Raw genomic sequence first — 71158 nt, 5'->3', positions numbered from 1 at the left:
ACATATGCGACCTAATTATAGTTGTGTCGCAGAATACTCTCATATTATTGCAGGTTCTGCACGGGCAAGGTATCAGCTATGTTTTTTCAATTTTTGCATGGTTTTCCGCAGCTTGAATGAATTTATCAACTTCTCCATAGAAATATTTATCCGTCCTTCGTGCTTTGTACATTCAAGTCCTATCCATCTCTAAACACCAACAACAGAAAATCAATAGATAATTTAAACTGATTAAAAAAAGCTCTTAAATAATTTGGACAATAAATGCTAAATAAACCTACACCTAAGGGTAGATATTGAAAAAATTACTGTGTACTGACTAAAAAAATTCAAACCCCAACCGATTATTGCACCATTACATTTTATGGAAAAAATTATCATGCATTTGTGTAAATATAGGGGGAAATTAAATCTTTTTCTCTCTCCTCTATATATCTAGGAATTTGTTTACTTAGAGATAAAGCTACAACATGAAGATTGGGCCCAAATAATTACATAATCATATTATCCAACTAAAATGGCATAACTTTATCGAAAAATTAAGGCAAATCGTGGCTTAAATGGTAAATCCATCTAATGGAGATCCACATATAGCTAGAGGGATGAGAGCACAATTTGAGCCTTAAAATTAACCCAAAATCTTAGGGAAAACATAGAATTAGAATCTACTTACCTCCTAGACCCTTCAATTCTAAGGAAATCGAGTTTAAAACCTTGCCTTTATTATTGATTTATTGTATTTTCGGACTGCACCTCCATCGAGGAGACACTTTTCTGTCGGGAGGAGAAAGAAGGCTGCGCCCAGATATTTATGGGCGTTTTGAGGGGCGGGTGGCCTTATTACCCACCCCTAGAGATATGTTTCAGGGGCGGATGGCAGCACCAGCCGCCCCTGAAAATGAGCCCCATTTTCAGGCGCGGCTGATGCCACCACCCACCCCCTAAAGATGTACTTCCAGGGGTGGGTCAACTGCTACAGTGCCCACTCCTTTTGTAGGAGCGGGGTACATTTGGATCCGCCCCTGGAAAAAAAAACAAAAGTTCCTCCAAATCATTTATGTGGTAATGGTGAGAGATGGTGCAGGACGATCTTAGCGTGGTGGGCGTGTAGGACTACAGTAGGTGTGAAAAACAATTCGGTTTTGGCAGAAATATCTCCTAACTCGTAATTTCTATGGGTCTATCCTTCTTTTCACCCTTTCGAGCTTAACAGGTGGGCCTAATATGAGGGGTACAATAAACCCAATCCAGATGAGAAATATTTTTAATTATTTTCGATCTTTATAGTATACTATCAAAGTGTACTTGTGGTATGCACGTATATCCGAAATATATTGTTGAACATCATAGTATATTTAGTGGTATCAGTTTTTTATTCAGTTAATGTAAATGACAATGCTATATTCCTTTAGCAAAAAAGAAAGGAACCTAAATTTCCACTAAAACTCATAACTTAGAATGTACTCATGCGTGCACATTAGGCCCTGTTTAGTTCCAGATTTTTTTCTACGGTACCCATCACATCGAATCTTCGAACACATGCATGAAGCATTATATGCAGTTGAAAAAATAACTAATTACACAATTTTAACTAATTAGATTTCTCAAAGGCTAAAACATACTTAGACTGACATAATTGACCTGTGCTCGGCAAGATGGGGAGAGGAAGGAGTGCAAGGCGCGACACGAGGCGCTCGTGGACCTATGCTGCTCCGCCGCCAGCGCCGCCGTCGTGCTAACGTGCCTCGCCGCGGTCGCACTCGGGTGATCGGAGGGTGTCGACATTAGGAGTTGCGGCGCGAATAGTATGGCGGGCGGGTAAGGAAGCGCGGATGAGAAAAGAATTCGTTTTTAGACAGAAACATCTGCCAACTCATGATTTTAATGGGTCTATCTCATCCCATCTTTTTGACTCCTGATATATGACTTCGACGTGAGGGGTAAGGTGGAGCCGATTTAGGTGAAAAAGATTTTCAATTATATTCAATCTTTATAGTATATATAGATATAGATATAGGTTCTGTTTGGTTTGTGCTACGCTAGTCATAGCATAACTTTGACCACTAATTAAAGATACTAGTGGATGTGCACGTGCCACAGGCACTTGTTTAAAAATAATTATATTTAAAAATATCACATGTTTAAGAAATAATTATATTTTAAAATATTATTATACGGTAGCTATTATATTAGAGAGTACAAAAAGTTAAGTAGTAATATCAATACAAAATGATTGTAAACTGAGGCACAATATTATTTTAGAATAATAAAACTTAAAAATACTTCAAAATATATATAATCTTATTCACAATCAACAAAATTATAACAAGAATACATATAAAAATAATGTTATAATAGACATGTTACGGATCAAGAAAAAAAAGTATGTTTACACATGTACACCAAATATTTATTCAAATATTGAATTCCAACAACATGTAACAATGCCGACTGGGGTGTATCAGTCAATGCTGGCATAAATTATATTTGTGGCATAATATAACTTTCATAATATATTTGTGGCATAATACAACTTTCATAAATTATATAGCAACATGTAACGAACCAACAAATTGCTTCTCTGCCTTCTTTCGATGATAGTTTTCCCGTTTTTTTGCATTAAGTTCTGCCTTCTTATCTGACGGCATATTCGCATAGCGATCTCTTGATTTTTGACGCCTAATGTTTCTTAGATCATCATCATCTAGGAAATAGACATACACACATATATATTTGATAAGATGTAGGGTAAAGAATTTATTTTCCGGATACTGAAATTGAACAAACTAATGTTGCGGCACTCACCGTCTTCAAGATTTCTTGTTCTTTTTTTAGGAGCAACATCTTGATTCCGCGTGTTGGTTACACGTTGTTCCTTGTTGTCGCGGTGCGCCATCGATCTAGACCGTGGTTGTCGGCGTGGTTGCGCCGATTGTTCGGGCGGTCGGGCCGTCAACGTAGAGCATGGTCGTCTGGCGTTTGGCCTGCTCGCGACATCTACGGCACCCTTCTTGGCGACTGTGAATGTCTAGGGCACCCTTCTCGGCGACTGCGAAGCAAACGTGTCGCGCATCTACGGCACCCTTCCCGATGGTGGCGAGCCAAGAGTGCAGGCCTGTTGCAAATTCAAATGGTGCTTAGAACATGCAAAAGAAATGTAAAAAAATCAGGAGTATGGTTTACCTTCCAATCAATGGCCGTCGTGATCGATCATCGATGGCCGTCAGGAGCCGTGGCCGTCGAGATCGATGGCCCTCAGGAGCAACGGTCGCTGGGAGCTAGGACCGTCAGGAGCAGCGGGCGCCGGGAGCGATGGCCGTTGGGAGCCGTGGCCGTCGGAGCAGCGGCCCTCGGAATAGCCGTCGGGCACCGGGAACGTCGGAGCAGCGGTTGACTGCCGTCGGCAGGGGCGGAGTCAGGATTTTTTTTCATTATTAGGAGTGAGCAACCATACTAATTTATATAAAAATTTAATCAAAATTCAAATTTTCAATGTAAATTTGGGAGCCATAGGGGCCAGGCCCCTGCCCGCCCCCTGTCTACGCCCCTGCCCGTCGGCGCGCACGACCACCGATCACCGCATCACACGGCGATGCCCAAATATTCCCGGCCGCCGCCGCTGCCGGGCTCACCTCCCACCCGGGGCTCGTGAGCTCCTTGCCGCAGCAGCACGGCGGCGCTGTCAGCTGGCTGCACAAGGAGTGCAGCGGCCGTTCGGCAGCAGGCACTGCGAAGGGTGATTATGGAAGATTATGGAAGGCGATCAAATTTCCTATCATTTCACGGCGAGAACCACGGTTGTCATCAGGGTGATTATGGAAGGTGATAAAGTTTCCTATCGCTGCGTGAGTGTCCCAATCTGTGTCCCCACCGCACGGCGTGTACAGAGGCGGGTGGACAATGCATCGGTCCCCAAATTTTTTTTGTCGCAGGGCAGAATCAACTGGCGCCAGGAGGTTTTTCGGTCTGCCAATGTTTTTGTCAAGCAGCTAGCCCTTACACGTTGTTACACGTGGGGCATCTGGAGGTATTTTGTGAGAGGGTGGGTAGATAAAAAATGGGTGGGAATTGTATCCAATTGTTTCAACTTTTATAGTATAGATTAAATAAAGTCAGTTTATAAAACTAACTCCACATACTTCACGAGACGAATCTAATGAGGTCTTTGACCGCATGATTTGATGATGGTTACTATAGCATTACTGTAGCTAATCATAGATTAATTACTGTTATTAGATTAGTCGCGTAAAGATACATCCATCCGTGAAGAGGTTTTACAAATAGGCTTCATTTAGTACTTCATGCATGCAAGATTCTCTTGTAGCGCAAGGAGTTGTAGCGCTAGAAGTTGTAGCGCAAAACAAACAGGGCCATAGATAGATAGGAGCTGTGGGGTAAGGCCGTTGTTTGGAATTGGGAGAAAAAATTGCAATATTAGGACTGCAAATATTGATCACTTGTGAATTAGCCACTCCCAGTGAATGATACTATGGAATCTTATTGAAAATCTTGTTAGAACGCTTATTTATTATTGGGAGTTTATAATAACCCTTTTATCAGGTCCTAAAGGCGCACGCGGTACGGTGGAGCTGGGCGGGGGGCAGTGCCATTCCAAGAAAGCTTCTAATCTCAGACCTAGGTTGATAGTTCGAAGAACAGACCGCTAGCTGTAACTATGGTCGCCTTCATCCACCAATTCTAATCTATAATTCCTTATTTATGAATATAGTTTTTCTGTATCAGTTTCAGTTTTTTCTCTTTAGGCTGTGTGCGTTTGACAGAGGCCGGGACAGTTTCAAATTATTGTGTTACTTTGATGTAACCTCTTAAAATCAATAAAGTTTCCCTTATCCAAAAAAAAAAGTTTTTGTTGTATTCTGAATCCTGACTGCCATACAGTTCATCTCTGACGGAGAAAAGAAGCAAAGTAAAAATACTTTGTTGGTTAATCAGCGACGGAAATTTCTCAGAGAGGTGCGCCGTGCGAGCGGTCATCTTAGAATTCTAGATTGCATGCATGTGCCTTTCTGTTCAAGTGATTGGGCAATCATGCTTGAAAACATCCTTTGTCCAAGAACAGCGTGAAGATACAAATCAGACATCTGCTGGAGGCACCAGTGAATCCATTCGTGCGGACTAGTTCCTCGTTTGACAATTCCCGGCCAGCGACCCAGGTCTCTGCTGCCGGAATTTACGTGTTCAAAATAAACTTTTTTCCCTTTTACCGGAAACTAATTGAGATGTTTTTTATGGAGAACTTTAAACAAACAAATAAGGACCACTACTAAAAAAAATTAGAGACGGAAAAAATATATTTCTAAGAATGGGTACGGTATCCACCTTATTTCTTGCAGCTAAAAATACTATTTACATGGGCAGGTAACATACCCGCTCTTAGAAATTAATTTGTTTGGGCGGGTGATGGTCTAACCCGCTCCTAAAAATCTATTTGCAGGGGCTGGTGACGGGCTCACCCGCCCCTAAAAATTAATTTTAATAAAACAAAAAATTAGAAAAAATTGATACAACAGAATAAAATAAAAAATATATCCTAGCCAATTGGCCACTACCACACAAGCCCCTCTACTACCGAGGTACGATTTCTTCGATGAAATATATATGCCCACTTGCGTAAACTTGGGTTCAAACCCACCTCAAGCCTTATGTGTACCCTCCTCTCCACCACATCGCACTGCCACTTGTGACTTTAGGAGATGTGCTATCCTTTTGTACTAACTATGAAACCCATTAGTAGGAGCGGGTGATGCCATCACCCACCCCAAAAATATTTATCTATTGCGTATTTCAAAAATTTATTTAAATCTTTAAATATAGCAAAACAAATTTAAAAATAGAACTTCTACACTATGGTTATTGTGAACCATAGATACAGAAAAAATATGGTAAGTATATTTTAGTATATATAAGATTAAGATTATAAATCTCAAAGTATGACTTGAGTTGTACGAGATAATATCACTTGCTCCCTGAAATGGTCACTATTTTCAGGAATGGGTGATGGCGTCACCCACCTCTAAAAATGTAATTATTTCAAGGGAGGTGAATTGCTACAGTCCTACTCCATTTCGAAATACATAAGGGCGCTAAAGATGAGCGCCAAACACCCCCTTATGCATCTCGAATGTTTCCTTTCCAGTGAAAGAAACTTTGCTAATAAGTGATGGCCAGGTAAAAGTTATTATCGCCGGTAGTTTTGGTGCTCTTGCCTTTCATCCAATTGAAGATAGTTAATGATAGCGCCAGGGCATCCGATGCCACATATGCTCTTACCAATTATATTGATGTTGCAGCGAGAATTTTTTGCATGTAATTTTGTTACGACTTGATGTTAAGCAGAAAAGCACTCTAACCTCAATAACAGATGAGACTTCTTATATGATTTTTATTGGGATAGGCATACGATGGTGTTCCAACAAGAGTTTAAGTAATATAGTGGGTATTTTAGTTGATTATTAATGTTGCAATAGTTGTTGTAAGATTATTCAATGGATTGATATGTGATGTTACAGTGATCATTTTTAGTATGTTTAAAATGTTATGTGATGTTGCAACAACCGTTTTAAGATATTACACAAATTTATTCTAGGTGTCTAAATAGTTAATTTATCATGTTACATATTTTAATACAATTAATGATTCTATTTGTTTCAATGTTTTTAAAAAAATATTTTCCTTAAATATTGCAATTGTAGTTAAAAAATATCGCAAATATAATCATTTAATATTGCAAGGTAAATCTCGATTTACAGAAGGCTATTTCTACACATTGTCATCTTATTGAATATTGCATGAAACATAGTGTCATATTGCGGTGGAATTTTCTATCATGGAATCAGATGACAAAGTTTTACATATACTTTTGTAGTAGTGCAAGCAGTGATTTTGAATATTGCAGTAGTTAATTTTCAATGTTGCAAGGGAGTGTCATGAGAAATTTTCTCATTGAACATCCGAGCGCCCGTAGCTTCCATTGAAGATACAAATTCTATGTGTCCTTTTCAGATATACAAGGGCGAGTCCAGAGAATATTATGCATCAATCAACATCAGCGAAATAAAACACGGTGACGATGAGTTGTATCGTCACGCATGTCACTGCACTCCTGCAATCGAAGCCGTCTTGGCGACCGAGTGCTTCTTGCCCTTGCGCTCTCTCGCTCGCTTCCTTGCCGTGCCCGCCATCTCACACCGTCACACGCGTGCTGGCTGCGGCTGCTCGCGACCAATATATAACCCGCGTGCTTTGCCATTAGCCCATTAGACGACACGAGAGCCAATTCTCATAAGCTACCGCGAAGTCAGGCAAACTCCGGCCGGACAAGAGTTTCCCGGCGCCAGAGCAGAGCAGAAAAGAAAGCCAGCGAGGCGGCAGCAGCGTCGTCCATGTCGGTGGGAAGCAAGTCGCTGCCGGCGCGCCGCGCCGACGAGGGAGGAGAGAGCAGCGATGGCGCCGCGGTGAGGGAGGAGGACGGCTTGCCCAGGGGCGGCGGCGGTAGCAGGAACAGGAAGCAGAAGGCAGCCCGGTACGGCCGCTGCTTCTCCGGGCTGGAGCTCAGCATCGGGCCGGCGCCGTTGAAGGACGTGGACGCCGGGAGGCTCAAGGACCAGATCAGGAGGTGGGCCAAGGCCGTCGTGGCCTTTGCGCGCCAGATCAGCTTCGGCTCGCCGCGGTCCGTGAACAAGTCCAGCGGCGGCACCACGCCGCGGTCGTCCACGTTCCCGGCGGCGCCCAGGTCCAGCCGCCTCGGTGCCGCCAAGAACGACGAGCCTCCATCCGACGCGTGAGAGCTTGATGGACAAGACTTGGTCCGCTCCGTGTATATATAACAAGAATTTACAAAGTATACTATAAGGTGCCGTAGCACGACAGCACTAGTTTGATTTATTCTTTCGTTTTTTTTCGTTTTCTTCAATAACAAAATATTTTCTTCATTTTAAAAACAAATAATTTGATTCATTCTTGCTTAGTTGCCACCTGCATATGCTTCGTTGTTTCCCTTTGTTACATTGTTATTAGTAATTTCAAATTTGTTGGCTATACTCTTCAATTCATCCATTTCTGACCCTAGCTGGCAGCTTTCTTTTCTTCGACCACTCATTTTCTACTTTTCAATTGTACGTAAGAGACTAGTCCACGTACGCAATAGAATTGTTATCATAATATCATATAATATGTTTGACTTGTAAGAGACTAAGTGGTAACTATTTTTTGTATTAATCTCGACGAGTTGATGGCTTAATATTCGTAATGTTGCGTTCCTTAATTAGTTCTACGATCCTTGATATTGAGCCACAGAATTTCATTTGTGTACCATATTTTTATATAAAAAACAACCAATGCATATCATAATATCATATAATATATGTTTGACTTGTAAGAGACTAAGTGGTAACTATTTTTTGTATTAATCTCGACAAGTTGATTGCTTAATATTTGTAATGTTGCGTTCCTGAATTAGTTCTACGATCCTTGATATTGAGCCACAGAATTTCATTTGTGTACCATATTTTTATATAAAAAAACAACCAACGCATAACAATTTCATAGAAAATTGATATACCTGATCACAGTGGTAGACAAAAAATACATAATAACTTCATTGATCAACTATAAAAAAAATTCTCAGCAGCAACTTGTAGATGACAGTGTCGGTGTTTACCGCCAAGCCTGCTCAGGGATACCCTTAGCAGTAGGGTTTGTAGATAGGGATCGACTGCTCTAGAACTCGATGGTATAAGGAACACAAAGATTTAGACAGGTTCGGGCCGTGAGTTTGCATAATACCCTACGTCCTGTGTGGTTTGTATTGCCTTAGGTGTTGATGATTATTTGGAGGGGGTCCCTGCCCGCCCTTATATATTCGGGGGGACAGGGTTACATGGAAAGTCCTAGCTGAGTACAGTTGGAGTCCTACTACAACATAATCGGGTAGTTTCTTTTGTACTGCAGCTAGTTCTACGCCTATGCGAGTAGTTACAAAAGAAGTGTACATCCATGATCTATCCCTTACTCTAGAACATTATATGTTTATAAGCAGTCCAGCTGCCGCGGGTCTGACAAGCCCCCAAGCTCTTCGTAGCCGAGTCCTGCAGGCGTCGAGTACTTGGCTAAGCATCTTTGAGTACTTCATATAGTCAGAACATCCTTCTGGTTGCTCTTGGGCCTTCCTTCAGTTACGTTGAGTAGTTCTCCAAGTACTTCCGGTTGCTTCGAGGCTGTGAGGTGCTCAAGCCCCGAAATCTTGATCATATATGGTGCGCAAAGTATTCGCTCTCCATATGGAGTAGCCCCCGAGCCTTAGGTTGAATCGTAGAATCATGTTGAGGGTCACTTCAGTCTTTTTCCTTCTTTATTTTCCAAAAAAAATTAAAAAATAAATCTTTGATCCATATATCCCGCAGCCCCCGAGCCTTAAATCAAAATCCCTTTTGCTGCGAGTAGCCTCCGAGCGTAGATTTGGAATTAAGGATCTAAGATGTGGCATCAAATTTTATCCTTCGAATTATTTACAGGATTCATCAGATCCGGTATCCGAAAAGACCTCTTTTCGGGTAAAATCCCAAAACAATGATACAATTGGTATTCCACACTGATTGCACCCGAAATAACTTCAGGAATAAAACCCGAGATGTACGGCTCTTTATTCAGTGCTCACATGGGGCGTTACTGTTTGGAGAATCTGCATTAGTACGTCTTTGACTGCGTCCATGAATGCCGCCATGAACACTGTCATAAATGCGTCTGTGAAACGTGCACTATTGAGTCACGGGTTCTCCTTTAGTAAGCTCCCTTGTGGCTATAAAAGGCAAGGGAGAGGCCTTTACCAGAAGCACCAAAGTGTAGCAGCCATGGCATATCCTTGGTGTTCTTGCTCTCACCCTCCTGAGATTTGTGTAGTTCGTCCCAGCAAAAGATGCTAGAAGAGAACTTGCGAGTGACAAGAAAAGTCCCTGCTACCTCATCCTGCCCCTCCCTTGCTCTCATTGGATCTATTTTGAACATCATGTCCTTGCATCTTCCAGTGAGGCAAGTTCTTTGTGGACTAGTAGGGTCTTGTTGTGTCACATCCTTGGGGTTGCCTATTTCTGGGTGCCCAAGAACTGACATCTCTAGCGGGAGGACTTAATCTTTCCACAATGTATTCTGGGAGAAGGAGAAGTTTCTCCAGAAGATGCTACAAGAGGACTTGCGAGGCGATTACTGTAATCTGCCTCCATACTCTTGAAATTTTTCTCCCAGAGTACGAGTATCATTATTCCCTTAATGAGAATAATAAGTTTGTACTTTGTCACGGCCTCAGGCCGATCTAGCTGCAGCAGGCTTCCCAGGAAGCCAAGAAGTGTGCGCGCAGACCCGAGTCATTTGTAAAGTTTGGTAGAAAAAAGTACTCGAGTTGTAATATCGAGTAGTTGTATTGTGTCTAGTACTTTTTCTTGTTCTGGAGTGTAATCCCAGTTGAGGAAAGAAGAGTTGAGTAGTTGACTAGGGATGTGAGTGTTTTCTTTTTCCAGAATGTAATATTTAGAAAAAGAAATGTCTCAGTAAATCCCATTTTTTCCGCGATTTGCAACGGACTATTGGCCTGTTGGGTGTTTTTACCATGCTGCCACCGTCATTATAAAATGAAACGGTAACTTAGGTTTTACCCACCAACTGCCATTTGCTTTTACTGCTTGAAATCTATCTTCACCTTCAAACCTCCAAATCTAAAGTTCTTGCTCCCCTTTGCTCCCCACTCGCGCCCTAGGGTTTCCGCCAGTTTATGCAAGTGAAAAGATCCGTAGATTTTCGGATGGCACCCAAGAAGGCGACCAAGGGGAAGAGTGCGGCTGCGGAGCCTACCTGTGATGAAAGCTAGAACACAAGTAAGTGTTCCCAATCTGACTTGGAATCTTTAGTGAAACAAGGTCTTTTGGCTCCCAGATCTGTTATCCAATGGCGCTCTGCCTTGGGGAGAGACCGTCTGTATGAAAATACGGGGGAAATCGTTGCTTTCACCTCTTTCTTGGAACGAGGATTGGGGTTTCCTTGCTCTTCTTTCTTTTCTAGGCTCCTGCGCTACTACAGGATCCAGCTACATCATCTGACCCCCAATTCTTTTGTTCATATTTCTATCTTCGTGCATTTGTGCGAAGCTTTTCTGGGCATCGAGCCCCATTTTGAGCTCTTCCGCTTTCTTTTCCATTTGAAGCCGCAACCCGATGGGTTCATTTTAGATGTAGTAGGAGGTGCGGGTCTCCAACTTAGGCAAAGAAAGGATAGAGAATATATTTCTTATAGTCTTAGCAATAAGGTAATCGAATGGAAGCCCAAGTGATTTTATGTTGAGAACCAGTCGGGAAGTTTTCCACCAATTGCTCCAGGCCCTCCTATCCAATGGCCTGAGTGGAATAAAAAGCCAGACGACGAGAGTCAGATCTCTGGACTACTCGAGCGAATTGCCATTTTAAGGCAAAATATATTGACTGGAGAAGCAGTCGTATTCGACTGGGTGAGGAGAAGAATCCAGCCATTGCAGGCTCGGAAGACGCTTGGGTTCCAGTATCAGGGAACAGCTGACCCCTCAAGGTACTCAAAGGAAGAGATCTCAGATGATGTAGCATTTAGTCGAGTACAACGACTGCTGAGGAACGTAAAGAAAGTTCCAGTTGTTCCTGATACTTTTTCTGTTGCGAATCCACCGAATCAGGTACTTTGATAAGAATAGTCGATGCGTAGAAATCAAGTACTAACTATACCATAGTACAAATCTGATAGGATTTTGCTTTCTGTAAGAGGACGTGGAGCACTTTAAAAGTAATCCTTCACTGCCAGGCATTTATTCACCTCTTTTGTTCTTCCAAAAATTTTCAATCTGTTAACCAAATCTAAGAATGTTTATATGAAGTTTCATACAAACATTACTTATGTATAATCTTGGTTGTGCAGATGAGGAGGAAGCTGGGGAGAGGAGTGATAGGGATCTCAGTCCTACTCTGAGTACCGATACCCAAACTGGACATCCCAAGGGTACTCGATCCACGGCGAGGAAGCGTCGTAGTTCCTCCCAAACTGCTAGCAACAAGTAAGTAGCTAGTTCTTTTGGAATCGAGTACTTTTGATTTTCGGTTTGCTGATTTGTGTTTTGCTTTTTCAAGTCCGGCGGCTAAATTGCCACGGATCGCGTCATCTGGGGATGATACTGTGGTGGGACAGTCTGTCCCTTCCACCACAGTGGACCCGTCAAGTGGGACCGGGGCTACTCCTTTGGCGAGTAGTTCCGATGTAAATATTACAGTTGATGCGGGTAAGCGGGCCATGATTGTGAAACCTGCCCGCAAGTTTGGCATCAAGGGTCTTGCTCTGAGAAGAGCTCCTACGTAAGTTCCTTGAAACTTGTAGGTGTAGGATCTGCTTTTGTATCTAGTAGTTTTTAACTACTTTTGTCTTTGCAGAAATGCAGTCCTGGAGGGAAACGTGGAGGTTGAGGATACCTCAGCCTCCAAATCAGAAGTGGACAAGCCCCCGAACACTCCTGACATGAGTGCTCACGATGCGGAGGCTATGGTCGACTCCATGCTTTGGGATTCTCCTTTGCCGGATCCTAAAAGGGCCAATGAGGAGATCACGGAGGATGGCCGAAGCGGCAAGCTTCCGGAGGAGGAAGATGGTAAGAAGCTTCCTTAGGGAGGCGATAATAATCAGCTCGAGGAGACCCCTGCAGGTAAGCTTGTAGTACCTTGTAGGGAAAATATCTCTTTACTGCTCTTAATTAAGTAGCATTTTTTCCTCTAGATTCCCAAAATATAGGGAATACTGCAGGGAAAGTTGAAGATGTGCCAAAAAGGGTCGTTTCTGAAGCGCTGGCGAGTACTTCCCCGGCCACATCGGGAAGTAACTTGTCGCATGAGAAGATGGAGCTTGCTGTCAAGCTGCTGGAGGTAAGTAGTCGAATAGCTCGAGTACTTTATCATAGATCGAGTAGTATACTGATCTTTTTTATTCTGCAGGAGGTGCTGGGACGGGAGGGTGGCTGGTCCCAGGATGAAACATAGCTGAATACTCTAAAAGAGAGGGTTAAAACGCTCTCATCCGAGAAGGCAGCTCTCGAAGGGAAGCTTAAAAAGCTTTCCCAATCCAAGAAAGGCTAGTCTTTAGCACGTACTATGCGATCGACTAGTAGATCTGCTTGGTTTTTATAAGATTTTCTTTTTATCGAGTACACAACTTATGCAGAATCTTTAAAGATTCAAGAAAGCTTGGTACTGGATCTAAAGATTCTTATGTACCGAAACACAGATGAAATAGAGAAGCTCAAGAAGATCAAGGAGGACTCTGATCGGGAGGCAGCGTCGATTTTGCATCAACTCAATACCTTGTCGGAATCCCGAGACTTGATGCAGCGGGAGCTCGCGGAGCTGAGAGATGTCAGGGATGCTGCTCGGGAAGTAGCCGAGGCCATGGATATCCCAGAAAGGGACGAGATGAACCGCTGACACTGGCGGGAAGACTTCGTAAAGTACCTGGGGCCTTCGAGAGGTATGTCTCCACCATCACCCGACAGTACGTAGGTCATGTACTCGGGTTGGTGAAGTCCTACTGGCCATCTACTCGTCTGGACGCTCTTGGACTGTGGCCGACCAGATTGTAGAATCCCTGAACAAGCCCGACTCTCCTTGATCTTTTTGTTGTAACTGGATTGGCACGTGGGCCAGAAGTACCTTTGGACAAATATTGAATATTTGTGTAATGTTAAGTACTTGTTTGGTATTTGGATTATGGAATCCCTTGATGTGTCGAGTATTTGTACTCGAGGATCCTGAACGTAGGCAGCACCGTGCCCATTCAGTTATAATGGTAGATACGAAGGATTGTATCCGTGAGTGCCTTTAGAAGACAAAGTATTCTCGAATAGGATCGAGCGTGGTTCTGGATCGAAACCGTAGTGGTGACCAGTTAGGATTGAATCCCGCAGGATTAACCAAGTGGGAAAAGCACTAATCAAAAGCTGTAGCTTTAAAGGAGATTTCCTTTTTCGAGGAAATGTCTTTATTAGAGCGCAGCTAATATGGACTTTGTTGTCCAATTGGGGGAGGAACTCTTATCGAGTAATTTAGGAGTTGTAATATGTTTCTTCGATAGATAGGATGACAGGCAGCTCTCGACAACTACTCAGGATGCTAAGGGAAAACAGGGCTTCTTTTTGCGTCCCAAGCAAGCGAGTAACACCTGTCAATTATTTAATGCAAAAAGATTCTGTAACGGAAATTCCCATAGTAGACTGAACAAGCGGGAAACTTGTGTCGACCTATTTTAGAGTATCGAGAACTTATCTGTACTCCTTGAGGGATGTTCGTAGTTGACCAGTTAGGATGGACCTTGCTTGGTCGCCCAGATAGTGCACAACTGTTGCGAAAATGTCACAAACTACTGAATACTATCGAGTAGTATGTCCTATATATGGACTAGGTTGATTCTAAGAATATGACTGTTAGGATTGAACTTCGTCGAGTTAACCAAGACATGAATATTCTAAAAACATCCCAAACTTACTCGAGCAGGGCGAGTAAGGTGTCCTACCCGAGGACTGGAGTAACTCTAGGGCAAGTCTGTTAGGTACGAACCACGTCGAGTTGCCCAAGACGAAAATGCCAAAAGAGTATCCAAGACCTACTCGAGCAAGCGAGTAGGGTGTCCCTTTAACCAAGGACTGGAGTAATCCTTAAGACAGAACTGTTAGGTACGAACCCCGTAGGGTTGCCCAAGACGTAAATGTCGAAGGGATATCCAAAACTTACTTGAGCGAGATGAGTAAGGTGTCCTTTTAACCAAGGACTAGAGTAATCCTTAAGACAGAACTGTTAGGTAAGAACCCCGTCAGGTTGCCCAAGACGTAAATGTCGAAGGAATATCCAAAACTTACTCGAGCGAGGCGAGTAAGGTGTCCTTTTAACCAAGGACTGGAGTAATCCTTAAGATAGAACTGTTAGGTGCGAACCCCGTCGGGTTGCCCAAGACGTAAATGTCGAAGGGATATCCAAAACCTACTCGAGCGAGGCGAGTAGGGTGTCCCTAACATGGACTGGAGTGTCTTTTAGGACAGAACTGTTAGGTACGAACCCCATCGGGTTGCCCAAGACGTAAATGTCAGAAAAGCACTCGAGTATAAACCATAAAAACTACTCGATAGTTGCTCCAATATTGGGCCTTACTTTCGAGATGGGGTATTGGTCGCATGAGTACAAGCCAAGTAGTCGATTTATGGGGGAAATCAACTTTTATTTGGATTTATCAAAATTACAATAGTTGTAAAGTGACAGACTCTGACTCTTAAGACCTACCCCTTGCCCATTGGACGTGGGCAATGGTTTACATGACTGAATAAGGTTTATTCGAAGATAAGTCTAGTGATATGATGGTCGACTAGATTTAAGCTAGAACTAGTCGTTGCAGGAGTCGACTAGATTATTGGTACGGTCTCCTTCAGGAGTGGTGCCCCAAGGGCCTTGCGGAGTGAGTCACACTGAAAGATTGTGTGAGAGCTCTTTGGGTGGATGAAGCACTTGCATAGCAGTACTTTGTTGATCCTGTTTTCGCTCTGAGAAGATTCTCCTTGATGCGGGGTGTGCAGTTTACCCTGGCGATGGGTACCGACGATTGCCGGCTTGTGCTTCTTGAAGGATACGGAAGCCTTTGGTGGGATGTGATAATTGGAGGAAGGGCTGTAAGCCTCGACTTCCTCGCGCTCCTTTCTTCTTGAGATGATGATGTTGCGTGCGTCGCGGCCAACGTTGATCACGTTGCGAAAGTCGCAGTTGGAGTAGTCGTAGTTGTCATCCTGCTGTTCCTGCTGGCTGTTAGGGAGGTGCTGGCGCCTGAATGCCCTCTTTTGGTTAAGCAGGCGACGACGCTCGTAAAGATCTTCTGCTGGATGCTGCTCTTCCAGTTGGACAGTGGCAGTCACTGCTGGAGGAGGAGTGGGTGGATCTTCCTTGGTAGTAGCTTGGGGCTCTGTGACTGTGGGAGGAGTAGTTTCCATGTTGTCAGAAAGGTACTCGTCGAAATCATCATAATTGTAGTCGTCAAGGTTGAGATGCTCCATGGGATCACCCTCAGGTTCTTCGGAGATACGAACCATGAGGATTTCACGACAGAGATCTTGAACTTCTTGGTCTTGTTTGCATGAGGACGGGTCTAGAGGGGTGCTCTGTTGGTAAGGCAGATCCGCTGGCTGTGAGCCGGAGGTGTTGGTATCTTGTGTCTTCCTTGGGCGCACTGTCCATCCTTGCGGTGTTGCATATATAACCAAGTTAGGGAGGGAGTCCTGATCAGACTTGGAGTTCTTAGCTGAGTTGGACTCGACTTGTTTGTTGTACTGGATTAGGTCATCCAGCTCATCCTCCGAGTTGGGAGAGTACTCGGATTCGGAATTGGTTAGCCCACCGATTTTGGAGTATGTGTGTTTTGGGTGAGCGAGAAGTGGAATGCCCATCTCTACTCGGAGGGTGTTCTCGTTCTTCCAGTGTAGCCATGATTGGATGGGGGTCAGCCCTTCAGGCTCCTTAATCCAGGGTTTGTCAAAAATTGAGTCACTGGATTGTTCTGGAGCTTTGGCTTTTCCCTTTTTAAGGTTGGCAAGTTCCCAAAGAGCGTCAGCGTGCTCGAGTGGATTGGCCATAGCATCCATGAACAGCGTACTCAGGGGTCACCGACTCCACGACGTTCTGGCCGCACTCGGCAGACGTCCCCAGCAGGAGAGTCTTCGCCAGCGACCGAGCGTCGCACTGGACCGAGGACGCGAGGAGGTCACCAGCCACAGGAGCCTCGCAAGTCCACAGCTGCAGTAGCAGCAGCTCGCAGAGCCGAGGCCCTAGAGGCCGAGCGCGCAGTTTTCCGTATGGACACTATTGTGCGTCTGGAGCCAAGTGTGCTGCTCCAGAACTTGACCAAGGCCAATGCGGCGAAGGTCAAGAGGCTCAGGTGGAGTGTAGCAGAGGAGGACTGGTTCCCCGTGACACGTGACAGAAGAGTTGACCGTAGGTTCTAGACGCTCCTTCAAGCCAGTTTCTACGAGACCTATCAGAGGCGGGGACATCGGATCATTCAGCACAGAGTGCTCGACTGGGTTTCACTCAGGACAGCCGCAGGGGGAGCGGACGTTAGAGAGCACTTTGCACACTTCAGAGGTCTGCCCAGGCTACTTGAGATGGAGCAGACCAGATATATTGAGGACTGGGTCAGAGTGTTCTATGCCACAGCCTGGATTGCTCTCGAGCGCAAAGCCGTGCACTTCATGTTTGGAGGCCAGGTCTTTGGTTTGTCGAGGGCGACCATTGCAGGGATCCTTGGAGTCAACTTGGTTGATGTCTCCCTGCAGGAGAGGGTATACGGAGATGCAGATCCACCTCGCAGAGCGATGATTGGCGGGATTGCACCTTCTCACGAGGCGATCTCTCAGTGCTTCCACCAGCCATTTCCAGCATCGTATGCCAGAGTTCCCAGCTTGCTGACCCCAAAGGCGTACGCAGTTCACATGGCACTCCGGAGGACCTTGTTACCGAGGAGTGGCTACCCAGAGGGGTTCACAGGTCTGCAGCAGTTTCTGCTTCTACACATCCTCACTCACGAGCCATTTGACATAGTAGATTTTATTCTAGCTAAGATAGAGGATGTGATCACTGATGCGATGGGTGTTGTACGCCAATTTCCTTATGCTCACTGGATCAGTTACATCTGCTCTATGATTGTGCCAGTTGAGTCACCCATCAATGCAGTTTACCGTCAGGATGAGGCCCCCAGGTTCCCAGTCTACCGTCCCACTGCACCACAGGACCGGAGGAGGGGCAGACAGGCAGACAGAGCTGCTATGGAATGGCTGTCAGCTGAGGTGCAGGCCCGAGTGGCAGAGGAGGACGAGGCACTTCTAGCAGCAGAGGCACAGCTTCCTAGAGGAGATGATGAGATTCACTGGTCTGAGCTTGAGTCAGACTCCTCCGAGGATGATGAGTATTTTCCTGCAGCACCAGCCAGTCACGACCACGAGGCAGGAGGATCCAGAGAGCCACCTCAGACATCACCAGCAGCTGCTACTGTCTCAAAGTCCCAGGTGACTCAGCCGTCCGAGCTCACCTCTCTCCTTCAGCAGCTTGTCACTCAACAGAGAGAGGATCGGATTGCACAGGAGGAGGCCAGGAGAGACCATGAGGCTCAGCTTGCAGCTATTCAGAGGGAGGCTGCCCGAGAGCGTGCTGCAGCCGAGGAGCATTTTGTTGGGCTTATTGATCGAGTCTCTCAGAGGACAGACGCTCAGTTCCAGCAGATGCAGCAGGGCATGATGGCGATGTTCGGGATGATCATACAGTTTTACACTCACACCGGACTCACCCCGCAGCAGCCAGGACTTCAAGGTATTGGAGCACCTCAGCTTGCAATCACTCTAGCTCCAGCCCCTACTACAGCTCCAGCTTCTTCGGCGACACCGGAGACCACGTTCTCGATGTCCGCACTCCTTGGGTCTGCCGGTCGTCCGCTCTTCTCGCCACTGCCAGCAACTACGCTCTTTCAGGACTCACCATCAGTGGTTCAGTCAGTCGCCCTCCCTGTCGTCCCACGGGCACCACTTTCAGGGGGAGGAGGAGGAGAGGAGTCTATACTTCTGCAGTCGACGCAGCCGGCAGCTCCAGCAGTCACGACTTCAGATATTGACACTTCTTCTGCTGACCCGGTTACCACTTCTACGGACCCTCTTCCAGGCAGTGCCACCACGAGAGCCTCCACGACAGCTACACCTCCAGTCATCTCAGACCCACAGCTCCCGTCCGTCACCGAGGGTTCTCTATCCCACGACGACGATGACGACGACCTGGACCGCTTCCTCGCCGTGCCGCGACAGCAGGACCCGTAGCTCGCCTTCTTGGTGCTTTGATGCCAAAGGGGGAGAGAGTCAGGGGGAGTTGGAGTCAGGGGGAGGGTAGAGCTAGAGAGAGCTCGTAGTTACAGGACTTTGATGTTTTATATCTCATTTGATGTCAGTTCATGGATATGTACATTTGACTCTAGCGTATGCTGTGCTTTGAGACATATCTATGGATTCCGTTTGAGCCGTTGAGCTCTTTGGTTCTTTTTCGAGTTTGCTTGAGTTTCTCCTGTTTATCTTTCTCGCTCTCTCGTTATTTTTATATTTGTATTGTCATCAATCACCAAAAAGGAGGAGATTGTAAGCATCTATGCCCTTAAGGTTTGTTTCGGTGATTAATGACAATCATTATTGTGACTAATGAGTTTGTGCAGCTTAATGAAATATTATTACTCATTGGATCATATGTTAAAGAGGCCCCTAAATTTCATTATTCAAAAAGGCTATCTCGGTATTCAACTCAAGCATGTAACAAGACTAAGGATCTTTCTAGTCCTAAGTGTCGCAAGGTTGAGAAGGACACTTAGATTGGTATAGGTTTTATAGTTTTGTAGAGGTCGCACTATTAAGAGGGGTTAAGGCCAAGTAACTTGAGCATGGACATGGTCAATCAAAAATGGATGCACACTATGGTCACTCAGGTTCCTAGAAGTTCAAATAAGTGGTTTTCAACTTATATCTCAAGAATATTTGGATTTCATTCAAGACTCAAATCAGAAAAGGCAAAATCAGAAAAAGTCTATACACCGGTTTAACCGACGACTCCATTTTTCTATATGTCAGTTAAACGCAGTTATCAGAGTCTGGACAAGTACATACACCGGTTAAACCGATGATATTTGAAATTAACGTCGGTGCAGTTGTCCAGAACGTTGGTTTCCCAGGGTGTTTCAAGGTTATATACACCGGTTAAACCGACGATATTTGAAATTAACGTCAGTGCAATTGTCCAGAACATTGGTTTTTCCAAGGATTTCTAAGGTTACACTCACCGGTTAAACCGACGATGGATTTGAGTTAACGTCGGTGCAGTTGTCCAGAGAGTTGGTTTTTCAGTTGATCAGTGGACAACTACACTCACCGATTAAACCAATGATACGTCGGTTAATCTGCCCGAGTTGTAACGGCTAGTTTTCCAAATGGGCAGCTTACATTCATCGGTTAAACCGACGATGACTTTTGGAGGACCGTCGGATTAACCGGCGTTAAGTACTTTTCTGGCAGCCTTTCTCCAACGGCTCTATCCGCGTGAGCTGCCTATATATACCCCTCCAATGGGTCATTTTAAAGTTTTTTGACACCAGGCAACATTCATACACTCATACTATTGTTGAGAGCCACCTTGAGCTTCATATTCCACACATTTGTTCATTCAATCATTCAAGAAGCAAGACTAAGGACTTGAGTAGAGAGAAGCTTGTGTGCATCCGTTCTTGGTGATCGGTTCTTGCTCAAGTGAAGGCCCTAGCTTGTTACTCTTGGTGATTGGCAGCACCTAGGCGATCTTGGTGATTGAGGTGTTTCTTCCGGAGCTTGCCAAGTTGATTGTGGGAGCCTGAAAAAGTTTGTACGTGGCTTGAGCTCCACCACGCCGGGATGGTGAACGGAGACTCTTAGTGAGCGCCCTCGTCTCGGTGACATGGGAGGTGACAAGACTCTTAGTGAGTGTCACAACGTGGATTAGGGGGTGTGTGCCAACACATCAACACCACGGGAAAAAATCCGGTTGTCTCTTGCCCACTCTTTACTTTCAAGCACTTACTTTCATGCAATTATTCATGTGCTTGACCTTAGAGATCATAACTTAGCTCTACCTTGCTTAGTTTCATATCTTGTTGTATCCTTTATAGCTTGTGTATTTTGCTTAGTTAGCCGGTTGGTGAATTGAGCCTTACTAGCATTGCATAGGTTAAGGTTGCTTTAATTTGTTTTAGAAATTTGAAAAAGGCTCAATTCACCCCCCCCCCCCCCCCCCTCTTGGTCCATCGATCCTTGCAATGTCATATATGAATTAATTCAATTTTCACTTGCAGATTGAGAAGGTAGATACATGATCACACTAGGGGAACGTCTGGACTAAACTGAAGGAAAGAGGACTGCTGGCATGCTAAGAGGGATCCATCATATTTTTCTTATTTGCTCACATAGGAACATGTGCTCTGTACAAAAAATTGTGTCATGAATTTGGATGGTACTTTGTAATGTGACAAGTTATTTAATATATATATATATATATATATATATATATATATATATATATATATATATATATGGCTCTGTGTGCTTATTTATGTTGGATGGTATTGCATTCTTTATTAAATTGTACAAGATTATCTCTATTTTTGTCTCAAAAAAATAATTATATAATATTAATGAATGAATGATTTATTCCTTACAACGCATATAAGTGTTGCAATAGACCAAATCTATATGTTACAACAAACCATAGAGGCTATTCACACACGGTTTGTACAAACACATATAAGTGTTGCCATGATCAAACATTATGCGTTGCAAGTTTGCAACGGTTGCAACGGTTATCACCACATGTTACCAACATATAAATAAGTGTTGCAATGGATCCTTGCAACGCCACTTTATGCAACGCATATAAGATGCGTTGGTATAGACCTTGCCAACGTATATATGAACTTTTAGCAACACATATTTGCGTTGGCTATACTCTTCAATTCATCCATTTCTGACCCTAGCTTGCAGCTCTTTCTTTTCCTCGACCACTCATTTTCTACTTTTCAATTGTACGTAAGAGACTAGTCCACGTACGCAATACAATTGTTATCATAATATCATATAATATGTTTGACTTGTAAGAGACTAAGTGGTAACTATTTTTTGTATTAATCTCGACGAGTTGATGGCTTAATATTCGTAATGTTGCGTTCCTTAATTAGTTCTACGATCCTTGATATTGAGCCACAGAATTTCATTTGTGTACCATATTTTTATATAAAAAAAACCAACGCATATCATAATATAATATAATATGTTTGACTTGTAAGAGACTAAGTGGTAACTATTTTTTGTATTAATCTCGACGAGTTGATTGCTTAATATTCATAATGTTGCGTTCCTGAATTAGTTCTACGATCCTTGATATTGAGCCACAGAATTTCATTTGTGTACCATATTTTTATATAAAAAACTACCAACGCATAACAATTTCATAGAAAATTGATATACTTGATCACAGTGGTAGACAAAAAATACAGAATCACTTCATTGATCAACTATAAAAAAAAATCTCTGCAGCAACTTGTAGATGACCAGAAATGGAAAAATCAAAGCACAAAATTGCTTTTGTAGATGGCTCCAAAATCTGCTCCATGTTTGAAAGCTTGACAGCTCAAAATGTGCAAGAGGTGTAGTTGTCTCCATCATTATATGAGTCGCTTGCTTTTTTTTGCATATGGTATGTAACTTTCTTTGGTAGTATCTGCTAAATTGGAACTTAATTTTAAGGACTAGCTAACGTACAACTCGTTGTAAATTAGACCGGCCATATGACTGCTCTTAATTAGGATAGCTAATATATCAGTGATGTACTTTCCTATTCTAGCAAATTTGTTTTTTTTTCACATTTGTTTCTTCCCTGGGTGGCCACATCCTTTCTCCAAAGTCATCAGCAGCCCAAACATAAAACATCGTTCAATTCCTTGCCCAACAAATTTGTGTTTCCCCAAACAGTTCAGAACTCATCAGGTATGTGGTTTAGACAAATAATAAGCATCATCATCAAGCATCGTATAACAAAAAGAATACCAGGCAACATACAAATTGTCAGGTGATTGAAGGTATAAATGTCATGCAACATAATGCATCTTGGAACACAATTTTCAGACCTACAAAGTTATCTATTGATTTTCCTAAAATTTACTTTGCTACAATTTTCCTAAAATTTACTTTGCTGCACTATTGATTTTCTGACTGTAGTAATGGTATTTCTCGAATACCCGTTACAATTCTGTGCTATTTGTAATGGACTTTTACCCGTTACCGATGAAAGGTCATTAGTAACCCATAAATGGTAACGATGTCTATGCCCGTTACCAATGTCTGTCTTCGTCCGTTACCATTGACCGTGTTTTCACGTGGTGCAAGATCATAATGCAATAACAAATGCTCTGACACTCATAAAGCTACTCTAGGTTGTTCACAATATTTATTTTTAAAGTTTCCAAGAATTTTGTGCCTCTGGTTAGTTGTCACAAAATTAGGCAAAATTGTTGTAAAATCATACTTTTAGGTCTAGTATTTTACCAAAATTTTTGGGACTACATACAGTTGCATAACAAAATTTCAACTTTCTTCATAAGCATTACTTCAACCAAGGGACAATAATATTAAATAAATGCAAGCAATCACACATACTTGATGCACTATTATGCTTTTATGATGCTCATGATGCTGTTGTTAAAATGTTAACCATGTTTTAGCAACTTTGGGTCGTGACACCGGTCTTCCTGCATTACAGAGGACTGACGCCGCTCTCTAGATGCCGCGAATCCATTGATCATATCGTTCTGCAGTGCCTTGGGTACTACTACTACTATCCACTGTCCGTATAGCTAGCTAATATGTTCAAGGGAGCAGAGAACTAAAGCTCAATGGCCATGCATGGTTCAGACTCGAGGGTTACGTGTGCTGGACAGCTGGAGACATTCGTTGATAAGTCACAACCCACATAAAGAACATGTACCCATGTAGTTACTCTAATTTGATTCAATGCTAACTTTCTGCCAAAGGATAGATCGATTGTACTCCCTCCGTTCCATATTATAAGACATCCCAAGAATTTTGGAGAGTCAAAATAATCTCAAGTTTGACCAAGATTATAGAAAGAAATATAAAAATTTATGATATCAAATTGATGTACTATGAAAATATAGCTAATAAAAAACTCTAATGGTACTTAGTTTATATAATAAATATCATTATTTTATTATATAAATTTGGTCAAACATAAAAAAATGACTTTCCAAAATTGTTGGAATGTTTTATAATTTGGAACGAAGGGAGTATGCGATAGGGAAAGCCGGATAGGAATAGAAAGATAACCGCCTCTGCTTGATGATGAGGTGGTAGAGACATGAGGATGCAATTATACCATATATATTGCGCTGAGTGCTGTTTGCTCAATACTCATGTACACACGCTCGACCTTACCTTACTAATCACAAAGAAAAACTTACGTCTAGTAGGCGAATGACTGGTGGATCCTTGCAGCCTTAGGTGCTTATAATAGATTATGAAAATTTCACGGATTTTCACGGATTTTCGGAGCTCCTCGTGACTTCGTCCGTGGCTTCTTTTACATTTTTCCTTGAACATTGTAGCTGTAGCTTGTGCTGTTCATCTTCCTGGCTCATGGCTCCCTCTTCTTCGACGATTGCGTCTCGCTATGGCACCTCTTTAGCATAATCAGCCCCACCGCCGCAAGGAACATCCGCAGCCCGTACCTCGCCACCATCTCTTCCCCTGTCATCGTCGGCTCAGCACCGCCACCGGCTAGCAGCTTCTCCTCTGGCGCCGCCGCCTCCTCGGACTTCTGCAGCTCCGTCGTCTCCGTCTCCTGGACAGCTGGCGGTGCCTCGCCGCCATCGTGTTCCTCGCTGCCGTGTTCCGGATCGCCGTCACCGCGCTCGTCGTCGTAGTGCAGCACGACTAGGCCGAGCGAGCCGTCGGGGTGGCTGCTCTCCTTGCGGACGGGGACCCTTTCGCTCCTGCCAGCACCCTGCAGGAACCGGTTGGGCAGCTGCGGGGACCGGAACTCCCACAGCTCGACGCGCGTGCCCTTGCTTAGGCCGTTGTCCTCGACCAACTTCTTCCACCCGGTTATGAAGCGGTAGCTGAAGTTGCAGGTGAGGTACCTGCAGACGAGGTTGTAGCTCCGGCCGCCTCGGTCCAGCGCCGTGACGAGCAGGCCCGCGGTCTCCTCCCCCGGCTCGACGTGCTTGTCGTCTTCTTCCCAGACGAACCGCGTCTCCTGCTCGGTGAAACAGGCCGTGAGGGGGCACCGCTGCAGCGCCGCCTCGCCCTTGCAGGAGAAGAGCAGGCGCGCCTGGTCCCGGTGCGCGTCGCTCATCTCGAGCACCTTCTCGGCGACGTACGAGGGGGCCGTGGCGCCCAGCGCGGCGAGGCGCTCGCGCAGCGCGTCGCTGATGCCGCCGGGGACCTGGTCGAAAGGGACGACGGCGCGCGGCCGCGACGCGCCTGCGCTGCAGCCGCCCCCGTTCTTCTTCTTCTTCCTCTTGTTCTTGGTCGCCGTAGCCGCCGCCGTGCTCTGGCCATCTCCTTCCATGTGGGGCAGCGGCGTCGAGATCGACAATCAATCTGGCGGCGCTACAATTTATAGTCACGTACGAGTTGAATTGAAAAGACTGCTACAGACCTACAGTTCATTGGGGTTACGACACGTACGTACGTGTATTGTAATGGCAAGAAACACCTTTGCTGCCGTATTTGAGCTTATGCATTCTATTTCCAAATAATCTCTTATTCTATCTCCTAAAACTTGCTCTCGCGCCATGAACAAGACTTCCAATCTCCAAGCCCGAGGGGAGCGGCAAGATTATCCCCCAAGAGTTGCTCTTGGGCCACGAAACAAGAGTGTGCACACCCGTGCTCCTTAATGCCCGGCGGCGGCGCGTTTCCGGACCTGCTGCCGAGAGGCCGAGGTTGCAGATCCTGATGACCCTGACCCGGCCCCGGCTTCCCCGCCGCCGACAACCGCCACCCCCACGCGGCCACGCGTGCGCGCCTCCGCCTCCGTGAAGGCGTGAACGGCCGGCCGACGCGGCGCCGCTCGGCGCTCGCCCATGACATCGTGCAGTAGGCTCGGCCGACATAGTAAATTTTGAGTTCAAGAGCGTCCGTCTCTTCCCCGCGCCTGGACCCCCGGCGCTCCACCACGGCGGATTCGCCGGTGCACTACTCGGCGAGCATCATCTCCTCCTGTGGCGGAGGCTGACTGTGCATGTGGACGCTCTTGGCCTCCCAGGTCGCCGGCGCCTCGGTGTCGAAGAAGGGGAGTTCGAGAGCTTCACATTCAAGTCGCCGGCGCCAGCTAGGACAGGGACATCGAGCCCATGAGCACGCCGGAGATGGTTTCGTTTCGTCCATCACAGTAGCCTGGCCAGAGGTGAGTTTGTGATTTGGTGATTGTATGACAACTTGATATGTGACTAACAAGTTGTCAAGTAAATGATGTTAGGTCCCAAAGATGGAGTACAAAGCCCTGGCAAAATAAGAAATGAAGAAAGAACTGAAAGAAATGTCAAATTGAATGAGTTCAGCATGAAATAGGGCATCGGTTAGACCAACACTACGAAAATATAGAGCGTCGGTGCAATGGACTAGGCAATGCTAAGAAGACACATGGACTAGGCAATGCTAACTTTTAATTCCATGACTACTTCGATGAATGCAAACTTGCACATTATAGAACAAAAGGAACGGTTGAAACCAACGGACAGTGTTGAACATGTTGGAATCAGAGGCATTTTACGATTCATTTTAATTCAAAATAAAACATAAATCATGATTAACATGAAAGCATAAATAGGAGCAGTATGTACGCTTGCAAATGCGACACCAAAACTAAGCTTAAGATTTAGGATGTACCTAGAGGTGGGGCTAGTGCCGAAGGCACCGAGTGTGTTGTTACCCAGATCAGTTTCTTGCGGTTGATCTCTCATTGATGTAGTGCAGATGATCGCAGTGCAGATGTGCTGCCAGGAAGTAGACACTCGCACAAGCTAGTCACATAGAAGCGCACCCCAAAATCTTGATCGCCCTCAACGCGGTGCCGAGTCCCGAAGAGGATAGAGTGGAGTATGTGTGTTGGTTTGTGCGTGTAGAGGAGGACATGCAAGCCATCTATGTAGACACTGGTGGACCTTTAGGCGTCCAACTTCATTGCAACCATCAAATCTGCAGTTATATAACCTCCCAGCCATGATAGCCATTAGTTACTCAGCTTAGCTCGGCTCGCCACGCCACGCCATGCCTCGCGCAAGCGAGCGTGTGCGTGTGGCACTTTTTGATCCCTTATTCACCTTCTTACCAGGTTTAGACTAACTTCATTATAAGTTGGTTAGGGACCCTGTCAACTTCCAAAGTGGTTAAAAGGTGGTTTAACCACTAGTATAACTATCACCATTTCTATTGGCCTTGGAATTATGCTGATTAATTGACTTAATAGGCCTCCTAGGCCCAATAAGTCCAACAATCCCCACCGAATTCCAAGGCATAGATTTGAACTTCTCATTTCACTGCTATTTTGATATACCAGTATTTCGATGGAGACATGATTAAGGTTGAACATCCAACTAGAGTATAAGTTACACCTGCCCACAACTGAATAATGGACTATGCCTTGAATTGATAGTTTTGTGTGAGCAAGCAAGTTTCATTGAAGCCCTTAACCGATACTTGGATGGAAAGTGCACAACCTCTATTTGGAGTGTATAAGTTGTACTCTTGTGCCTTTCATGAGTCTCTTGAGAATACCCAATCTCATAGACTGTGACTAGCGGTCGAACTCATATAGGTGTGTTGCTCAGAAGATATTTCTGCAGGCCAACCTCTTTGCTTAAAATAAGCCACTTGGATCAGATTAAGGTATTACCCAACCTGCTATGCAGAAAAAAGGAGAGAATGCATCTTGTACGGAGTGTTTCATTGTCCTACTTCATAGGATCTCCAATCAAATAGAACATGTTACCACTATAACATAACTCTCATGTGGGTCTCAATCCCATCTCCCTTGATGCCTCATCAATCACATTCCATGAAGGACCTTTAGGAAAAGGATCTGCTATATTTTTAGTTGTCTGAACATAATCCAAGGCTATTACTCTGGAGTTTCTTATTTTTATAATAGACTTCAACCGCCTTTTGACATGCCTTGATAACTTCATATTGTCTTTTGAACTGTTCACCTTGACAATCACTGTTTGATTATCATAGTTTATTATGATTGCTGGTAAATAGTTTCTCAACCACCAGCAAATCCATCAAGAGCTCATGAAGCCACTCAGTGATCCAATGTTGTGAGTTCTGCTTCTATTGTTGACCTTGTTAAGATGGTCTACTTGCAAGACTTCCAGGAAACAATGCCACCCTCAAGTGTGAACACATATCCAGTTGTGGCTTTCATCTTATCGCATCAGATATCTAGTTTAAGTCACTAAAGCCCTCGAGTACCTTAGGATACACAGCATAGCGAATTCCATAATTCGCAGTGCCTTTTAGATGACGCATCACTCTCTCTAGAGCCTTCCAATGGTCATCTCCAGGATTTGTGACAAACCTGCTAAGTTTGCTCACAACAAACAAGATGGCAGGCCTCTCGGCACTAGCTAAGTACATTAGCGAGCCAATGATTTGAGAGTATCTCAATTGATCTCTTGTGATTCTTCGGTTCTTATGCAACGTCACTAGGATCGTTACGCGTAGGAACAAACTTAAAGTCACTATAACCAAAGCGACTCATGATCTTTTCCACATAATAGGATTGTACAAGTGTAACCCCACTATTGCCTTCTCTGAGTAGCCTAATGTTCAAAATCACATCAGACTCTCCCATATCTTTCATCTCAAATCTTTGAGATAAAAAATCTTTTGAACCCTCAATCACATTGAGTTAGTCCCAAAGATTAGTATGTCATCAACATACAAGCACATAATCACTCCTTGTCCCCCATCAAAATGGTAGTACCCACACTTGTCCGCTTCATTCACAATAAAGCCTGCCGATCTGAGAGTCTTGTCAAATTTATCATGTCGTTGCTTAGGCACTTGTTTCAGGCCATATAAAGATTTAACAGCTCACACACTTTCCCTTCTTGACATTCTACTACAAATCTGTCATGTCGATCTATATAAATTTCCTCGTCCAACTCTCAAATAAGAAAAGCGGTCTTAACATCCATCTGATGAACGAGAAGACCATGTGAGGCAACCAAAGATAGTAGTACTCGAATGGTTATTAGTCTGGCAACAGGTGAATAAGTGTCAAAGAAATCTTCACCTTCTTTCTGGGTGTAACCCTTGATCACAAGCCTTGTATTGTACTTTTCAATAGTACCATCTGGCCTAAACTTCCTTTCGAAAGCCCACTTGCATCCTACAGGTTTGCATCCATATGGATGATCAACATGCTCCCAAGTTCTATTAGACATTATGGAATCCATCGCACTCCAGATTGCTTCCTTCCAATAGTCAGCATCAGGTCATACATAAGCCTCAATAATAGTTTTTGGAGTATCATCTATAAGGTACACAATGAAGTCATCACCAAAAGACTTCGCAGTCCTTTGTCTCTTGCTCTTTCAAGTCACTTCATCGGTATTTTCCTCAAGTGGTTGGCCAAAGTGCACTATTGTCTCGTCATTTTCTGGGACTTCATGAGTTCATGACTATAACTGCCAGATGTATATCTGAACTTCATGATTGTACCAACATGCATGTTAGTACTCCAGATTCAATTATCAAGAATCTATATCCTACAATGAAAAGCAAAGCCTATGAAGACACAATCAACTATTTTCGGTTCGAGCTTGCATTTGTTAGCAATTGGTAAATTAACCTTTGCCAAGCAACGCCAAGTACACAAGTATGAGAGTGGTAATCTTTTATGTTTCTCACTCCTTGAATTTTGTTTTCTCTTTGTCTTTCATATAAACTTTTTTAAGAGTATGGAAAACAGTCAACATGGCCTCACCCCACCATTCCCAAGGAAGTCCGGTTGTTTCTAACATGGCGTTAACAATCTCAATTAGACTGTAGTTTTTCCATTCAACCACTCCATTTGACTTAGGGGAATAAGCTGGTGTTCTCTCATGAATAATACTATGCTCGTCACAAATAAATTGAACTCATTTAAAAAATATTCTCCACCTCGGTCCGATCTAACACATTTTTATTTTTCTCTCAAGTTGATTTTCAACTTCGGCTTGTCTAGACCTTGAGAAAATGAAATGCCACATCTTTTGACTTAAGCAAATACACATAGCAATATCTAGTTGAATCATCTATCGAAGTCATGAAATATTTCTTCCCACCTTTAGTCAACACGCCATTTATTTTGCACAAATCCCAATGAATAAGTTCTAATGGTGCCAAGTTTCTCACCTCCGCAGCCCTGTGAGGCTTTTGTGGTTGCTTAGATTGCACACATATATACTTGACACTTAGAATTCTTAACCAAAGTAAATTTCGGAATTGAACTCAAACTAGCAAGCCGCAACATTCAACCAAATTACTATGACAAAGCCGTGAATACCAAGTATTCGATTCATTATTGTTACACACATGATTAACAACTTCATTACAAGAGTTTGATAATGATAAATGAAACAAACCATCACACTTTACCAATAAAAGATCCAAATTTCAAACCAACACATTTGTTTTACTTAAACACCAACTTGAAACCATCCTTACATAGGAGAGATTTGCTAACAAGATATTTATTTATTGAGGAGATATGCTGCACGTATCCAATACCACGAACAACTGCATTCGAATCATTCCCCATTAACACGTATCCAATCCCTGTGACATGGTAAGAAGACAATAAAGAAATATTAGCTTACACATGTATATCGGTCCCGGTGTCCATCCACCAATTTGGTAAATGATAAACTGAAAGAACAGTAGCATGATTACCATACCCTAATGTTCCTTTTTCAACATCACCAATAACAACATTAGCATATTTTTTTCTGCCCGTGCTACTGCTTATCCTTGTGGTCCTTGCAATTCTAAGTATAATGATCGGTACTACCGCACACAGCATTTTCCTGCATTCTTCTTCTTCTTCTTCTTCTTCTTCTTCTTCTTCTTCTTCTTCTTCTTCTTCTTCTTCTTCTTCTTCTTTCTTCAAGTTGGTAGTCTAAGCATGCTTGTGCTTAAACTCAGCCTTTCTTATGCCCTTGTTCTTGTGGGATTGGAAAAAAGATTTTGCATCACATGGGCGCTAGAACCTTCCTCATTGCCACGAGCACGTGAGTCCTTTGCTCTAGCCTATTCTTCAACATCAAGATTGCCGATAAGACCGACCATAGTAAACTCCTATATCTTGTGTTTCAGAGAAGTAGCAAAGCTCCTCTCTTGCGTTTCAGAGAAGTAGCAAAGTTCCTCTACGAAGAAGGTAGCTTGGCAATAATACCGCCGCCCCCAAATTTTTCTGGTAGATTGCACTTGAAATTATCAAGGTCCTTAGCAATCACCTGTAACTCATGAACTTGTTCGACCACAGAATGATCATCGACCATCTTGTAGTCATAGAACTGCTACATGATGTACAACTCACTGCCACCAAATTTCGCTTCGAGTGCATCCTACAACTCCTTGTAAGAGGGGACATGCATGTAAGCATCGACAACATTCTCTCTAAGAACACTAATTGCAGCCCCTCTGAACAAGTTATTAGTGGTTTGGTATGCTCTCTCCTCCTCGAAAGTGTGCGGTCCCTTAGGAGGACCTTCAGTCATGAACCATATGTTCATAGGTATGCGCCACAGCTCAAGCCTGTGAACCCATCTCTTGTTTGTTCCATCAAATATATTTGGTTTAAGATGCGTACCAAAACTAGAAACCGAAAAAGCCCTATCAAGTTTTTGGATTGTTGGAATCAGAGACATTTTATGGTTCATTTTAATGCAAAACAAAAGATTAATCATGATTATCATGATAGCATAAACAAGAGTAGTATGTATGTTTGCATGTGCGACAACAAAACTAGGTAGAAGATTTAGAATGTATCCCAAGGTGGGGCGAGTGCCAAAAGCATCGGATGCGCTGTTACCTAGATCAGTCAACATTCTGATAGGGCATGTTCAATGTAGTCAATCTCTCGTTGATGCCATGCAAATGATAACAATGCAGATGCCCTGCCCGGGAGTAAACATTCTCATGAGCAGTCGTGCAGCAGAGTCTCAAAGAGGATGGAGTTTCCGGAGGCCTGCACTTTCCAGCGAGTCTGTGCACCTAGAACGGAGACGCAGAGAAGTAGCCACAACAGTGGAGTATGTGTGTTGGTTCGTGCACGTATTGCAGGAGAGGTAGGCTATATGTAGGCCCTAGTGGACCTTTGGATGTCCAGGTTCATTGCAGGCTTGCAGCCATCAAATCAGTAGTTACCGATAACCCTCCAGCCATGATAGCCATCAATTACTGATCATTTGTTAGTCATCAACCTTCACTTAGTCTAATTCCAGTGGAGTGTTTTATATTGATGTTTCCAAAATAGCCACATAAACAACTAAGAAATGAAATAGTATTTGAAACCAACTCTACAATGCATAATTTCATAGCACGGTTTCATAAGCTCCAAGTAGTATTTAATTTTATGACTCAATAAGAGTTGGTATCCGTGTAGACATGATTTCATCTAAATGAAACTGATTTCCTCTCTCTCTTCTTAAATTAAATTTGATGCCATGTCATCAAAAAAAATTCTATGTGGCGTGCTATTTAATGAGAATGAAACCCCATGAAACTTCCCACTGGAAATGATCTTAGTAGTCATCAACAGAAATTGGGAACTGTAAAACACCCTAGGCCCAGCTCCCGCGAATTTTCTTTTGATCACTTTCCTATATTTTCTCTCTTTTGATAGAAATTTCCACATGAAGTTTCTCTATGAAAAAATTCTATAAATGATTTATTTAAAAAATAGATGGTTAGTTCATCAAAGAATGGTTCTTTTCTTCAAAATACAATATAGAATTTTAGTTTAAAACTTACCGAAAATTCTGTCTCACCTTATTACATCTTTCACTTTTTTAGAAAGGTACAGCTTCGATCCGCGTACACACACATCTGGATTTATTATTTCCACATCTAGGAGGGAATTGGCGTGCATTCAGTTCTCATGGTATTTTTTTTCAAGAAAAACTCATGGTACTGCCGCTGAACATGCACGCGTGTATATACCTCAAACCACCAACTGCATCTCCAGTTCTCCTCCCGACAAACCGCCCAACACCAGAACCCGGACCCGGTGCCGGTGCGGGTGGCGATCGTGGGCGTCGCTGGCCTGGACGGCTGGACCGGGCTGGCAGCCAAAGTAGGTTGGCGCACGCAGACGCGACGGAGGGCGTGCCCCACTCGACAACCCTTTCCTTTTCCTATTCCGTTCCGTTTCCCCTCCCATCTTCCTTTCTCTCTCCGCCGCCCCGTGCTCGTCTCCCCCCAATTCCATCTCCCCTTTTCCTCCTCCTCGGTCGTCGCCTCCCCCCAGAGAGCAGGAGCAGCCCCCCGCTCCGCCGCCATGAACCCCGAGTAGTAAGTCCCCACTCCCCCCCCCCTCCATTAATCGCGCGGTGGCTTCCGATTCGGTGGGTGGCGGATTCGTGGAATCTAGAGCTTCATCGGGGGACGCGCCTGCTGGTGCCCCGCAGCGGCCGATCTCGCCGCCGGCCGCCGATTCGGGACCCGATCGTGTTGGGGTTTAAAGGGGGATCTCCCTCCCTTAGCGCGTTTACTTGGTAGCTACCGCGTCCCTAGTTCGGTGCGGGTAGTCGTACCTTTGTCGGGCCCCATGCCAGAAATAGCAGATGGTTGGATACGCCGTTCCCCGCTAGCCTAGGTACGAGCTAGATTCGGTCGCGTTGCTCCCTCCTACCCGTGAGCTGGGGGCTTTGGAAGCTACGGTTGTCTTGTTTTACTCTATATGTTCTGTTGTAGTCTTGTAGATGTGTGTGCAAAGTTAGTCCGTAGGATGTGTTAGCTTGTGTCGATGTGCTGATGACGACACAAATACGAGATGCTCGGCCTATCGTTTGACAGGATTTTCTTGTTATCTTGCAGTGACTACCTCTTCAAGCTGCTGCTCATCGGGGACTCGGGCGTCGGGAAGTCTTGCCTGCTGCTGAGGTTTGCGGTGAGGATTCTTATCTTCCGCTCTTCGCCTTCCTCCACAAATGTACAAACAGTTGTTCTTAAGTAGAGCGTGCCTTGGAGAAACAGGTCTTTTGTTTAGTTTGAGGGTGTCCCCATATTAAGAAAAGTATCTGCATGTCTTATAGAGTGCCGTTCATTTAGTTTGGATGCATCTCACATGACAGAACCCAGTAGGAGTATGCACTCTGTTCCGCTAGGCGCCGACTATGTGGCGATTAGGAGGCGATTAGGCGCGCCTAATCGCGAGTCGAAGGGTCAACGCCTCGCCTATGGGGGTAGGCAGACCCATAGGTGTCGGCAGCGCCGATGGGGGTGGAGCCTCCGGCGGAGGTCGCCGGTGGGGGAGGAGCTGCGGGGGGCGGCAGGCGCTCACACGGGCGCAGGTGCAGGCGGCGGCGGGCGCACGGCAGCGGGCGCGGGCGTATGCAGGTGGCGGCGGGCGCGTGCGGGACAGGGAGAGATGCGAGAGAGGTGGAGAGGATGCGGGAGAGAGGGTCTGAGGGTTTAGTGTTGGGCCTTCAAATGGACCTTCATGCCTTTCTTCCTTTCTCCTTTGTCATGACCACTCATCTTTTTTTTCCTTTTCTTTTAAGTATTTATACATGTATTATTCATCGCCTAGCAAAACGCCTAGCAACGCCTAGGCGCGATTACTCCCGACTAGGCACTAGGTTGAGGGGCAGCGCCTAGAATCCGCCTAGCGCCTAGCGGAACCTTGAGTATGCATTTGCTTCGAAAAGTAGAGAAGATTGTACCAGGGAAGATCATCAACAACAACAACAACAACAACAACAACATAGCCTTTTTTCCCAAGCAAGTTGGGGTAGGCTGAAACCCGAAAGAAATAAGTTCAAGGTTCAGGCACATTGATAGCTAGTCTCCAAGCGCTCCTATCTAAAGCTATCTCTTTAGAGATATTCCAATTCTTAAGGTCTCTCTTAACCGATTCATCCCACGTCAGTTTAGGTCTACCTCTACCCCTCTTTACATTATCGACCCGCTCAAGAACCCCATTACGCACCGGCGCCTCAGGAGGCCTTCGTTGGACATGTCCAAACCATCTCAGCCGATGCTGGGTAAGTTTCTCCTCAATTGGTGCCACTCCGACCCTATCTCGAATAACTTCGTTCCGGACTCTATCCCTCCTTGTGTGCCCGCAAAACCACCGCAACATCTGCATCTCTGCTACACTCAGTTGCTGGACATGTCGTCTTTTTGTAGGCCAACATTCAGCACCGTATAGCATCGCCGGACGAATTGCTGTCCTATTGAATTTGCCTTTTAGCTTTTGTGGCACCCTCTTGTCACAAAGGATGCCAGAAGCTTATCGCCATTTCAACCAGCCAGCTGAAATTCTATGCCTAACATCTTCATCAATGTCGCCATCCTTTTGTAGCACCGATCCTAAATACCGAAAAGTATCCTTCTGGACCACCACTTGTCCATCTAGACTAACGTCTCCCCCCTCATGCCTAATCGCGCTGAAATCGCACATCATGTACTCGGTCTTGGTCCTACTAAGTCTGAACCCTTTCGACTCTAACGTGCGTCTCCACAGCTCTAACTTCCTATTAACCCCTTCCCTACTCTCGTCAACTAGCATCACATCATCAGCAAAGAGCATACACCAAGGGATCTCACCTTGTATATCCCTTGTGACCTCATCCATCACTAAAGCAAATAAATAAGGGCTCAATGCTGACCCCTGGTGTAGGCCTATGTTAATAAGAAAGTCAGTGGTGTTGCCATCACATGTCCGGACAAACGTCGTCGCATTCTTGTACATATCCTTAATGAGGGTAATGTACTTAGTTGGGACTTTCTGCTTCTCCAAGGCCCACCACATGACATTTCTCGGTACTTTGTCATATGCCTTCTCAAGGTCAATGAAGACCATGTGCAAGTCCTTCTGCTCCCTATATCTCTCCATCAATTGTCGTATTAAGAAAATCGCCTCCATGGTTGACCTTCCAGGCATGAACCCAAATTGGTTTTGGGTCACACTTGTCACTCTTCTTAGGCGATGCTCGATAACCCTCTCCCAAAGCTTCATCGTATGGCTCATCAGCTTAATCCCACGGTAGTTAGTACAATTTTGAACATCGCCCTTGTTTTTGAAGATAGGTACTAATATACTTCTCCTCCATTCTTCCGGCATCTTGTTTGACCGAAAAATGAGATTAAAAAGCTTAGTTAACCATACTATTGCTCTATCTCCTAGGCATCTCCACACCTCAATGGGGATACCATCAGGACCCATCGCTTTACCTCCCTTCATCCTCTTCAAAGCCTCCCCGATCTCTACCTCCTGAATTCTCCTCACAAAACGTCTGTTGGTATCGTCAAAAGAGTCATCTAACTCAAAGGTAGGGCCCTCACTCTCCCCATTAAACAACTTGTCGAAGTACTCTCTCCATCTATCCATGATGTCCTCATCCTTCACTAGCAGTCGATCTGTCCCATCCTTAATGCATTTGATTTGGTTGATGTTCCTTGTCTTCCGCTCGCGGATCCTAGCCATCCTATAAATGTCCTTCTCCCCTTCTTTCGTGCCTAGCCGCTGATACAGGTCATCATACGCCTTACCCTTTGCTACACTCACAGCTCGCTTTGCAACCCTCTTCGCTAATTTATAGCCCTCGATGTTGGCTGCACTCTTGTCAAAGTGGAGGCGCTTGAAACACTCCTTCTCCTTAATAGCCCTTTGCACCTTGTCATTCCACCATCAGGTGTCTTTCCCCTCCTGTTTGCCTCCCCTACTCACGCCAAACAACTCTGAGACCACCTTCCGAACACATGTTGCCATCTTTAGCCACATGCATCTGCGTCTTCTCCTTCTTCCCAAGGCCCCTCACCTAGCATCCTTTCCTTAAACGCTTGTGCCGCTTCCCCTCTAAGCTTCCACCACTTTGTTCTCGCAATTTTGGCACGTTTGTCCCGGTGGACACGTACCCGAAGACGAAAGTCCGCCACCACAAGTTTGTGTTGAGGGACAACACACTCCCCAGGTATCACCTTACAATCTAAGCAATCACGTCTATCCTCCCTCCTAGCAAGGATAAAGTCGATCTAGCTCGAGTGTTGTCCACTACGAAACGTCACAAGATGGGATTCTCTCTTCTTAAACACGGTATTCGCTATCAACAAGTCGTAGGCTAACGCGAAGTTTAACACATCCTCCCCCTCTTGACTCCTGCTACCGTACCCAAAACCCCCGTGCACTCGCTCGAACCCTACATTAGTCGCACCCACATGGCCGTTGAGATCTCCTCCTATAAAGAGTTTCTCGCTGGTAGGCACGGTACTAACCATGCTATCTAGATCTTCCCAGAACTGCATCTTGGTGCTCTCACTAAGGCCTACCTGAGGGGCATAGGCACTGATCACATTCAAAACCGAATCTCCAACTACCAACCGGATTAGGATAATCCGGTCGCCTTGCCTTCTAACCTCTACGACTCCATCCTTAAGGCTCCTATCAATCAAGATGCCTACACCATTCCTACCCGGAGTTGCTCCCGTGTACCAAAGCTTGAAGCCAGTATCCTCAACCTCCTTCGCCTTCTGACCCTTCCATTTACTCTCCTGAACGCATAGAATATTTACACGCCTCCTAATTGCTACATCAACTAGTTCTCGCAACTTACCCGTTAGGGACCCTACGTTCCAGCTACCTATACGAATCCTAATTGGCTCGGCTAGCTTCCTTACCCTTCGCAATCAATGACTTCTGCAATTTTATGAGCCTTTGATCTTCCCTGGTGTTATAGTAGTCACGAGCTCACAAGTGTGTCAAATGGTTCTTGACTTCATATGGACATGGTTTGTTGAAACTTTAGATGGTTCACTGCTATTATACTTGGCGTATGTTTGGCATAGTGGCATACATACAGTACCCCTTTATAGAATGGTGTTTGAAGACAACTATATTTCCTATGATGTATCATACTTTCCAATTGTTATCTCATTCATCTTTTTTAATGCGAGTATCTTTCTGATCTCGACTTTACAGGATGATTCGTATCTGGAAAGCTATATCAGTACCATTGGTGTTGATTTTGTAAGTTGGTTTCTCAGTTGGATCAAATAATACCAAATTCCCTTTGTCGTGTGTCAATGGCCTTGTTTCTCTTGTATGACCATTTTTTCACCCTTCTTTGACTTGGTAGAAAATCCGCACTGTTGAGCAAGATGGGAAGACAATAAAGCTGCAGATTGTAAGTAACAGATTCTAGTAAAGGCTGTATAAGTTAATAGCAGTTTGAAGCTCCTGCTGATGCTTTAGCACGTTCTTCTGATTTAGTGGGACACTGCTGGCCAAGAGCGCTTTAGGACCATCACAAGCAGCTACTACCGTGGAGCTCATGGCATCATTGTGAGCTTTCTTTCTTTGTATCTGATATTGTCTCATCTAGGTTGATATTGTGTCTCTGTTAACAGTTGTATTTTCTATAGGTCGTGTATGATGTGACTGACCAGGAGAGCTTCAACAATGTCAAGCAGTGGCTGAATGAAATTGACAGGTACGCCAGTGAAAATGTGAACAAGCTTTTGGTGGGGAACAAGTGCGACTTGGCTGAGAGCAGAGTAGTTTCTTATGAGGCTGGCAAGGTAATATTTCGGTACATCAGTTACCTTTTGCATAAATGTCGTTTGGTAAGGAAGATGGTTAAAATGGCTGCATGTCACTTGCTTCTGCAGGCCCTTGCTGATGAGATAGGGATACCGTTCCTGGAGACTAGTGCCAAGGATGCAACGAATGTGGAGAAGGCATTCATGACCATGGCAGGAGAGATAAAGAACAGGTAACAACATACTTCATATTTAGACTGAGGCAGCTGTTGTTCATTCTGGATTCATTAATCATGAAGGCCCATTTGGGAGTCCAGATGACAAGCCACTGCTATTTTCGCTATCATTCACCTCCTGATGGGAGTAACTAAGTGATATTTGCTATCCTTTTTCTTGAATATAGGATGGCAAGTCAACCAGCTGCAAGTGGTGCTAGCAGGCCTGCAACAGTACAAATGCGGGGTCAGCCTGTTGCTCAGCAAAGCAGCTGCTGCTCTTGATCGACTATCTAGATCGCAGTAGTGTGATTGTGCAGCAAGCAGCATGAATTGGTTGCTCTATCCCTGTAAATTAAGTCTTATCACTATCGAAAAACTTTCTCTGTTGGATATTGGAAGTATGTCTCCTGACTGCAAGACATTTAAGCAGATGATGTGTTCTTACTGCCTGTTCATATTAAGTGTTCGATTGATTTTCTTAGAAACTCGAAAAACAAATAAGATGCACCATTGCTAGTTAAAATGTTGTAGGATTACTCGTTACCAAAATGACTTTCACCTTTCATTAATGTACGCGGCTGATCCTATCAGGAAGTACATATAGTTCAGGATTACGAGTAGGCTCTGCACAAGGAAAGCATAAGCACCCGTGTGGCCCAACCTGCGATTCGACACCATGACACCATAGAAGATACATGAATACCAGCATCAGCACGAGAGATGCCTCGCAACACCTCAATGCAAGGCTGGAATCAGTTTGCTATCGTTACACCGACAGTTCACAGCAACCAATGCTGCTAGGTTGCTGGCATATATCATATTTGCATATATAACATGGAACTCTAAAAGACGTATAGCGAACAGGCTGCTGCCACCTCTTCCACCGTCAGAAGAAACCACAGCAACTGCTGCCATTGGCTGTTCCACCTGAATCTCGAGGAGGGTAAGTAATAACCACCTATTGCGTTTACAGATTACAAGGGCATGATACTGATGTAAACATGCCAGGCATTAAGATTTTAGATTATACGATAACTAATGTACAAAAGAAAACCTAGCAAATGTATATGCCTGCCCACATGCTATCTCTCCCAAGCAAAGGTGCTCTCCAGCCCGCCACAACCTTCAGTGGGGTGTTCTTGTCTCACTGGGAAGCTTAGTGCCTCGTTGATCCTACTGAAAACGAGCCGAAGTGGGACGCAAGCAACAGTTGGTCGACCAGTTTTCGCAACCACAGGCTTTCTGTCTCCGCTCTCTCTCCGGCTGCCAGCAAAAGATGAGAGCCTCCGCATTTTCCTCGGCGAAGATGCTGGTTTCTTGTTATGAGGCTGCCAGGACTTGTCCAAATCGTGTTCTGAGGCCTTTTTACGACCACTAGACTTAGATTTTGATCGTGATGCATGTGAAGATCTTGCTTGCCGTGGCTCTGTAACTCTGCTCTTTAGTAAAGAATCAAGACCGCCCATTGCTGGGCGGTGCTCATCTCTACTTGCTGCTGGACAACTATCCTTCAAAACCTCCACAGTGGCAGGGTACCCCACAATGGGTTGACCTGTCCATTTACTCATGAGGGAAACAAGGGGCACCGGATGACCCGTGTAGCTTCTTTGGACAGTCAGCTCAACATCATATAATCTATAGTCTGCATGTGCTCTCTTGGTTGGTGGCCTCGTTACAGGGCATCTTGGAGGTTTCAGATCAGGCTGCTGTTCAGGCGGTGGTAGTACTTGCAGGGGTACATAATATGGGAATGAGTTTGTGCCCTTCTCAGAGTTTGAATGGTTGCTTATAGTTTGAGAGGACTCTTCATGCTCAGGAGTCGCATGTCGTAAATTATCCTCAAGTTCAGTAGGCCTAAAGACATCACTGTCCAATTTTATTGTCCCTTCATACTGCTGCAGCAGCAAACTATTATCCTTCTTGTGGCTTTCTGTAGGTATCAGAGTAGCAGCGCTTATGGTTTTCTTTGAATTTCTATGATGCTGAGTTGAAGATGTGCCAACTATGCCGCAGTCAGTACTTTGATCATTTGGCTCTGAAATTTGATCCTTTGTGGACAAACAAGATCCATAAGTACCAAAATGGCCTGGAGATAGAAAACCAGTTGAAAAGATTAGGCAAAACGCTCAATATGGTAGTTCAGAGTGATAAAAGCAGATCATAAAGTAACATTTCCATCCATCTGTATGTCGAACTTGCATCAAAATTGGATGACAAATGAATAATAAGCTGCAATTTAAGTCTCTGTTTGGAAAGGGGTTTTTAGGAAGTAAATCCTTAGAATTTTATTAGAAATACGAACTAAATCCTCAAAATTTCTAGACCATTCCGAATCTTCCAAATAGGCCCTAAATGAGATAACTAATCATATATGTATGCTAGAAGTCTAAACAAACACTGTTGTACAAGAAAACAAGAAATATACCAATGAGTACTCATTTGTCTAACGACACATGGCCTTCTCAATTGCAAAGCATGAAGTATAATAACATTAGATCCACAAATAATGTTCTTGTGTACATTCATTTACCTGACCTATCTAATTAGCCACAGTAGCTAAGGTTTGCTAAAATATAAAACACTTTTCACAAAAAAAAGAAATATAGTGCATATAAAAACAGAAAAATGTACTGTGACTTTACCTTCCTCCAGAACATCATGAAAAGATGCATCACCATCAGAGCATCCCTCATCGCGAAATCTAGTTGTGCATGGGGCTTCAGCATCCTTTACTGTAATAGCCTTAGCAGAATTTTTGCGATTGTTGTGTGATGTATCTAATAGTGTCTCCAAACTTGAAGTGCCTGAGCTGTAGGAAAACTTATTTACATCCGTTGAAAAAATGGTCTTTGCCCTATTTGGTTCAATTATATTAGGCATCTGGCTTCCTCGATACTGACTAGAAGACTGTCCTGAAGGGTCCCAGTGATAATATGTTCCAGACACTTCTGAATCATCACATAACTTTGATAGAGGACGATGATGCCTATCTTTCTTCCTCGAATTGTCATAGGATTGCCCGATATTGGAGCGTTTCTTTTTAATGGATGAATGAGATTGCTTACCCTTTTTTGTCCCATTGGCACTGGACAAATCATAGCCAAAGCTTGATCCACTTTCAAGAAGAGGTACATCTGAAAAGATGCCTGCACCAGACTTCTGATTGGTAACATTCTTTGTTCCAATCTCCCTAAGATCTCGCATACGCTGGAATCCTTGAACCGTATCATCCTCAAAATCTTTACGTCCTTTACGCTTCTTCTTTTTTGATGATGCATACCTAGTGCTTGAAGAGGATAAATTTTGTGGCTGCTTGTACACTGTCAAGGCTTGAGACATGTCTTGACCTGAACTCTCTTCTATATCATACAGACTCCTTGCTCCACGAGAAGATTTTTTGTTGAGCCCATTTATGTTTTTAGATTTTGCAATATAGATATTCTGGGACGCACACAGATCATCATCAGTGTCCTCTTCAAGATCATCACAGTTATTTGGAAAACGGGACCTTTCAATTTCAAGGGCATGGATAATAGCATCCTCTCTGCGAACATACCTCCCTTCAGTCTGTGTCCTCTTTTGCTGGCGACCTAGAGCCTTGGCTTTTTCTATACATTCATCATATTCTCCACACCGAAATGATTTCACACGTTTGGACTTCTCGAGATTATACCAGTCACTGTGCAAAGTCCAACAGAACAAGAAATTTTCAGACTTTGAATACAGGCTATAATTTAAGTAAACAATCAGTGCTGCAAGCAAGAAAGAATATCTGAAAGACGCAACAGGAGTGACAAACATTAATTTTGCACATGCTTTAGAAGTTAAAAACAACTATTAAAGTTCAAGTATGCATACAACTTCAAATGATCAGATCACTAAACTGAAGAGAAGTTTCAAAATCCAATTTCAAGCAGGAGACCATTTTCTTAGTAAATCAAAACAATTTTCGAGCTACACAAAATACTTGAGAGTATGTTCATAGATCAAATAGACACCATGAAAACAGATCAATCACTGTGCACGGAATTTCAATCTGTATCCCTTATTTTCAGAAATTCATGCCATTTTCTTTTGCCCCATAGTATAAACATAAAAATAAGTTTGTCACCTAACTACTTCTGAAACTTATTCCACTTTTTAGGTTCGCATTACTGAGGAAAATAGGAGCTGAGAGATGCATTCTATTGAAGTATTGATGCTACCAACCATAAGTTACAAGAACATCTCTGTAAGCACCCTATCTCTAAGATGTGGATGCAAACATCCAGAAAACAAAAACAACTCATCAACTTCGACGAGCTCTCGTTAGCCATAAACATCCAGAAGCCGCAAAAGTCGCAATCGAACATATGCACTACCCTCCCTTTCCAAGTTCCCATTCTACCTAAATCAAGAGGCATAAAAAAGAAAGATACTTCCCTGCCAAACTTGAGAGTGAACACAACATGAAAGGGCCAATGCACTGGCCATAAGGCCAAGGGCAAACAGCCGCAGTGGCCAAGTATCACCGGAGTCAGTAGAATCAACGCATGCACAGGCTCAAGAAAAGAACATAACAAAGTGATTACAGAGGGCAACAGAGGAGGGCTGGCAGGGCGAGGGTTTGTACGGACATGCTTCCGTCGGCGCGGCCAAGGAGCTTGATGGGGGTGCCGGCGGAGCGCGGAGGGATGACGATGTTCTCGGGCAGCTCATCCATGCCGAGGATCCGGCCCGGCCACCAGGATCCGTTTCGGCGGCGCACCCAGACGAGCGCCCCGACCTCGGCGTCCGCACCCGTCACGCCGCCGGGCCACTCCTCCTCTCCCGCGCAGCTCCCCATCGCCCTGTGTCTCTGCAGCCCCTTATCAACTTGCCACCATCGCCTCCCCCTCCAGCTCCTCCCCAGAACTGATCAAAGTCAAGGAGACTCCTTTTCCTGTCCGAGAAATCAGGAAGGGCCTCGGGTGAAAAATCCAGAGACGACGCGATGGATAAGTCAGCGCGAGCCGGGGCGGCGGCGGCGGCGAGGCAACGGCTCCTCCGAAGAGGTGGGTCTGGGGCGTGCAGGTGGGGAGAAGAAGTGGAAGGAGCGGAGGGGGCGGAGCCTGGGGAAGGAGGAAGAAGGGAGTGGGGCGTTAGGGGCGTTTGTTGGGCCGTTCTGGTGCTCGGGGCTCAAGCAAATAAATAAATGGGCTTTGAGAACAGGCAAAGCCCATTTGTTTTGTCCCGGCTTGGGCTTAGGGTAGTCCCCCAACTGCCAACACATAGATCTGATCTGGATTTCTCTCTCAAAAGAAAAAAAGATCTGATCTGGATTTTCTGCAGCTCTTCTTCTAGATCAGATCTTTTCAGTTCCAATGGTAATTTTGATTCTACACAGCTCCTAGTATAGATGGCCGTTCGGGCAGCTCGGCCCGGCCCTGGCCGGGCCTGCCTTGGCCTGTTTTTTACGGGTCGTGCCTAGCCCGGCCCAATTGCGCTGCGGGCCGTGCCTAGCCCGGTCCAATTGCGCTGCGGGCCGTGCCATGCCTGCCCCACGGGCTCCCCTGGCGGCCCAGGCACGAGCCCACAGGCCACTTTCGTGCCGGGCCAGCCCGAGACAGCCCGGCCCAACAGTAGATGTCGGGCCACCCGAAGCCCATCAACCACAGAGGTCGGCGGCGGCGGCGGAGCCGTCCGGCGGCGCGGAGATGAGGAGGCGGCTGCCGGTGCCACGGATTTGAGGTGGCGGCGGCCGGCGCCGCGGATCCGAGGAGGAGGCGGCTGGCGGGGCGGAGACGAGGAGGCGGCCTGGGCGGGGCGGAGCCAAGGAGGCCATGGTCGGCGAGGCGTAGACGAGGAGCGGCGGTCGGCGGGGCGGAGTCGCGGAGACGACGTGGTGGCGGCTGGCGAGGTGGAGCCGCGGAGCGGCGGCCGGCGAGGACGATGATCGGGACGGCGTTCGGGACGGAGGCGACGCAGCGCCGCAGCGGCCGGGGACGCGGTGCGGAGCGGAGTGCAAGGTGAGCGCCCGGGGCGGAGGCGAAGCAAAGGCGAGGCGGCGGGGCGTTGACGCTGAGCCGCTGCGGGTGGGGGGGTTAGGGCGGGGGACCTAGGGTTTGGAGGCTGGTGTGGGCCGTGGGGGAGCTCTCTGGCTGGGCTGTGAGCTGTGGCATTGTTGGTTAACGGGCCGCCTACGGGCCGGCCTTCAACTCCCGCGCCGGGCCGGGCCGGCCCACGGGCGGGGGTGCGGCCCAAGCCCGGGCACGGTTTGGACCAGGCCAGGCCAAAATCACCATGCTCGGGCCGGGCCTTTGGGCCGCGGGCCGCATGGCCATCTATAGCTCCTAGATGCGGTGGACCGAAAGGTATCCATGGAAATGAATGATATGCTACTGAAGGAGTTTACTGCAGAGGTGGTGAGGGAGGCCCTGAATGCAATTGGTGATCTGAAAGCCCCATGGCCGAATGACATGCCTTCGATATTCTACAAGAAATTATGGGACACGGTTGGTGATCAGTTGGTGAAAGAAGTGCTTCAGGTGCTGAATGGTGGGCCAATACCGGCTGGGTGTAATGACACTACTGTTTTTTGATCCCGAAGGTGCAAAAACCCGAACTGGTAAAGGACTTGAGGTCGATTAGTCCGTGCAATGTGATATACAAGCTGGTTTCAAAAAGTGCTAACTAATAGGTTGAAGGGGATTCTCCCGGATGTTGTATTGCAATCGGAAAGTGCATTTGTCCCGGGTCGTTTGATTTCAGATAATAATCTGGTGGCATATTATGAGCTCATTCACTTCATGAGACACAAGAAAAAGGGCAAACAAGGATTTGCAGCAGTGAAATTAGATATGAGTAAAGCATACGACCGAGTCGAATGGTCTTTTCTGCATGATATCATGGTGAAGATGGGATTCCAACGTCGCTGGATCGATCTGATCATGTTGTGTGTCTCTTCAGTGACCTATCGTGTCAGGGTGAATGTTGCTCTGGGTGAACAGATTGTGGCACAGAGGGGTCTCCGACAAGGTAACTGTCACCTTAACCTGTTCTTGTGTGCAGAGGGCTTTTCAGCATTGCTGAGCCAAGCGGAAAGGGAAGGGACGATGCAGGGAATTAAAGTGTGTCAGAATGTTCCTAGTGTTTCTCATCTCCTTTTCGCCCTCTCATTTTGTTTCGTGCCAATGGAGATGCACTGAAGTTACAGGGTATCCTTGATCTCTATGAGCAGTGTTATGGCCAAATGATTAATAAGGAAAAGTCTGCAATTATGTTCAGTCCAAGTATTAGTGAGGTGAACCGGCAGGAGGTTTGCAGATTCAGAGACAAACAATGCATGAAAGATATCTGGGATTACCAGTCTATGTGGCACAGTCTAGAACAAAGGTTTTTGCGTATCTGAAAGAGAGAATCTGGTCTAGAATACAATGGTGGAAAGAAAAGCTATTGTCCCGGACTGGTAAAGAAGTATTACTCAAAGATATGGGATGTTTTGATATTACAAAGGAAATCTGTGAGCAAATTAGTACCATGATATGCAGGTACTGGTGGAGCAATCAAGATAGTGATAATAAAATGCATTGGATTAAGTGGGAGAAGTTAACAGAGCCAAAAAGTGAGGGTGGTTTTGGGTTGAGAGATATCCACACTTTTTCAACTTGGCAATGCTCGCAAAACAAGGGTGGCATTGATTTCACAGCCCACACTCGCTATGTCCTCAGGTGCTCCGAGCGAAATACTTCCCAAACTGCTCCTTACAAGCAAAACCAGTGAGGAGCATGTCATGCACTTGGAGGAGTATTATGAAGGGGCTGGAGGTGGTGAGAAAAAGGCTTTGCTTGGAGAATTGGAGATGGGACTAATGTCCGAATTTGGGAGGATCGTGGATCCCAAGGGACTGGACGAGAAAACCAATCATCTAAGAGGCAACAACCTGCTACGCACGGTTGATGAACTGATTGACCCGAGGTCAGGGCAATGGGATGATCAGTTGACACGGCAGACTTTCTGGGCAGAGGATGTTGCGACGATATTGGCAGTACCTGTTCGGCTGGTTGGAGCAGCCGCTGCTGGCTGGAGCAAACGTGAAGGGATAGGCCCAACCAGCGCCGCGCCGTTCCTATGCAAAACGTGCCCAGCCAGCGGCGGCAGCTCCAGCCATCCAGCCGAACGGCGCCAATTGTAGCATGGCACTATGATAACGGGGGTTTGTTCTCAGTGAGACCGGCGTATAAAGTTCAGAGAGCATATGGCAAAAGAATGAGTCGCAGAGGTGTGGCAACATCTGCTGGGGGCAATGCTATGGCAGATATGCAGTGGAAGGGAATTTGGAAGCTGAAGTGCCCCGTAAAACTGAAACATTTTATGTGGAGGTTTGCTCATGACAGTTTGGCTTTGCGGAAGAATCTGGAAAGGAGAGGGATGCAGTTAGACACAAATGTGTGATGTGCGGTCGGCTTAACGAGGATGGTGGCCACCTATTTTCAAATGCAAGTATGCCAAGCAACTTTGGAGAGCCCTGAATATGGAGGACGTTTGGTTGGCATTGGAGACGGCTAATTCAGCATGGGAGGCCGTTTGTTCTATTCTTAATTTAAAGGAAACGGTGCATCTTAAAGTAATTCACGGGTTATGGCATTGGTGGCTACAGCACAATCGCATTAGGGAGGGGGCAAAAGGAGGCAGATGGAGGAGCTGGCTTACATTGCTGGCAAGTGTACAGAGGAGTTTCTTACTCCGAACACATTGTTGACTGAAGCCCAGCCAAACGGATATGGCCCCTGTTTAGTCCCTAGTTAAAACAAACAACCAGCTCTTTACTCTAGATTTCAGTCAAGTCTACCCCAGATTCCATTATCCAAAAATCGCCACAAACCTAGCTTTTGTTGCATTGTGAAATACTTCAAATACATAATTATCCACCATGATAGTGTGTCCACGCGTAAGTGAGAGAAAGAAGCCATAGCTAGAATCATGTTACCTAACAACCACCAGCTTCCCACGATCCAGTTTGAGCATGTGAGTTCAACTTGCCGACCAAACACTCACTTACCGATTTCAGACAACATTCTCTTCTATCTTCTATAGCCTACATGATAATGACAACTTCAACTTTCAGACATTCACTATTCTGTTGATATCTTTGCATTAATCTACCCAGGAGAATGTTGACTTCTTAGGAAATAGTACTTCTCAATTCTCAAATAATAAATGCAGGTATGTACTCATTATTGTTCAGATACCTCTGTCGAGTACTCTCAATGAACAAGAAGATTGTCAGGATCCGGATATTCATCTTGAAATATCTTGTAATCCTACAATCCCATGGAGACATGGACTACAAAGAAATCTTGTAGGATCATATGGAGGCACATGATACTATGATACACAACTAATTATATCAATAGTCTCTTAAGTCATCTCTAGGTTTGGTGGAGATCAACAGAGATGACTACTGTACATGCCCTAGCTTGCCACTTCAACTGAGAGAAAGATCGAAACAGCTGAGACTTGCCACTTAAATTGTACCCTGCCATGCCACTACGCACTTCCAATCGACCTTCCATGTCCCTCCAGTCATCAATAGTCCCAACTTTTCCTCTCAACTTAATTAAAACAGACGCAGAGGAGCACAATTAAGAGGAGGCAGAACATAAGTATAGAGAAGTGCAGCTGTTGCTGATCCTGGTAGGAACCAGCAAAAACGGTTGTCGGTCTTACATGGCACTCCCTTGTGCTGCCAGCATCAGCTGAACACCCCTTGGGATCAGCACGGCAGAAGGGAGGCTTTTGCAAGTTGCAACTACAGGCTTCCTGTTTGCTCCCCGGATTTGATAGTGGTGCATGTAAAGATCTTGCTAGCCACGGTAATTAATTTCTACTCTTGTGTAGGCACTCAAGGCTGCTAATTGGTGGGCGGCAATACTTGCTGCATAACAACCATCTTCCAAAACCTCCACAGTGACAGGGTAGCCTTTTACAGGTTTACCAGTTGATTTACTTGTGATGAAAGCAAGGGGCAAGCCATGGCCCTCGTAGTTTCCATGAACAGTCAGCTCTACGTCATAAAGTGGTGTGCCATTTTCAAGTCCAGTGAGCTCACAGCCAGCACCTTCAACCCTTGCATCTAACCTAACAACATCACTGTATTGTGACTGGCATTCCATTGTCCCTTTATTCAGGGGTGGCAACAAATTCTTACAGCTCTTGTGGCTACCTTCAGGTATTGGTGTCACAAAGCTTACGTTTTCCATCTTGAAACCCCTATCATCTCGAATTGAAGATAAACCCTCTTTACTACAATCAGTAGTTTGGCTCATCGGTTTTGATATCTGATCCTTTATACGTTCTCGGAAAAACATCAGGTCTTCTATGGATGCACAAGATTCATGAGTATTCAACTCACCTGAAAAATACACCAGTTGCACGTTTTAGTCTATCCTTCCTATGAAAGTTCATAGAGTGATAAATATCAGATTTTGTATACATTCACCCTTTTGCAAGTAAAACATGCATCAAAATACGATATTAATGAACGAACACAAAACCTGAAGATTATTATTACCTTCAAGTGGAGAAGGGGACCTTTCGATTTCAAGGGCATGCATAATGGAATTCACTCTGTGAACATATTTCTCTTCATTGTGAGTCTTCTTTAGCAGGCTAGCTTGAGTGTTTGACTCTTGGCATTTTCTATACATTCATCAAATTGTCCACACAGAAATGACTTCACGTGCTTAAGACTCCTCGAGACTATACCAACCACTGTGACAAAGCTGAACAGCATGTGAGATAACATTTTCATGCTCAGAAAGCTAGAAAGAAGGTAGAAAATATCTGTTAAGTAGCATTCCTAGAAAAGGTGAGAAAATCTTTGGGAAATCCAAAACAAACAAAAATGTAAAATAAGCATACAACTTGAAGTTTGGAAACCAATTTGGCTGAGTAATCTAGTCTTCAGGAACTTAATTTATGTGCAATAATGATATACACATGAAATAAAACAAACGGTATATTTTGAGCAACAGGGTCAATTTATGTTTGTGAACTTCTGAAACTCAACTAAAATGACAAATATTCGAGAAGAAGAAACCAACGACTCGGCCTTGATCATTGGCATTCATATATTGATATATCTATGGCACACAATGGCAATTGATTCTCAGAAACTAATCGACTGCAAATCGAGAGTCAAACAGAAATATGCAATTGCATACCTAAGCAGGCAAGCAGCACTGCGCACTGCAGCAGGGGACGTCGTGCTGAGGTCTAAGGGCGCAACCGGAATGCGGACTGCCGGATCCGAGTCCCTGACGGCAGACGTCAACGCCACGACGGTGCCTGCCGGCTGCACCGCACTGCAGTCCGCAGCCAAGCAGCGAAGGCGCAGAGCAGCTCAGCAGCAGCAGCCAGCAGCCGGATGGAGATGGCGCGGATCCGCCCGGCCGCCCTAGCCTGAGTCTGGAAGCTGTGGGGTGCCACCGCGCCGGCCCGGCCTAGGGATGGAGCTGCGCGCCGCCGCCCGCCGGGGTTTTTTTTTTTTTGATTGGGGAACGGGGAGGGCCGAGTGCGGCTGCCGAAGCGGCGGGATGCGAGTTAAGGTAGGGCTGGGCCTTTTTCCATGGGCTGCACATGGGCTTACGCTACATGGATCCGCCCGGCCAATCGCCTTCTCTCTTGCGATTTTTTTTTCATTTCTAATTTTATCTCGTTTTTATACAAAAATAATTGCCTAACAAAAAATGTGTAGAAATATGCTCATGTTGTTCGGTGATTGTCAGATAAGCGGCTTTCTAGATAAGAAAAAATTAATCATTGCATTTGGTTGGAATTTTAACTTATTTTTGTTGATACTTGATAAATGTGCTTATAATCTATATCTATATCTTGACTCCATTCGAATGGGCTAAATTGGTTGGGCTGAAATGGTTGGATTGACTGCTGAAACAGCTAGCCCAGCCATTTCATCTCACCCGAACAGGTCAATTATCTATACCTATATATATTATTAAAATGAGTAAGGTTTCTATCTAGATTTTTAGTTTGGTCCACCTCGTATTATTGATAGGTGGATCTTAATCCATCTCATATGCGAATCGGACTAACCCGCTCCGTTCACGACTCGATCACATAGATCATATGGACCTATCCGTATCATATACTTATGCAAACTTTATCCATAGCAAATACGGACACAATTGTATAGTTGAAAACAAACGGGATAAAAAAAAATTCGGTCCGAGCTATGCGTATGAACAGACGAATAGTATTGTGGCGAGAACGACAGCCAATATTAAATCGAGCGATGACAGCCGATCTCGGCAGGCATTCGGTGGCTTCGTTAACCTTTTTTTTTTCTTTTTGCATAGGTTATATCATATTTGGGAAATGGGTACTTGCCTCTACTGCATCTGATTTTTTTTTCTGCAAAGGCTACGTTATATCTCTATAGCTCTCTTCTACGCCCATGTCATTTCTTTGCTACGCCCAATCACCGTGTTCGGCTGGTGGGTAGGGCTCCGGCCCTACAGTAATTTCCTTTCATACCACTCCAGCTCCAACCTCCAACCACCAGCCAGGTAACAGTGTTTTTCTCTCACACCACTCCAGCTCCAGCCTGCCGAACGCGGTGAATGTCATTTCTTTGCTACCTTGTACCTTTTCTAAATATCTATATATTCGAAAAAAAATTGGGATGGTTCCCAGCAAACCGCTGTCTGTGAGGACGGATTCATGTCGCGTGGAGATTGGTTGGGTGGTTGCAAACCAGTCAGGCTCCCGAGATGCGAGCTGCAGAGCCTGCACTTCATTGGATGACTGAAGCGGCCTGGCTCCGCGGATACACCAGCTGGCGCGAGAGCAGATGCTGTTCGGCGTCAGAGAGCAGCACTGCAGGGAAGAACACAGAGCAAGCCAAGCAATCAATTTCTCTACGGATCCTGGCCACGCACAAATAGGTAACCATTCAGCTGCTCATGTATATAAGGATGGCAACGGGTAGAAATTATCCACATACCCGCGGGTAGCAAATCTGATGGGCGCGGACGCAGGTACAAGTCTGAACCCGATGGATATTTGCTCGCTGGCATGATAAAATGCTATCCGCACATGCAAACATGGCAGACCCGTTTGACATGTGGGCCCAAACTCCAAATATATAAACTCAACTTACCGTGTGTTTGGTTGCGGGATCAATGGGTTGGGTTGGATCCAACCCGGATTTTGGGGACGGAGCCGACCCATCCATTGTTTGGTTGTATTTCTGATTTTGGGGACGGAGTGAACCCATTTCATGTTTGGTTGAAGGAATTGGGAATTCGGGTTGGATGGCATGATAACACCGTTAACGAGGGTCCCACTTACCACCAATAGACCCCACCTGTCAATCTCTCACTTTTTCTTTTTCTTTTTATTTTTTTCTCTCCCTTATCTTCTTCCTCAGCCCGTGCGCCCGGCCCCCCGCCGCCGGTCTTCCGCCACCGGCCACGCTGCGCGGCCCCCGACGGCCTGTGACCGGGCCCCCGCCGCCGGCCGGGCTGCGCGGCCCCTGCCGAAGTCTCCACCCCGGTCTCCTCCTCCCGCCATGGCGTCCGCCCGCCCCGGCCCGGCCTCCCGCCCGCCGCCCCGTGAGCTTCCCTGCTCGGGCCACCGTGGGCCGCCGCCGCCGCCCCGCGAGCTGCCCGTGGGTGCCCCTGGTTCACGGCGTCCGCGTCCTCCGACTCCGACGCCTCCGACGCCGCCGCCGCCGCCTTCGCGCCGGAATCTGTGACCACCGCACGCTCACCGTTGGCGTTTCCGTTGGCCTCGGCGCCGTTCTCCTCCCGCTTAGGCTTCTTCTCCGCAGACTCGGCCGCGGGCGGCGGCGGGGAGGACGCGGGAGGGGGCGAGCCGGCGCCAGCGGCCGCGGAGGGGGAGGGCACGGACGGGCGATTCTGGGCGGGCATTGGAGCGGCGGCGAGCGCGGGCCCGGGTCGCGTGGAGCGGCGGCGAGAGGCGGGCGGGCTCGCGTGCGCTGGGGCCTGGGGGCGGGCGGGGATGGTTGGCAGGCACGGGCGTCGACGTCCACCGATTCCGCTCCCTCCCCCACCCTCCATGGCTAGAGCTCGAAACAAAAGAAGCCGAGACGTCCTAGCGAAACGGAGACGACGACGCGCGAGGGACGGAACCCAGCTGGGTTGGCTCCGTCATCCATTTTTCGGAGGACGGAGCCAACCCACATCTAGGCGGAATATTCCCTCCTGGAGCCAACCCAACCCACTCGTCTTCTATCCAAACAGCCGCGAGGACGGGTCCGCTCCGACCCGGCTCGCTCCGCTCTCCAACCAAACACACGGTTAGGGTTCCAACCCCACCTCAGCCTCGTTCCCTTCCCTGGCCGCCAGCAGGCCTTCGCTTCCGCCCCTAGCCCCTTCTGTGTGCGCCACACCCTCCACCGCTCCCTTCCTCTTTCTTGGTGCCTCCTATCTATACGCCGCATGCCTGCACCACATTATGTGCTTTCCCCTCCTTCCTCCCTGTTGATCGAGGAACAAGCGGCCCAGGTGCTCAATCCTCCACGCACGCTACAAGCAGCCAAGCCGTAGGCAGCTAGGCCCCCTCCGTCGCCGGTCGACGCCACCGGGCTGGCCGCTCTCTGAAGCTCCGGTGGCTCGTCATCCCCCTAGGCCGGACGCCTCGGGCGAGCTGCCCCTAGGCCGAACGTCCGCCGGTTGCTCCTTGGCTCCTCCCTACTTCGACAGAGCGCCACCACCCATCCGCCCCATTACGGCTGGACATATTACCCGAAATCCGAACCCAAAAAACCCGAACCTATACCCGAAAAATCCGAGCCCGAAAAACCCGATCACTATTTTGGGTAGCAGATTCCAGTATTCGAAATTATTATGAGTAATTCGGGTATTGAACTCCGGTACCCGAAAACCCGAAGTGCTTACCACCCAGCCCCAAACAAGAGTGCTCGTTAGTCGGTACAAGAAGGCCAACAGGCAACAGCACAGCCCAACACCACACACTCACCGCCGCCCCCTGACCCTCCACGGCACCAGTGCCCCACAAAGGCACGAACGATGGCGACCTCCCCTGCATCTCGCATCCAAATCTCCCATGGATTTCTCCATCCTCGCCGAGGACCCGGCCTCCCCGTTGCCGGAGCAGGAGCCCGAGTCCGCGCCCGCCGGATCCGCCTCCTCCACGCGACCATGCCCCCAACTTCCACTCCTGCTCCCGCTTACGGTGGCGGAGGGTGCGGCTTCGGCGGCGGGAGGCGACGGTGGCCGGTGCGCCCTCGTGTGGCCTGTTGGGTCCCGCCAGGACAGCACTCCACCCCCCCTACAGCGATGGCTGACAAGTCCCTGCCCATCCCTAGGTCGGCACTATGCTCTTGCGCCACCACGATATGTTACAGATTGGGTGTTTCGGGTTTACCCGAACCCGAAGTGGCGGGTACCCGAATCGTTGGGTATTTTTCGGGTTCCAGTTTTCAAAACCCGAATTTTCAAAAACTCGATAAACTCGATCCGAATTTTTCGGGTAACCTGAACGCCCACCCGTAGCCCCCAACCTACTCACTTTCCCGCCCAGTGCGCCGCCCCTAACTTGCCATCGCTAGATCTGCCGCCGGGTAGCCACCCTTAGCTTGCGGGCACACGAGCATACCCGTGGGCATGAGATATCCGCGGATTGCGGGTGCGGGCACAAGCTCCCGTATGTGACGGGTGGCGGGCGTGGATGCAGGCATGAATTTTGACTAGCGGATACGGATACATGATAGGTATATCTGTGCGAATTTTATCGGTTGCCATCTTTGACTCATGTATTTATGAAGCGCGGCTAATGGGAGCCTGATTGGCCGGTACGAGCCAGACTAGGTTGGACCCGCAAACCAATCAGACCTTTAAATCGATCTGACAATGCTTGCTAGCTTGGCTCCCACGTGGGCAAGGCTCGCAGTGCTCAACATCCCTCGTGTCGCTCGGCTCCTAGGCGCCAGGCGGACAGCTGAGCGGAGTCAGGCCTCGTCTGCCACCGTCTTCAGTGAATGTGAAGCAGGGTTTGAAATTTCGGCGATTCGTTTCCCCTTGGTATCAGGAAAAAATATTTCGGTATTTTCGAAAAATTTCGTTTTGAAAATTCAAAATTCAAAAAAATTCGGCCGAAATTCACCGGAATTCCGGAACGGAATTCCGTTTCCGCCGATCACCGGGATTTCACCGGAAAACGAAATGGTTAACCCTGATGTGAAGTCGCACGCATCGATGAAAACTATGGCCGTGTTTAGATGTTTTGCAAAAAAAATTTGTGATGCAATCTTACTAATTTGAAGTACTAAATAAAGCCTATTTACAAAACTTTTACATAGATGGGTTGTAAATCGCGAGACGAATCTAATGATGCTAATTAATTCATGATTAAGTAATAATTAGCGGATGGTTACTGTAGCATCACTGTTGCAAATCATGGATTAAGTAGGCTCATTAGATTCGTCTCGCGATTTACAGCTCATCTATGCAAAAAAAATTGTAAATAGACTTCATTTAGTACTCCAGACATATGTCGAAATATTCGATGTGATGTTTTTTTTGCGTTTACGGAATTTATGGGGTGGAAACTAAAGAGAGCCTATGTCAAGGACGCCAACTATGCTGGGACTCGTAATGTTAGAAGTGCACTACTTAATCTTTTTGTTTCATGCACAAAGTAGGGATTGAAGATTCATCGCGGACAAGGGCCGGTGTCGAATCTGGGGAGCTTGCAGCCGAATCACAAACCTTCGCCAGAGCCGAGCGAGCCGGACCATCATCGTACAAGTGTAATAGAGCCGAGCGAACCGCGGTTATTCCTGTACGTTGGAGCCTAGTCCGTTGGGTGCCCTCGCATCGCTGTGATGCCTGCGGCGTTCATGGGGCATGTCATTATGGTCAGCAGGAGCATATTGTTGATATCATCACCAAAGGTCTTCACAAAACAAAGTTTGAGAAGTTTTTCAAGGTACTCAGTATGGTCTGCAAAACATCTCTAAAGAGAACTTTGACTTGAGGGAAAGTGTGAAAAAGAGCAAGCCAATTACTATTCTTCACCATGCAAGGAGATATTTTTCATAGAATACTCTAAAATTAATAATAAGTAAAATAAGAAAACGATAGAATATTTAGAAATCCTTAGTGTACTTGTCTTTGTACCATAGTCCCCCTTGGCCTATAAATAGAGACCCCTCCCTTGACATGGCATTCATCCATGAGCATGGTAGAAGAGATGTGATAGTGCTAGTAGAGAGAAAGAGAGAAGGGTGAGTGCTAGGCTAGCCACTAAATAACAGAGAGTTGTATGTTTTTTGTGTAGTTGTAACACCTTCGGTGTTTAGCAATGTTTTAAATATGTAATTAATTTGAAATGACAAGTTAAAACCCCCAAATTTTCAATTACTTAAAAGCCAGAAACCCGTTTAAATATACCGGAAAGTCAATTCTCACACCTTAGCTCAAATGAACTCTTGCCCAAAACAAAAGTTGTAGAGTTTTACAAGACAAACAACTTTCGTATTCAAATTTTTTCAAGTTACAACATGAAATTTGGAGAAAAACCCAAAAAACAGTAGGTTTAGAGGGTTTTCATTTAAACTTGAATTCGAATTTTTAACTTTCAAACCGAGCCTCAAATGGGAAAACGTCTTAAACCAAAGTTGTAGATTTTGACACGAGGAACAACTTTGGTATTCAAAACTTTTCAAGTTTAGTTCAAAAATTTTGAGTTATCCTCGGTCAAACAACGCTAGGCACTGTTGGTTTCTTTTCTCTTTCTTCTCTCTCCCCTTCCCGAACTCCCGTCGAACACGTCGGCCGCCAAGCTCGCTGAGCGCTGACCTTGGCCGCGCACTCAGTGCCTAGGCGCCTAGCCCGCATGGCTGCCGCAAACCTCACTCGCCTGCTGCAGCGCACGCGCCCTCGCTGCTCCGCTCCTTTCGCCGCGCCATCGAGCGCTCTGCGTCGCGCTCCGTTCACGCCACCGTCCACGCACATGCAGCCACTCATGGCCGTCCATGATGAGCGCAGCTCGCCCCGTCCCGTCGCCGCTGCGGCGCCCCAACTCGCCTCGCTGCGCCCCTGAACCGGCCTTTATTGCCGCTCGGCAACGCGACGCGCCCAACGCCGATGCCGCTCGCCGCACGCGCCGAGCTCGCTCTACTACTACGCCCCCTCCTGCCGAACTCTTCCCCTCCCCATTTGTTTCGCCAAGAGGCGCTCCACCCTCCCTCTCCACTCTCCTTCCATCTCCAAGCCGAGCCGAGCTTCTCCCTAGGCCAGAACGGCGTCGCCGCCCCGCCATTGCCGCCGCCAAGCCAAGCCGCCGCGGAGACCCTACCTCCGGTGCTCCTCGGTACCAATAGACCCCACAGGTGTAACACCCCGGGTGTTTACACAGTAATTAAATAGGTGTCTGCACAGTAATTGTGTTTGTTGCTATGCATCTTGTGCTTGAAATGCGTAAAAAGGATCTTTTTGTAATTATGAAAGGTTATATGTGTAATTATGATTCTATGCAAGGTCCTTTTTGCAGTTGTGTTGAATGGGTTGTGTAATTATAGTTTTAGTGGAGGGTGTTTGTGCAAAATTTCAGTGCATTTAATGCATGGTAGTTATTTTGCTTGTAAGTCTACATTTGAAGTGATTTTGCATTGAAAAAGACAAAATTCCTAGAATTTAAAATCCCTCTTGTGTTTTCAAATTTAGCTCTCTATCCTTTGGTCAAATAAATTTTTGCACAACATCAAAGTTGTAGCTCTTGAAAAATTGAACAACTTTCATGTTGGGCACTTTTTCATTCGAGCTTTAGTTTAAAAGTTATTGCTTGTTTACAGAAAGGTCCCTGGAACTTTTGGAAATTGCAAAATCGCCCTTATGACCATCTCCCCCTCCCTGCTCTGCTTCTCGCCGCCGGCCACCGACAGCGTCGCCGTGGAGCGCCTTCCCGGCTTTCCCGGCCATTACTTCGCCGTGCGCTGGCTTCCACGCGTCGCCGGCGAGCTCCTCCCCCTCCTGTTGCCTCGCGCTGGAGCCCCCACCCCTCGCCACGCACCCCCGCCGCGCCCAGAACCTCCCCGGCGGCCGCCACCGCGACGCCGCCGTGGAGAGCCCAAACCAGAGGCCCAGCTCTCGATCTTTCGCGCGCCTGAGCACTACAAGAACCCCTGTAGCGAAAATGGCCTCTCATGCCATATTTCAATATAATGTTTTGGCGATTGATGACACACGCAACACTTGAACTAATGTGTTTGCTTAGATGATATACTCAGGCTTTTAGGTTCAAGTAATGACAAAGAGAAGAGAGGCGAAGCTAGGCCCGAATTACACACGTCGGTGCATTGACTTGAGCACGTCTGGGAGTTTTAGTATCACCGGTTAAACCGACGTAAGGCAAAATGTACTCATCGGTGCAATGACAGAGATGGCCTGCGGGCTAGGGTTTGGCACCGGATGAACCGACGATAGGAAGTTTGAATACGTCGGTGCAATGGCAGAAGCAGACCAAGAAAAATGCATACATCGGATGAACCGATGATGCACCGGTTAATGGCGTCGGTGCAGTTGTCCAGAGAGTTTGTTTTTCAAGGATCAGAGGACAGTTGCACTCACCGGTTAAACCGACGCTAATATTACATACACCGGTCGATTGCGTCGGTTGATTGCCCGTACACGTAACGGCTAGTTTTCAGTGGGCAGTTCAGTATCACCGGTTAAACCGACGATGGCGATTTGGGGAGCATCGGATTAACCGGTGTTAAGCACATTTCTGGCAGCTTTTCTCCAACGGCTATATTTGCTTGTGCTGCCTATATACCCCCAAGGCCGCACCATTTGAGTGTGCTGGAGTTCAAAGAAGTATACTAGAGCTAAAGATCATCTCCAACCACCATAGAGCTTCATTGTACATCATATAGGCTTAAGCACACTTGTTAGAGTGCTTAGTGCTTGATTAGGGATTAGTTCTTGCGAGAGCTCCCTTGAGAGAAGTCTTGCTGCGGCAAGCAAACACTTGTACTCGTCGTGTGACCCTCCGACTTGGTGTGGAGTGGCAACGACACTTTGTGCGGGGAAGGAGGCCCCTACTTGGTGTTAAAGCTCCAAGATAGTGAAGACGGTGCCGTGGTGACGCTTCGAGATAGACGGTGGCGGTGACCTCGTCTTTGTGACTTGGTGTCACTTAGCCTTTGCTTGTCGGGAGCCTTGGAGGCGTGGCAAGACGGTGATCAAGCGAAGAGACTCGGTATCATACTTGTTCTTTGTGAGCAAGTGGCCGTGGACGTAGGGAGGGACTTTGGTGTCCTAACCGAACCACGTTAAATCGTGTGTCTTGGTGTCTTCACGGGAGTTTGCATATCCTCTCCCTTACCGCTTTACTTACCGCATTACGTTTCCGCATTTACTCTTTCTTGCTTACCTTTACTTTCCTAGTTAGTTTGATTAGGATTGACTATAGGTTGCAAGTCTTTTGGGGTAAGTAGAGGGTAGCATAGATAAACCTTAGTCATAACTAGCATGTGTAGGACGTGTTAGGTTTATCTTATGCAATTAGATTGAGCCCTAGGATAGAAAAGCGATTAGCGACCCTATTCACCCCCTCCCCCTCTAGGGTCGGACACCCCGGTGATCCTTACAACCCCAGGATTCGATTTCACTCGCTCCTTTGCTCTCTCCTCGCTCCCACGCTGCAGAACACCATCGCCGCCCCGCTTGAACCCCGGCGAGCTCCACCCCGCCGCGGAGCCGCCAACCCAGACCCGCTCCACCCCTACATCCCCCACCATTAGCACCGCCTTGACCTCGTGCAGCTCCTAGGCCATTTCCCCTCACCCGAACACCACCGGAGCCACCCCGCCGCCGTGCTCCGAGCCCGCAAGCCGCCGCTCGCCGTCGACACCCCCTCTCCGACCGCCCTAGCCTCGATTCCAAGCACCCAGAGGTGCGCCTTGAACCTGTGAGGCTCACGCACCCCTCCACCCTCGCCGCCGGTGAGCCCCTCGCCGGGAAACGGCCGGTCAAACCTCGCCTCCCCCTCTGACCCGACCCGAGGACCTCGGTTTTGAATTTGAGAAAGCTCAGGGGGTTGTCTGCGATGTCAGTGACTCATAGGAATAGTGCTCTAAGGACTTGTTTGAAATAGTTTGCTGTGATCTTTGAAATTCAATATCAATTTGTAGAAAATTCGTAAAATAGCAAATCTTGATATTTTGGAATCCTCTTGAAGAGCTATATGCAGTAGAACCATAAAATGTTAGGCTTTAGTTGCAAACTTTTGCTGTATAAATGGTTTTGTGTTAATAGGTATATAAATACTTGTTCTTTAATCTTTTTCTTATCTGATGCTTAAAAGCTTGTATTGCTCTGAAATTTTTGTGGTAGTTGAATCATGTTATACTAGCTTTGCTATAAAAATTTCATGATCAGTTCTCTTGTGTAGCTATTTATTTGATTTAATCTTTATTTAGTAGACTTTAATCATGATAAATAGTTTCTGTTCTTGTTAAATCCTGAAAATATTCCTGAGTGTTCATCTAAAATATCTTAACTTGTCCAGGAAGTTTGAGCATCAGTGAATGGCTAGAACAGGAGCTAAAATTTAATCTTTCTAAACTGATGTCTGTTTTGTTTATTTTCTCAGAATTATTTCTTTATAGATAAAATCTTGAGAAATTCACAATAGATAAATCATCCCTGTGTAGATCTCCTGTTAAATTTTGAGCTTCTATTTTACTATATTTTAGTCTGTATAATTCAAGCTTGTGCTAGGTGTTGCCTGCATAAATGATTTATTGTGATTAAATGGTTACATGTCTTCATATGATTTTTGCAGGGTAGCTTAGTATGTTCATGTTCTGTTTAGTGTAATTTTGGTATAAATTATTTCTATTTGTACTCTGAGTTGTTGATTTATTTGTAAACCGTGACTTAATTGTATAGGAAATCACCCCCACTTGTTTATGAAGTTAGTCAACTTCATTTGTGCTGTTGATTATGATGCCTTGTGTAGTTAAATTTGTTATTTAACTACTCTATAAACGATTGCCCATGTTTGTTTTTAATGTTATTCTTGCATTACATATAGATACGACTACTTTGTCAGACGGGACGTACGAGTTGATTCCGGAGTCTGACGGAGGTGATCTCGACGCTCAAGTAAACACTGCGAAACTAACTGAAGCCCCGAACCAAAGTTCGGAAGAGCCTAGCGCTGAAATAGTTAGCAACTACCGAGAAGGCAAGCCCCGGACATAACCTATACTTCAAATAAATTTCATTTACTGTAATATTTTACTTGTGCATTTACAGTTCATAGGAGTTGAATTGAAACTCTAGATGCATGATCCTAGGAACCTATGTACTGAACACTAGACTTGAGTTCGAATAATTGCTAAGCTTATAGGACCGGTAAAAGTCGAGTGATTGCCTGTCACTCGCGAGCTTTGTAGGAATTTCCTGTTTATCTTCTGTTATCAATATAAGGACTACGGACGGGGTTGTGTTCGATATCATGACCTTATGTGATACCCCGTCTGTGTTGATGAACTTGCTAAGGTCGCGGTGTGTGGTAGTGCTGGTTAAGTTTTTTGAAAGTACTAGTCACATGCCGTAAATATGGTACGCGGCAAGCCTAGTAGCCGATTGGACCGGGGAGTGGATATACCTGACACTCTCTCTTAGAGATAGGTTTTATTTTATGTTGCGCAACACCACGACTTCTAGGGACAAGGGTGGACCGAGCACGGGTGGACCTTGGAGCCCTGTAGTCGGGGAGAGTGTTCCTATCCACGAGCCGGAAAGAAAGGTCAACGGTTGTTTGGGAATGACCCGACGGTATTCCAGACGTGTGTGCTAGGTTACCCTTGCAAGGTTGAATTTCGATTCAGAATCGTCCGCCTCTCACGATGAAATGAGACTGCTTGATCTCTTTGCCACACAGAGTAATAAGAGCAACAATATTCTTATTAATCTTGATGTTTGCTTAGAAGTTCCACCATGTTTGGTTAGTAGATGCATACATAGAATGGTTAATCAACTAGAATCTTGAGGCTAAAACTTGAAAGTAAGGACCTACTCTTTATTGCTTTTCAGCAAAGGAAAAACCAGAGCCTTACAAAGCCTTGCATAGTCTAGCTAAGGTGGGCTACTTATACCCGTTGTCGGTTAAGTCTTGCTGAGTATTAGAATACTCAGCCTTGCTGTTGAAACCCTTTTTCAGGTATGAGTTTTGAGGATCAGATCGCTAGCTTAACCTATCCTTGCTCGTTGCCTCCTGGCTGGTCCGTAGAGTGGGATACGTCTTCGGCCGGCAATGACCATGACGAGTGATACCATGCTTGGGCTAGCCTAGTATCCTTTTTGCGACGTGTTGTAGCCGTCGTGTTTTATCTTCCGCTGTTTAAACTCTGAACTTACTCTTATGTTTTGTATAACTGTTTTACTTAAGTTGGTTTTGTAATAATGGTTTGAACTATTTTGTAATCACTACTGAACTTGCCTGTGTTGTAAAATTTGTGGTTGTAATATCTCTGAACTCGCCTTCGTGCGAGGTATGCTTGTTCGATCCGAGAATCGGTGGTTGTATCGGGACGCTACCCGACAGACCAAAAATTGTGCCGTTTGAAGTGCGTTTAAGCTAATGTTGCCTTTATGGTGATGGTTTACGCACTTGAGCCGGGATAATTTAGGCCGTTCTGCCACAGCTGGTATCAGAGCAGCTGGCATCAGAGCTACAAGCATATACCAGAGGTGTTGGAACCTTAAAAATCGCTTTCCATATAAAATTGGAACCATAAAGAATTTCGGAAAACTACGTTGGATTCGTTAAGAGTTGTGTTTAGAACGTAAAATCCTAGGGAATTTTTGGGAAGTACTAGGTGGTTATTTTTGTATGGTTTATGTTATCTGACTTCCAGCACTTTATATTTTGTCAAACCATACTCACAAGCAACTCTTAATTCCTGTAACGACGCACCTACGTTGAGGTAAGATGGTAAGGATCCTCAGTCAGCTGAGGGAGTCTGACCTTCCCGTCGGTGATGCGAGCCGAACGCTGCCCTCAAGCAGTGGCTTACTTGAGGTGCTTCCAATATATCGACTATCAGTTGACTATATTGGAAGTAAAGTGTGCTCAGTCAGCTGAGGGAGTCTGACCTTCCCGTCGGCGATGCGAACCGAACGCTGCGCTCAAGCAGTGGCCTACTTGAGCTGCTGCCAATATACCGACCTCGGTCGACTATATTGGGAGTAAAGAAATTTGTGAATACGCCTCTGAGTAGCGTATGCTAACGTTGGCCGTACGGCGGAAATTGTATGGCTGCCGCTTCTATAGTGAGCGGTAATGTTTGGGAACGCTTTCATGGGTGCTGGCATGAAAGGTTCATTGGGGTTATATATTTATGTTCTGTCAATCTTATGCAGGTACGCTAACCACGACTCGATAAGATAAGAACGGTTAGAATGTATCGACTAGCTATATAGGGAGAGCCGTATTTATGCATGCCACCGTGCTAACCACGTAAGCCCAACGATAGTTGGCAATTGTTTATCTTGTGAGGAACGAACAGGACGTGCATGCATATCTAGTTGATGTTTGATTTGTTCCTAGTACTTGAAGTTGCTACATGATCTTGTTAAGGAATTTCTAGTATGAATCCTTATAAGATAAGTGTTAGTGTGCTTAAAACATGAGTGAGTGAAACTCTGATTTTAGTAGCATGTTTGTAAAATGCTTAGGTTTCCTTAGATGAAAAATATGGTTTCAAGTCATGCCTTCCTCCTAAGCCCCATCTTGTTGTTATAAGGATCTTTTCATTCCTTAGAATCTCAAATGATGAACCAGTACCGATTGTGGTTTATTATTCTTTGAGTTTGGAATCATATCATCTTGTGAATTAGAATCACATTTGTTTTACCGCAGTCTTCTTAAAGCTTTATTTGAGAAGTCTTGAGATAATTGTATTACTCACATTTGAATCCTTTTTGATTCAGATGGCGACTTGTTCCCAGATCTTTTGGGATGAGGAGGGAAATGCTCATACCGATTGTCTGTACTGGGAGGGTTTTCCGAGGATTCTTTGGGATTCACTTCGTATCTTCCACTACCCAGATCCACCCCAGTACACGGGACGCCAGTTTTCGGAGGATGGAATTAAGAAGAACAGAGTTAAGATGATCATTCCTCAGCACCCCACCTTGGAGTGGCCACCAATTGAGATTGAGGTGATTGGGTATCGTCTTGTGGATGCGTTTGAGAAAGCAGCTCTCAACGCTATCACCACTTTTTGTGAGCACCATCCCGAGGAGGTAGCAGCATATCCTATTGGTTTGTTTCCAGCAGTCAGTGCTGGCAATGCAGAGTGGCTGTTCAGGGTCACACACTTTGGGCACTTGATTGGTGATGTAGCGGATGAGACTATCGAGGCAGTAGTCAGATATATGAATGCCCAGTCTCACTACCAGATACTTCAGCAGCGACACATGGACCAGGTGATAGACTTGGCCCAGAGTTTTCAGCGAGGCCTTCGTCTGAATGATATTCAGATTGGGGGACTTCAGGATGCCGTTGCTGGGAGGGACACTGCTATTGCATAGTTTGAGCATCAGGCTATGGAGTATGGTGCTGAGATAGAGCAGCGCAACACAGTTATCGGTTTTCTTCAGGCGCAGGTGAATGAGCTGCAAGCAGATTGGGCTGATGCTTTAGCACATGTTGGTATGCTCCAGGAGCAACTAGATGCCCCAGCTGAGCCGGCAGCAGCAGAGGAGGACCCAGAGGAGATTGAGGGAGTATCTGACTTAGATTCAGAGCACGCACTTGCTGAGCCTAACCCTCAGCCGGACGACTCTTCTTCCGGTAGTGCCTCTTCTGTGGGCAACCTCGACGACTTCTAGGCGTCTTAGACTTGTCCTAGATAGTTCGTGTTTTCTCTTGTTGTAGGTTGTACATAGGAAAGAGGTGTTGTAAAATAGCCTTAGGGAGGAGTACCACTTGTTGTATTATATGTGGTAAGGTTAAGCGATGTTAGGTTGTAAGAACAAGGCTGGTTTGGATGTAATATAAGTAGCGACTACCAGTTTGAAAATCATAATCTTTCTACTTAGCAAATCTCTTTATTTGTGCATCTTCACGCCGTTTGATGAATACAAGAGGTTGCAAATTTTTGTGGCATATGTGCTCATCAAATGTTAGCATGTTGAATCTGTGAGACTAAATTTTAGTCCAACCCCTTCTATGATCTCTATTGTTTAGCAACATAGTACATAGCGATGAAGAGGGAATTGATAGATTACTTTCTTTACCCTTTGCTCTCAGCATTGAGTCTCTATACGATGGAGCATGAAGCTATCTAGCCGCTGACCAGTTTTGAATTTTTGTGGGTTGCACATTTATGTGTTGTGCACATTGTGCTACACCGCATCTAGTTACACTTTTGCTGATTTTGTTTTATCCGAATGTATGATCATTATACGTACCATTGATTTTGGAAGCGAGAAATATGTATCTAATGGATGTCTTCCATGATTACAGATGGTTGGTCATACACGCGGAACTCCTGATGGCTTCGGTTGTGAAAATGGCAGTGGATCTCAGCAACCACCGCCACCCCCGTCGAATCTGGCCGAGTTAATGGCCATGCAAACAGAGCTGCTTCGCCAGCTAGTCCATGGGCAACAAAATCAGCCACGCCAACAGTATGGAGGAAGGGAGGCACAACCAGCGGGTTACCAGGAATTCTTTGGTACCCAACCTCCACTTTTCAGCAAAGCTGATGACCCATTGGATGCCGATGCTTGGCTTCGTACAATCAATTCCAAGTTTGTTTTATTAGCGGTACCATGTATTGATGCGAACAAGGCCCTCTTTGCCGCCCAACAGCTTCGCGGTCCTGCACGTATATGGTGGGATAATTATTGTGAAATGCAGCCTGCTGAACATATCATATCTTGGGAGGAATTCAGAACTGCATTCAGATCACATCATATTCCGGAAGGACTAATTGAAAGAAAGTTGAATGAATTCTTGGCTCTAGATCAGGGAACCCGCACTGTTCTTCAATATGCACAGACCTTCAATCATCTGTGCCAATATGCGGGCCATCATGCTGATACTGATGCCAAGAAACGTGATCGTTTCCGTCGTGGCCTCAATACTAAGCTCAAAGAACGTTTAAACTTGGTTCAGCCCAATACCTATAATGAGCTGGTTAATATGGCCATTACACAGGAAGATTGTATTGCTGCACATCGTGCTGAGAAAAAGCGGAAGGCACCAACGGGACCCTCGAGTGCCCAGCCACCGAGGTATCGCCTGGTGCAAAATACTCCACCTAGGCCCCCACAAAGAAATGCCCCAGTGGGTAGGTTTGTCTTTAGGCCGCCTCAGCAACAAGGAGGATTCAGACCTCCAGTGCCTCAGCAACAGCAACAACAGCAGTTTAGCCCAAGGTCGAATGCCCCACAGTTCAATAGTGGGAATAGTAATAATCGATGTTTCAACTGCGACAGTGCTTCTCATTTTGCCAAGAATTGTCCACAACCCAGAAGGAATAATCCAGGGCAAAACTCTAATCAGAACAACAACAACAACAACAACAACAACAACAACAACAACAACAACAACAAGGGCAAGGGCAAGAGGCAAATGGTGCAAGTCCGGCAAGGGCGAGTTAATTTCACTACTCTTGCAGACCTTCCAGCAGGAGCACCAGTTATGACGGGTACTTTCTCTATCCACAATAAACCCACAGTCATATTATTTGATTCTGGTGCAACGCATAGTTTTATAAGTGCCAAATTTGGAGCCAGATTAGGATTGGATTTTTGTCATACTAAGGGATCTTTTATGATAACAACCCCTGGTGGGAGGATAGCTTCCAATCAAATCACTACACATGTACCCCTTAAGTTGGGTAGTAAAGTGATAAAGACAGATTTGATTTTGTTGAATTTAGAAGGCATGGATGTTATTTTGGGCATGGATTGGATGACTAAACATAAAGTACTGTTAGATATCTCTTCCCGAGCTATCGAGATAGATTCACCACATCAAGGAGCCACCATACTCTATCTGCCGCAACGAGAGTGCATTAACTCTTGTGCTTATGCCACAAAAGAAATTAAACTTGAAGATATCCCTATCGTGTGGGAGTATGCGGATGTATTTCCAGAGGATTTACCTGGAATGCCTCCTGATAGGGACATCGAGTTTGTTATCGAACTTCAACCCGGTACCGCCCCTATTTCTAAGAGGTCGTACCGAATGCCTCCAAATGAATTAGCAGAATTGAAAGTTCAACTCCAAGACCTTCTTGACAAAGGTTTTATACGTCCAAGTTCTTCACCCTGGGGATGTCCAGCCCTGTTTGTGAAGAAGAAAGACAATAGTTTGAGGCTATGTGTTGATTATCGACCACTCAATGCGGTCACTATTAAAAACAAGTATCCTCTTCCCCGCATTGATATTCTATTTGATCAGTTAGCTGGAGCTAAGGTTTTCTCTAAGATTGATCTTCGTTCTGGCTACCATCAAATAAAGATCAAGCCTTGTGATATTCCGAAGACTGCTTTCTCTACCAGATATGGATTATATGAATATTTGGTTATGTCTTTTGGTCTTACGAACGCCCCAGCATATTTTATGTATTTGATGAATTCAGTCTTCATGCCGGAGCTGGATAAATTCGTCGTGGTTTTCATTGACGATATCTTGATCTACTCCAAGAATGAAGAAGATCATGCTGAACATTTGCGTATCGTTCTCCAACGATTACGAGATCATCATCTTTATGCCAAATTCTCCAAGTGTGAATTTTGGTTGGACAGTGTGAAATTCTTAGGTCACACTATCTCCAGTGACGGTATATCTGTTGATCCAACTAAAGTACAAGAAGTGATGGATTGGGAATCTCCTATTTCAGTTCATCAAATTCGCAGTTTTCTTGGTTTAGCTGGATATTATCGTCGATTCATTACTGATTTCTCCAGAATAGCTAAGCCTATGACGGAGTTATTGAAGAAGGGAGTGAAGTTTGTTTGGAATGATAAGTGTGAAGAAGCGTTCCAAACTCTCAAAGCAAGATTAACTACCGCTCCAGTATTGTCTACACCGGACAGTACTAAACCTTTTGATGTCTATTGTGATGCGTCGGGTACGGGACTTGGTTGTGTGCTTATGCAGGACAACCGGGTTATTTCTTATGCATCAAGAGCTCTCCGGGATCATGAGAAGAATTATCCAACCCATGATCTGGAATTAGCAGCTGTCATTCACGCTCTTAAGATGTGGAGACATCATCTTATGGGAACTCACTGTAATGTTTACACTGACCATAAGAGCCTCAAATATATCTTCACTCAAGCTGATCTCAACATGAGACAGAGACGCTGGCTAGAGTTGATAAAGGATTATGATCTAGAAGTGCACTATCATCCAGGAAAGGCTAATGTGGTTGCGGATGCACTCAGCCGCAAGTCCCAATGCCATTGTCTATCTGTAGAACCATTCAATGAAACTCTATGCCAGGAAATGATGAAGTTAAATCTAGAAATGGTACCCCAAGGAAGTTTGAACCATATATCCCTTGAGCCTACACTTCATGATAGCATCATCATGGGACAATTACATGATGAGGGTATCAAGGTCATCAAGGAAAAGTTATCACAGGGAGAAGCAAAGTATAAATATTTCAGAGTGGATCATAGGGGAGTTCTATGGTTTGAATCCCGACTGGTGGTACCTAAGGATCATCAGCTTAGAAAGCAAATCCTTGATGAAGCACATCTTTCAAAATTTTCGATTCATCCCGGTGGTACCAAGATGTACCATGATCTCAAACAAAATTTCTGGTGGACTCGAATGAAAAGAGAGATCGCCAGATATGTTTCTGAGTGTGATGTCTGTCAAAGAGTTAAAGCTAGTCATTTGAAAGTAGCTGGTACTCTCCAACCTTTATCTATTCCATCCTGGAAATGGGAGGACATCAGTATGGATTTTATCGTTGGTCTACCCACTACTCCTCATAAGCATGATTCTGTTTGGGTAATCGTTGATAGACTCACCAAGACTGCTCATTTTATTCCTGTACACACCACTTATCCTGCCAAGAGGTACGCAGAGATTTATCTCGATCAGATTGTTCGTTTACATGGAATTCCAAAGACGATTATTTCTGATCGCGGGCCTCAGTTTATAGCACGTTTCTGGGAGCAAATGCAGGAATCCCTTGGAACAAAATTGATTCGTAGTTCAGCTTATCATCCACAAACAGATGGGCAAACTGAACGAATCAATCAAATCCTTGAAGACATGTTGAGGGCATGTGTTATTCAATATGGCAAGAATTGGGTTAAGTGCCTAGCACTGGCAGAGTTTTCTTACAATAACAGTTATCAGTCCAGCTTACAAATGGCACCATTTGAAGCATTATACGGTCGAAGGTGTCGAACTCCTTTGAATTGGTCACAAGCTGGAGAACGCAAAATTTTTGGGCCAGATTTAGTCTCTGAGGCAGAGGAGCAAGTCAGAAATATCCAGTTTAATCTTAAAGCAGCTCAATCAAGACAGAAAAGTTATGCAGACAAAAGAAGAGATCCTTTACAATTCGAGGTAGGAGACTTTGTATATTTGCGAGTATCTCCTACTAAAGGTGTTCAACGCTTTGGCTTAAAAGGGAAATTAGCACCCCGATACATCGGACCATTTGAAATTATCGAAATTTGTGGACCCGTTGCCTACCGACTTCGTCTTCCTTCTCAGTTGGCCGCCATTCATGATGTCTTCCATGTATCACAACTTCGGAAGTGCACCAGGGTACCTACTGAAATCCTTGAACCACAGGATATCGAGATTGAATCCGATCTATCTTATACGGAGTATCCAATCAAGATTCTTGACACAAAAGAAAGAAGTACTAGAACGGAGAAAGTTAAAATGTACAAAATCCAGTGGAATCAGCATACTGTAGAAGAAGCTACTTGGGAAACTGAAAATTTTCTCCAAAGAAACTTTCCCGACTTTCTTAGAACCAGTCCAGGTACCAAGTCGTTGCACCCTTTTCTTACTATAATCTCGGGACGAGATTCCTGTTAGGGGGGAAGGCTGTAACACCCCGGGTGTTTACACAGTAATTAAATAGGTGTCTGCACAGTAATTGTGTTTGTTGCTATGCATCTTGTGCTTGAAATGCGTAAAAAGGATCTTTTTGTAATTATGAAAGGTTATATGTGTAATTATGATTCTATGCAAGGTCCTTTTTGCAGTTGTGTTGAATGGGTTGTGTAATTATAGTTTTAGTGGAGGGTGTTTGTGCAAAATTTCAGTGCATTTAATGCATGGTAGTTATTTTGCTTGTAAGTCTACATTTGAAGTGATTTTGCATTGAAAAAGACAAAATTCCTAGAATTTAAAATCCCTCTTGTGTTTTCAAATTTAGCTCTCTATCCTTTGGTCAAATAAATTTTTGCACAACATCAAAGTTGTAGCTCTTGAAAAATTGAACAACTTTCATGTTGGGCACTTTTTCATTCGAGCTTTAGTTTAAAAGTTATTGCTTATTTACAGAAAGGTCCCTGGAACTTTTGGAAATTGCAAAATCGCCCTTATGACCATCTCCCCCTCCCTGCTCTGCTTCTCGCCGCCGGCCACCGACAGCGTCGCCGTGGAGCGCCTTCCCGGCTTTCCCGGCCATTACTTCGCCGTGCGCTGGCTTCCACGCGTCGCCGGCGAGCTCCTCCCCCTCCTGTTGCCTCGCGCTGGAGCCCCCACCCCTCGCCACGCACCCCCGCCGCGCCCAGAACCTCCCCGGCGGCCGCCACCGCGACGCCGCCGTGGAGAGCCCAAACCAGAGGCCCAGCTCTCGATCTTTCGCGCGCCTGAGCACTACAAGAACCCCAGGATTCGATTTCACTCGCTCCTTTGCTCTCTCCTCGCTCCCACGCTGCAGAACACCATCGCCGCCCTGCTTGAACCCCGGCGAGCTCCACCCCGCCGCGGAGCCGCCAACCCAGACCCGCTCCACCCCTACATCCCCCACCATTAGCACCGCCTTGACCTCGTGCAGCTCCTAGGCCATTTCCCCTCACCCGAACACCACCGGAGCCACCCCGCCGCCGTGCTCCGAGCCCGCAAGCCGCCGCTCGCCGTCGACACCCCCTCTCCGACCGCCCTAGCCTCGATTCCAAGCACCCAGAGGTGCGCCTTGAACCTGTGAGGCTCACGCACCCCTCCACCCTCGCCGCCGGTGAGCCCCTCGCCGGGAAACGGCCGGTCAAACCTCGCCTCCCCCTCTGACCCGACCCGAGGACCTCGGTTTTGAATTTGAGAAAGCTCAGGGGGTTGTCTGCGATGTCAGTGACTCATAGGAATAGTGCTCTAAGGACTTGTTTGAAATAGTTTGATGTGATCTTTGAAATTCAATATCAATTTGTAGAAAATTCGTAAAATAGCAAATCTTGATATTTTGGAATCCTCTTGAAGAGCTCTATGCAGTAGAACCATAAAATGTTAGGCTTTAGTTGCAAACTTTTGCTGTATAAATGGT

At 45.7% G+C, this 71158-nt stretch overlaps 4 protein-coding genes and 1 long non-coding RNA gene across 7 annotated transcripts; 2 read left to right on the top strand and 3 right to left on the bottom strand.

The window, feature by feature from the left end:
* The first annotated feature begins 7285 nt into the window (after window positions 1-7285).
* Window positions 7286-8076, top strand: LOC120675919. Its single transcript, XM_039957126.1, has one exon. The coding sequence runs from the start codon at window positions 7404-7406 to the stop codon at window positions 7803-7805; it is 402 nt and encodes a 133-aa protein (XP_039813060.1). The 5' UTR covers window positions 7286-7403; the 3' UTR covers window positions 7806-8076.
* Window positions 8077-33040: 24964 nt separating this feature from the next.
* Window positions 33041-39092, top strand: LOC120676778 (ras-related protein RIC1). Its single transcript, XM_039958113.1, has 8 exons — window positions 33041-33229; window positions 33755-33827; window positions 37860-37907; window positions 38017-38064; window positions 38151-38222; window positions 38303-38458; window positions 38549-38652; window positions 38823-39092. The coding sequence occupies exons 1-8, from the start codon at window positions 33216-33218 to the stop codon at window positions 38917-38919; spliced, it is 612 nt and encodes a 203-aa protein (XP_039814047.1). The 5' UTR covers window positions 33041-33215; the 3' UTR covers window positions 38920-39092.
* A 237-nt stretch (window positions 39093-39329) lies between these two features.
* Window positions 39330-43767, bottom strand: LOC120676777 (uncharacterized protein At1g51745-like). The gene is made up of 3 exons (XM_039958111.1): window positions 43254-43767; window positions 41280-42316; window positions 39330-40723 (listed from the first exon to the last, which is right to left on the bottom strand). The coding sequence occupies exons 1-3, from the start codon at window positions 43460-43462 to the stop codon at window positions 39720-39722; spliced, it is 2250 nt and encodes a 749-aa protein (XP_039814045.1). The 5' UTR covers window positions 43463-43767; the 3' UTR covers window positions 39330-39719.
* A 3703-nt stretch (window positions 43768-47470) lies between these two features.
* On the bottom strand, window positions 47471-50171 carry LOC120676779. Of its 3 annotated transcripts, XR_005675983.1 has the most exons (4): window positions 49821-50171; window positions 49169-49368; window positions 47847-49009; window positions 47471-47692 (listed from the first exon to the last, which is right to left on the bottom strand). It is a non-coding gene; the product is annotated as an uncharacterized LOC120676779 (long non-coding RNA). The 3 variants fall into 3 exon arrangements; XR_005675982.1 differs by lacking the exon at window positions 47471-47692 and having other exon boundaries at window positions 47777-49009; XR_005675984.1 differs by lacking the exon at window positions 47471-47692 and having other exon boundaries at window positions 47777-49009; window positions 49169-49379; window positions 49821-50163.
* Window positions 50172-51409: 1238 nt separating this feature from the next.
* LOC120674790 (skin secretory protein xP2-like) lies at window positions 51410-52697 on the bottom strand. Its single transcript, XM_039955912.1, has 2 exons — window positions 52088-52697; window positions 51410-51492 (listed from the first exon to the last, which is right to left on the bottom strand). Exons 1-2 carry the CDS (start codon window positions 52695-52697, stop codon window positions 51410-51412), a joined length of 693 nt encoding a protein of 230 aa, XP_039811846.1.
* Between the last annotated feature and the right edge of the window lie 18461 nt (window positions 52698-71158).

This window comes from Panicum virgatum, chromosome 5N (genome assembly GCF_016808335.1).
Source record: "Panicum virgatum strain AP13 chromosome 5N, P.virgatum_v5, whole genome shotgun sequence".
In the NCBI taxonomy this organism is placed as follows: Eukaryota; Viridiplantae; Streptophyta; class Magnoliopsida; order Poales; family Poaceae; genus Panicum; species Panicum virgatum.
The sequence above is the reverse complement of the archived record's forward strand: the minus strand, read 5'-3'. Positions and strand labels throughout refer to the sequence as shown.

Bases quoted from the DNA above. Each gene is read 5' to 3' on its own strand.
- LOC120676778 (XM_039958113.1), top strand. The intron at 38,223-38,302 runs GTGAGCTTTCTT...TATTTTCTATAG, and splicing joins GTGGAGCTCATGGCATCATT to GTCGTGTATGATGTGACTGA. The intron at 38,653-38,822 runs GTAACAACATAC...TCTTGAATATAG, and splicing joins GCAGGAGAGATAAAGAACAG to GATGGCAAGTCAACCAGCTG.
- LOC120675919 (XM_039957126.1), top strand. From the start codon at position 7,404: ATGTCGGTGGGAAGCAAGTCGCTGCCGGCGCGCCGCGCCGACGAGGGA.
- LOC120674790 (XM_039955912.1), bottom strand. From the start codon at position 52,697: ATGGAGGGTGGGGGAGGGAGCGGAATCGGTGGACGTCGACGCCCGTGC. The intron at 51,493-52,087 runs GCCGGTGGCGGA...TCTTCCCTGCAG, and splicing joins GTCGGGGGCCGCGCAGCGTG to TGCTGCTCTCTGACGCCGAA.
- LOC120676777 (XM_039958111.1), bottom strand. From the start codon at position 43,462: ATGGGGAGCTGCGCGGGAGAGGAGGAGTGGCCCGGCGGCGTGACGGGT. The intron at 42,317-43,253 runs GTCCGTACAAAC...GACTTTGCACAG, and splicing joins GGCCGCGCCGACGGAAGCAT to TGACTGGTATAATCTCGAGA. The intron at 40,724-41,279 runs GTAAAGTCACAG...TTCTATCTCCAG, and splicing joins TCATGATGTTCTGGAGGAAG to GCCATTTTGGTACTTATGGA.